Source organism: Microcaecilia unicolor, chromosome 4 (genome assembly GCF_901765095.1).
Source record: "Microcaecilia unicolor chromosome 4, aMicUni1.1, whole genome shotgun sequence".
In the NCBI taxonomy this organism is placed as follows: Eukaryota; Metazoa; Chordata; class Amphibia; order Gymnophiona; family Siphonopidae; genus Microcaecilia; species Microcaecilia unicolor.
The window spans coordinates 353,536,810-353,608,898 of NC_044034.1; the positions used below are offsets into that span (position 1 = coordinate 353,536,810).

Here is a 72,089-nt window from a genome sequence, read left to right on the forward strand (position 1 = left end):
TACATTTAGGACTAGGATATTCTCCAAGTTGGGAGAAGCTCCTTCCAACATGTTTGTGTGGAATGAACGACATCTGGAAGCACCTGGATTCTATGCCTACAAAACAAAGCTGCTCTCTTCTTGAAGTAAGTCTTTAATACCAGCTGTCACGTAATGCCTTAGAGTAGGGTTACCATATTTGCCATGATAAAAAAGAGGACACCCCACCATTGCCCTGTCACCCCACCACACACCTGCACCATGCCCCTGCACCACAATGTCACCTTGACCCCCCCCCCCCAAGAAAGCCAGATTCCCTCCCTCTCTCCCTGTATGTCCCCTCTCCAATCTTTTTTCCAGCCTTTTTTATAGCTCACTCCATCCACATCCCCGCCCCTCCCGTCCCATAACGTATTCTGCCTGGTGGTCTAGTGGCCTCCTTGGGGCAGGAAAGAGCCCCCTCTTTTGTGCCCGGCACTGCCGCAGATCTCTTGCTCCCAAAGCCGCTTCAAAATGGCTGCTGAGAGTTCAAGCGATGACCTCGCAAGACTTCTGCGGAAGTCTCAAGAGGCTGCCGCTTGAACTGTTGGCAGACATTTTGAAGCGGTGCCGGGAGCGAGAGGTCTGCAGCAGCACCGAGCAGGAAAGAAGGGGCTCTTTCCTGCCCCAAAGAGGCCACTAGAGCACCATGGCACGATGGTAAGGTACAGGAGGGGAGGACAGGACACCCTGAGGCCCACTCGCCCACAAGCCAGCCTGCCTACAAACCTGGACAAATGGGCAGGCTGGCAGAAACCACCCAGACATCCCGTGGTGTCTTCAAAAAGAAGGCATGTCTGGGTAAAACCGAATGTAAGGTAACCCTACCTTAATGCTACCCCTAACACCCACCCAGGAATAACCCTGTGGTCACCTGGAGGGTCTGGCCCAGCACTGCCCAGGCCCACCCGCAACTGCACACTTATGCCTACACTGGTAAAGGGGGGTGTCTAGGGGCAGTGGGGCCACAATCCCAGGGGTTCCACAGTTCTTGGAAAAATAACCACCCTCAGACCATGAACACAAATTGCCAGGATTCTTAGTCCAGGACACCAGAGCTAACAAACTAACAGGTTTATTATCAGTAATAGAACAGTGAACAGTAAAAGATTGAAACACAGGAACAGGTAAAATAACAAGGATTTGATATTCAATTTAGCTGGATACTTTTTACTACCTAAATAGTACCTGAGGAAGTGAGGAAAAGTAACTGCTCACAGGAGTTGAACAGGGCCTCAGCGCAGAGGTCTACTCCCTCCACACTCCCAACTGAGACTGAGGAATTCTAGTACATTCTGGGCTAGGTCTTTTGAACAGGGCCTCAGCGCAGAGGTCTACTCTCTCCATACTCAGTTGGAGTTCTAGTACATTCTGGGTTAGGTCTTTGGCTTCAGGGCCAATCAGAGCACAGAGCATTAGCACTAATGAGTTTTGACCAATGGCACTGCAGGTTACTTTTCTCCTCAGAGGTTTACCTTCTCTTTCTTTTGGGGAATTTAGTTTTAAAAAACCAGACCTCTACTGCAGCTGTAGTGCAGATGTCAGACACCACCTGCTGGCTAAACAAGGGAAATACGCTGAAGGAGGAAAGTGTTAAAGGGCAGCAATACAAATCACAAAGCATGGAAGTCCCCTGTTCCGCCACACCAGCAACTTATCTTTCTCAGAGGAAAAGGTAACCATCAGGGTGGAATGAGTTGCAATTTTATCCTGAAAATCTTCTAAGAAAGCAGTTAAATCAAACTGCTAAGGGCAGGTAACGAACTCTGATGCTCCCTTAGATTTATTCGCTGAGAGAGGCCTCAGAACATAGAAATACTTACAAAAGGCAACAGCATCCAGAATAGGGAGCTGTAATACTTCTTGAAGTATTTTTGTTCATTTCTGGGTTACAGTGAGGGCTTTTTTTTTTAATTCCGGTTTACTAGAGTTACATGGGTTAAAAGTAGGTCAGAGTCAAAAAATGTGAGGAAAGCTGCAAGTCCATCTGGCAAGATGGATGAAACAAAACTGGAGCAAAAACGTATGAGCAGTTTGATGAGAGGTAGCTGGCACATGCTCAGAAGGGCCCTTTTTCAAGCCTTTCTGAGCTTTAGGAGAACTGTTCTGTCCAGGGGCATAGCCAGATACCCAATTTTGGGTGGGCCTGGGCCCAAGATGGGTGGGCAGAAGAACTCTGCCTTGTCCCACAAGTAATTTGGTCTCTCCCTCTCTCGCCTGCATGCCATGTGGTCTCTCAAACATCCTCCTCCCCCGAATACCTTTTAAAAAGCAGATTTTCACCAGTAGCGAGCAGCAACTAATACACACTGCTCATGTTGGCCCCACAGCCTTCCCTCTGATGCAACTTCCTGTTTCTGCATAGGCAGGAATACATCAGAGGGAAGGGTGTGGGGCCAGTGAAACCAGCATGTATCAGTCGCTGCAGGCGAAGATCTGCTATTTACAAGGTATGCATGAGGGACGGTTGTTGGGAGTTTTTGGCTGGTGGGGCTTGGGGATCCCTGCCAGCCACATCATAGGTGTGCTGCTTCTGGGTGGGCCTGAGCCCAAAGTGGGTGAGCCTGGGCCCATCCCATTCCGGGCCCACCCTTGGCTACGCCACTGGTTCTGTCAATGGCACCACTGGATGGCATGACCAGTTTGTAGCTGACTCATTCTAATTATCATGGACCTAGGTCTAGAGAAAGGACCATTCACAGAGGTGATCCAATGCGATGGGTTGTAGCGTCTATGTCGTAAAATATGCAGAGAGGGTAATGCCCTGAGGTAGGCATCCCACTCTACATCTGCCTGAAAAGTACCATGATACAACTACAGTTAGCAAGCCCTCTTTTTTAACTTTTCCATCTACAAAGGTTATCAATAGAAATCAAACAAAATAAAACATGGAAAAGAAAATAAGATGATACCTGTTTTATTGGACATAACTTAATACATTTCTTGATTAGCTTTTGAAGGTTGCCCTTCTTCGTCAGATCGGAAATAAGCAAATGTGCTAGCTGACAGTGTATATAAGTGAAAACATTCAAGCATTACTATGACAGTCTGACAGGGTGGGAGGATGGGGGTGGGTAGGAGGTATGCATGGGGACATCAAAGCATATCATTGATATTCTAACAGGATGGTTGTGGATAGGTGAGGGGTGGGGTGATCAATAGAGAAATACAGCTTTATGGTTTATAATGGGCTAGGAACCCCAGATCCTTGTTAAGTCCCCTTTGATGTCCCCATGCATACCTCCGACCCACCCCCATCCTCCCACCCTGTCAGACTGTCATAGTAATGCTTGAATCTTTTCACTTATATACACTGTCAGCTAGCACATTTGCTTATTTCCGATCTGACAAAGAAGGGCAACCTTCGAAAGCTAATCAAGAAATGTATTAAGTTATGTCCAATAAAAAAGGTATCATCTTATTTTCTTTTCCATGTTTTATTTTGTTTGATTTCTATTGATAACCTTAAGAGTGGACTAACACGGCTACCACACTCCTCCATCTACAAAGAAAGAGAGAAAGAAATCACTTTCTGTCAGAAGAGATCATGTAAAGGGCCCTATTCCCATTTTGAGTGTGTGGTCCCTAGATTCCTCTATAGAAGTCTGGCATGCCTTCCCTTTGAAGTTTATATTTTTGTTATTTATTTATATTAGTATTTTTTAACCACTTTGGCAAAGAGATTCACCCAAGGCAACGTACAAGAGATATAGCTTGACATAAAATTTTCAATTGTGTTAGCGGCATAACAGTAGTAAAATGACCAAATATAAGCCCGAATAAAGGGGTCCTTTCACTAAGGTGCACTGAAAAATGGCCTGTGCTGGTGTAGACGCGTGTACTGGACGCACACAGGTCCATTTTTCAGTGCACCTGCATAAAAAGGCCTTTTTTTTGGCTGAAAATGGACATGCGGCAAAATAAAAATTGGCGCGCGTCCATTTTCGGCCTGAGACCTTACTGCTACCCATTCACTTAACTGTAAGGTCTCACGCATTAACTGGGTGATAATTGTCAGCGCGCATACACTGCCAATTACTGCCTGATTAGCGCCACACAGTAGAAAATAAAAAATATTTTCTGCTGTGCGTATTGGACGTGCATAAAAATTGAAATTACTGCCTTGGGCTCGCAGTATCTGGTCGGTAGTTCCAAATTGATGAGCATTGGATGCGCATAGGTGCCTACGCGCCTTAGTAAAAGTGCCTCAAAGTAAATAAGTTAAACTTGGAGACAGGCAAATTAAATCTAAGCAATAGTGTCAGAACTTTGCACATTAAAACAGTACAGTAAAACCGTGATATAACAGAAAAATGATAATGTTGATGAAACATAAATGATACATCATAATGACAGGCCTGCCAAGTCTCCTGCATTCAGCAGGAGACTCCCGCTTTGGCGGGTCATCTCCCACACTCCCGCCAAAGAGGGAAAGTCTCCCGCTGAGACACCATGGCGGTAGCTCCCCCATCCGCCCGGTATTCACTTCCTGGCCACTGCTGCTTCTCCTTTTGAGCAGCAGCGGCCGCAACCAAAAAAAAAATTTAAAAAGGAAGCGCGAGGCCGCAGCAGTCTTCAGGCATGCACTGTCAGCTCTGCTGTTCCTTTCACCTCTCTCTGCCCCTGGAGCAGGAAGTTGACATCGACTTCCTGCTCCGCTCTGAGGACAGAGAGAGAGAGGAGAGAGGACCGGCTGCAGAGCCGATAGCCCATGCCTGAAGGTTGCTGCGGCGCTGTGCTTGCTTTTTTAATTTTTTTGTTAGCTCTCTTTTTTTTTTGCCACGGCCGCTGCTGCTCAATAGGAGAAGCAGCAGTGGCCAGGAAATGAATATCGGGTGGAAGGGGGAGCGGGAGGCAGGAGGTAGAATGGAGAGAGCGGGAAGATGGGGAGAGAAGGAGGGGACATGGAGAAGGGCTGGAGAAAGAAACTGCTGGAGATAAGGATGGGGAGAAAGGGGGGATCCTGACTGAGAGCAGAAAGAGGGAAGACGCTGGAAGGAAGGGTAGGGAGAGAAACAGGAGAGACATTGAAGGATGGGGAGAGAGAGGGCAGACATGATGAATGGAAAAGGGTAGAGAGAGAGACACTGGATGGAAGGATTGGGAGAGGGGGTAGACAGATGGAAGGATAAGGAGAGAAAGAGGGAAGACGGATGGAAGGATGGGGAGAGAAAGAGGGAAAACGGATGGAAGGATGGGGAGAGAAAGGGAGAACGGATGGAAGGATGGGGAGAGAAAGATGCTGGATGGAAGGATAGGGAGAAAAAGAGGGGAGATGGATGAAAGGATGCAGAGAGAAAGGGGAGAGACTGGAAGGATGTGGAGAGAGAGAAGGGACACTGAACAGAAAAGGGTAGAGAGATAGACACTGGATAGAAGGAGGGGGGAGAGACACTAGATGGAAGGACCAGGAGAGAGGATAGATAGGTGGAAGGATGGGGAGAGAAAGAGGGAAGGCACTGGATGGAAGGGTAGGGAGAAAAAGATGAGAGCTGCTGGATGGAAATGGGGAGGACAGAGTAGTGAAAGACTGGAGAATAAGAGGAAGGGGCATGGGGAGAACAAGGGTGAGGAACAAATGAAAAGCCATAGGTAGATGAATTAAAAAGAAGGAAATTAAAGAATGGATAATAAGAATGAATTCAATCTGGACAGAGAGAGAGGCAGAAAAATATTGAAGAAAACAAAGAAAAAGGAGAGAAAATGGCAAATGGACAGGAAATCCTGGCAAGAGAGTTAAGAGAAGACGAAGGAAAGCAGAATGAAGAGACTAGGTGCAACACAATTAGAAAAAGTAAATGGCCAGACAACAAAGGTAAAGAAAATAATTTTATTTTTCATTTAGGATAAAGTAATGTGGTAGCTGTGTTAATAAAGTTTAATAAATGCAAATAAAACACAAAATAGAAAATAAGGTGATACCTTCACTAATTTTAGAACATTTTTGATTAGCTTTCAGAGACCAACACTTCCTTCCTCAGGTCAAGAGAGGATACCATAACAGCATTATACTGACCTGAGTCAGGAGGTTTTGGCCTCTGAAAGCTAATTGAAAAGGGTATTTGGCTAGTAAATAAAATATTTTCTGAAATGGTCTTGGGTATGAGGTGTTCCAGGGGGCGGAGCCATGTAGAGTAGGTGGAGCCAAGGGAAAGTGGGGCGGGGCTAGGGGCATGTACTACTACTACTACTACTACTACTACTACTACTATTTAGCATTTCTATAGCGCTACAAGGCATACGCAGCGCTGCACAAACATAGAAGAAAGACAGTCCCTGCTCAAAGAGCTTACAATCTAATATGTCACTCTCAAAAATTGGGACCCCTTGGCAGCTCTGTAATGAACAGCATGGAAGAGCATTCATATAACACAGACACAATCCTTGTGATAGCAGCACAATACAAATGAAACCCCTTAATAGACAATGCATTAGAACATTGATGTAGCATAGATACAATGCTCACAATATCAGCAAACAATACACATGAAACACCTTAATAGGTTTGCATTAGAACATTTTAAATAACAGAGATATGATACAAAGGCAGTACAATACACATGAAACATCTTAAGCAGTCAAGAGGGAGGGGCAAATGCAGTTTAGACATGTGGAGGGGCATTTTCAATATGACGTCTAAGTCCGACTTCAGACGTTTTGCAAAAAACGTCCAAAATCTGAATAGGAAAGAAGGTCATTATCAAAAAAGAAAAACTTCTACCTTTTGTTTTCGAAAATACAAGGTTTTATGATTTGGATGTTTTGTTTTTTGGTCCATTTTCAAACAAAAAACATCCAAGTGCAAAACGCACAAAACCAAGCCATTGGGATGTAGAAGGAGCCAGCATTTTTAGTAGACTGGCCCCCCTGTCATCCCAGGAAAGCAATAGGGACCCCTAGGGGGCAATGCAGTGGACTTCATAAAATGCACCCAGGTGCACATCTCACCAGTGCTCCCTTATCTTGTCTGCTGAGCCCCACAAAACCCACCCAAAATCTACCACCCCCAACTGTACACCACTACCATAGCCTTACGGGTGAAGGGGGCACCTACATGTGGGTACAGTGGGTTTCTGGTGAGTTTTGGAGGGCTCACAGTTTCCTCCACAAGTGTAACAGGTAGGGGGAGGTTTGGTTTTGGGCCTGTCTGCAGTGCACTGAACCCACCACTAGACTACTCCAGGGACCTGCATGCTATTTTAATGGACCTGAGCATAACATCTGAGGCTGGCAAGTAATGTTTTTAATCACATTTTTGGGGGGTGGGATGGAGTTAGTGACCACTGGGGGAGTAAGGGGAAGTCACCCCCGATTCCCTCCAGTGGTCATCTGGTCATTTAGGGCACCTTTTTGTGCCTTATTCGTTGTAAAAATAGGTCTCGCTCAAAACGTCTTAGTGTTAATCTTGGACGGTTTTGTTCTGTTCCATTATGGCTGAAAAATGTTTAAGTGTTAGGAACAACCAAATCCCACCCTGACACCCCCCTCCCCCCTTGTAATTTGATCACACTTCTGACGGACTTCATAGAAAAGCATCTAAAAATGGGTTTGGAAAATGCCAATTTGGATGTTTTTGTGAGAGAAACGTCCAAATGCAGGTATATGCCACTTTTTGGACGTTTTTCTCTTTTGAAAATGAGCCCCAGAATAACATAGTAGATGATGGCAGATAAAGATCTGCACGGTCCACCAGTCAGGAAAATGCTACAGGAATGATAGTATGTTTATTTTTGAAAGGCAACCCAGAGCTAGCCCAAGCGAACACTATTAGGCCAAATAAATCCTCCCTGGATCTGAAATCTGCACAACGAGCTGCCCTTACTGACAACTTCTCCCTGACATCCAGATCCTGTTTTTTTTTTTTTTTTCAATTCCAGTCTCCTAAGTCTGCTAATGAGATGGACCCAAGTCACAGATTGTAACAAACTCTATATTTAGGAAGACCAGCTCCAAAGCTATGACAGGAATCCCTTTCACACTTAAGCTTTCAAACAGCTCATCTCTCCAGCCTCAGAACAGCTCTCCCCAAGCACTTGATGGGCACGGAGCAGCCCCAGCCACTTTCGCAAGGACTGAAGCCGAGGACAGGTCTCTCCGCAGACTAGCCTCGTCCACTTTCCAAGGACACTGAGGACTTTTTAACTTTCCAAAGAAAAGAAAGAAGAAACCTGGTAAGCAGAGGGGGGGGGGGGGGGGGGGGGGGAATGAGAGCAGGACAAATTCTTCTGTAGGAGTTTAACAGATTGAAAAGGGTGCACTAGAGTAACTTTCCTGAATGATAAAGCAAATTGGGAGTGAACTAGTTTTTGATGAAGGGGGCTCCTCATAATGGAACCTGACAGCTTACCATACAAGGATAGCTGAGGGGGAGGACTTCAGTTTCTGTGAAGAGGGGGCCCTAGGCTATAGCAGTTAATTTATCTTTCTTTTGCTTTAACAGGACATTAATATATTCAGCGTAACTGTGATCTTGTCGTGCTGTGTGTGTGCACCTGTCAAGGATTTAATACATATGGTATTGAAAGGCAGGGTTTCAAATTATCTAGGAAGCAAAAGCTGAAACTTTAGACCAGTAATGCACTGTGCTCATATGCTTGCACGTCGCCTCGTTTCCTCTGAATTCATTTTCCCCCTTTAGTCCTAAACAGAGTTGAGATGTCATTTGTGGGCCTGGAAAGTTTCAACTGTATCCCAACTTTCCTTGAGCATTCCCAGCACCTGTCACAAGGTGCCTGAGACGCCTCAGCATTTTCATGCGCTGTAATAGAACTTTCATATTAAGGATTAAAAAACACAGTCATGCCTGTGCTGGATGCCTCCTCCTGTAGTGTTGGCACAACAGCATCCAAAGTGCACTTTTATTCCTCTGGCACAAGATTTGCTCGATAGGAACAGTGTTAATGACTGCTGTCCTGAGCATTTAAAGCCCACTGAAAAGTCAGCCCAGCGTGGACAGCTGCACATCACTCTGCACCCTCTCCGGGATTATTTTTAGGTCAAAAGGGGGTAATCTGGACTGCTTTCTATCCCTGCCAAATATGGGCCTTCCTGTTGATTCCTTCCTTTAAAGTGACCCTACCAAGCAAGACTTTACCAAATAGCAGAAGAGATTGCATCCAACATAAGAAATCTAGTTAAATACCTCCAGCCTGAAGAGTTTCTTTTCTTTCAGCTTCATGAGTCAGAATACAGGAAAAAGCGATGAAGTTAAGGCAGACCAGCTCTTGGAGGGGGCTTGATCTTCAATATGATATAGGCAGATAGGTGAGGCTCCTGCCCACTTAAATCATAAGTACGTAAGTAGATAAATATTGCCATACTGGGACAGACCAAAGGCCCATCTAGCCCAGTATCCTGTTTCCAAACAGTGGCCAATCCAGGTTACAAGTATCTGGCAAGACCAACCTTTTTTAAACCCTGCTAAGCTAACCGCTTGTATTACATTCTCTGGTAACGAATTTTAAAGTTAGGAGCATAAATCCTTTGAAAAGCAGGCCCAGGATTTTCAGGAGCATAAATCCTTTGTAAAGCAGGCCCAGGATTTTCTTTGTCAGGATGCACACCATCTATATAGTGCAAAATAATTTGGGATGTGTAGATTCTATCACATTGCTAGAGATCAGCAACTTTCAAAGCCATTTATTTGGGGAAATAGTTATTTACCCAAGTAAATTGGCCTGACTCTTCTCACCTTAGTTAAATGTATTCACAGGTTTCCACAGTGTGCCTACTTTAGGCTGGGTTAAAAAGAGATATTCCATGGGTACTGTTATATAAGGGACTGTTTCGGGGTTTTTAGTTTGGGTAGGGGAGGGTGGAATTGGAGTATTGGATATTATCCTTTCCATGGTGGCCTGGGGTCATAAGAGTCCAGACACCTGCCATCTTAGTTATCTGATAAGGTAAAGGTTAAGGTAAGGAAGGGGGGAGGGGATGATTCTGAATACTCAACAACCTTGAAAGGAAAATGGGGTTGTGAGGTGGGAGGGTAGTGGGAAGGTTATCGTAAACAAAAAAGGGATCATGTGTTACCTAGGTTTTGCTGTCACATGTTTCTGCTTTTTATTCTGTCAGGCTTGCTCATTGTTATGTAACTGCTTGATGTGTTTGCCTAGGCTTGTTGTTTATTTGTATGCTCTTGGGTTTTTCTTTGATCCTGAATAAAAACTGTTAAACCTTAAAAAGAGATATTCCAGCAGGTGTGGATAGGTCAAGGGAGCAAACAGCATGTGTACGTTCCATTTGCCAATGCATGCATTCTGATTTACCCCACAGCCATCCACACAAATAGATTTCAGTGTGCTGTCAATTTGCAGCTTAATTGTCTCGTTTCCTTACTCCCTATTTTCCCTCTTGTGCACTTTGATCTGCCCAACAGAATCAGCTTATACTCCCATCTTTTCGAGAGATCCGCTACGATACCACACATCAATCCATTTTTTTAGTTCAAGGTCCCGAACTTTGGAATAAATTATCAGTTCACCTACGTCTTTCATTTTCCCTATCTAAATTCAAAACTGACTTGGAACGGGTAGATGTGAATCATTTGCTTACTCTTTCCAAAAATACTAGGACTAGGGGGCATGCGATGAAGCTATAAAGTAGTAAATTTAATACGAATCAGAGAAAATGTTTCTTCATTCAACATGTAATTAAACTATGGAATTCATTGCCGGAGAATGTGGTAAAGGCGGTTAGCTTAGCAGGGTTTAAAAAAGGTCTAGACAGCTTCCTAAAGGAAAAGTCCATAGACCATTATTAAATTGACTTGGGGAAAATCCACTGCTTATTTCTGGGATAAGCAGCATAAAATGTATTGAACTTTTTCGGGATCTTGCCAGGTATTTGTGACCTGAATTGGCCACTGTTGGAAACAGGATGCTGGGCTTGATGGACCTTTGGTCTGTCCCAGTGTGGCAAGGCTTATGTACTTATGGGGAACACAAAAGGAAGGGAATCTGGTGGTTTCCAGGTCACAACCAGTCAACAACATAAAAAAAAAAAAAGAGTCTAATCTATTCTAATCGTATGCATCATGGAATAGAAAAGTACATAAGTATTGCCACACTGGGACAGACCAAAGGTCCATCAAGCCCAGCATCCTATTTCCAACAGTGGCCAATCCAGGTCACAAATACCTGGATTCCCCGTTCCCAGCTTTTCTTTCAATATTGTATTTCTTCCCCTATCCTCATGGTTTTATTGTCAATTACACCCCCTTCTTTTACTTCTATTTTATTGTAAGCCGCTCAGATATTATTTGATGGGCGGGGTATAAACCCCAAATAAACTTGAAGTCATGCCTGTGGCTTTCCCTTTGAAAATTGGCTGCAACATAAGAAGGTTAAAAGTGCCCATGCATATCTGTTTATTATTAGGATTTATTTACTGCCTTTTTGAAGGAATTCACTCAAGGCGGTATACAGTAAGAATAGATCAAACATGAGCAATAGACAATTACAGCAGTAAAAATATTCAAAAACAATACAAAGTATGGTATGGTATACTATTTACAATGTCAACACAATATGTAATAGAACATTATAGGTGATAGCGAAGGGTAAAGCAAAGATGTAACATATAGAAGGGTAAGAAAGTAGGAAAGAGTTAGAAAGTAAGGTGGTTGATTTAAAGAAAGTTGCACATGAGGTCAAAGAAATGGTTAAATATTATCTCAGCTAGGGTAGAAGTGGATAAACTTGTCCTGCTGCAGTATATGCAGCCTGAGTACTCCTTGTGAGGCTAAGGAGTTAGTTACTTTTTTCCAGTAAAGGCCTGGTTGAAGAGCCAAGCTTTCACCTGCTTCCTGAAGTAGAGATAGTCTTGTGTTAAGCACAGCCTTTCAGGCAGTGCATTCCACAGTGTGAAGGCTGGCTTGTGGGTATCACATCTTGCAATGTCTTTTGGAGAGGGTGTGGTTAGTGAAAGTCCTTGGGAGGACCTTAGTGTCCTTGACGGTGTGTGGAGGATTATCCTATTTTTCAGGTACTCAGGGCCATTTCCTTTCAGGGCCTTGAAGATCAGACATAGAGTTTTAAATTTGGACCTGTGTTGTACTAATAGCCAATGAAGTTTTTGCAAAAATGGTGTGATGTGGTCACGTCGCTTGCAACCTTCTATGAGTCTTGCTGCTGCATTCTGAATCAACTGGAGCTGGTGCAGGCCCTTTGTAGTCAGACCATTGTATAGTGCATTGCAGTAATCCAGTCTTGATGTTATCATGGCATGTACGACTGGGATAAGATTTACCTTCTTGATGTAAGGAGAGAGGCAGCGTAGCTGTCACAAATAGTAGAAGCAGCTCTTGAAGGTTGCTTGGATTTGGGGAATCAGTGTAAGTGTTGAATCTAACTGTATTCCAAGGTTTCTGACTTGTGATTTGAGGATATGTAAAACAATGGGGCATATTCAAAGTTACCCCTCACAATGCTCAGTACTTGAATAATTTCCATATGTCTGCTGCTACAGGGGCTCATATCTACAGCTCGAGGAAAGCTGGGTTAATTTGTGACCACAGCCAGTGAGCTCCAAAATATAGCGGCGTTAAGATTAGGCTCACTCCTTTCCACACACGTGTTTAACAACTATTTCCGATAGCAATATGATGCTTGGGGTGGGGGGGAGGGGGAAGGCAGCCATATGTCTATTTTTACTCATCAGTGTGCCCTTTTGCTGTTGTCTTTTGCTAGTAATGGGAGCAGTATTAATTTGCAAGAAGATACCTTACTGCAGTCATAGGTACCACACGTCAAATGATTGGGGTGCCCATCACAATACAAATTACTCCTCCCCCCTGAACAAATTGAAGGCAGCTTGCTCGATATTGTGGGCGCTGAACACCCACTGGCACCCACAGAGCTGGCTTCTACGGCCTGAATCCCTCTCAGAAGATAAAACAATGAGGCAGACCTTGTAAAAAAAAAAAAAATGATGTCTTTATTAGTAGATTAAAAGCTCCCAGATATTCAACATAAAATGCCCGACATGGCCGTGTTTCGCCAGTGCAAAAATGGCTGTGTCAGGGGCAGTGGGGTCACTGTAAATGAAAAAATAAAACAGTTCAGTATCTAAAAACAACATAATCCTATATAATAATCCTCACCTCCAACGTTCTGTCTTGCTGCCTGGGACCATGGCTCCTTCCGAGTTGGTCTGCTAGGCTCCGTAGATCAGGCTGACCTCACCGTAGCCATTATGATGTCAACTTCAGAACCCGGGAAAAAAAAAACATGCCTCACAGCTGATCCATGTCCAGAGGAGGGTCGCTGGACATGGGTGGCTGGAGGGGGGGGCAGGGGAGAGAGGAGGGTCGCTGGACATGGGTGGCTGCAGGGGAGCAGGGGAGCAGGGGGTTGCTGGACATGAGTGGCTGCAGGGGGGGCAGGAGGTCGCTGGACATGGGTGGCTGCAGGGGAGCTGAAGAAAACTTTGCTAGTGCCCGTTTCATTTGTGTCAGAAACGGGCCTTTTTTTTTTTTTCAGAAAAATATGAATGTCGATCTTTATTTTAAAAATGAGAATAATGTGAAAATGCTGCTTTGTCATCCAGCAATTGCACAATATCTTTATGTTTAAACATTTTTTTATTGGTGACAACGTATAACAAAACATTCCATTCCAGCCTGAACAAAAAGGCCATCATCACAATCCACTGTCAAACTAAGTGATAAGATCTGTCGTCAAACATTTTACCATTTTCATCCCAATCCCTTCTCCTCCCCTCTCCCCCTCCCCGACCTGTTCATAGTTCGATAGTTTTTGCATGTAGGTGATCCAAAGTTGCACAACCATTAGACTCCTATACAGTACTTCAGTCCTTTTATCATACACTGATACAAATCATATAAAACCTACCATCAACCCAGTGTTTCATGTTTCCTTCCCTCCCCCCCCTATTCCCTTTCTTCTTTCCATTCCCCCCCTTCCCTTCCCTCCTTACTGTCTCCCCCACCCTCCCGCCACATCAGGAACAAGACCCACATATAAATCCGGTCATCTACAGACAAGTCACAGATGGTTAAGCAATAAACTTTTACCTCGTGGGCTCAGCCCTTGTATATATTGACCCCATATTTGCAAAAACATTTTTTTCCTTTTTGGGTTACCTCTCGCCTCTCTGGTCTCCCAGGTTGCCATTTCATGTATCTGGTTCCGCCAATGCCAATATGCGGGCGGGTCCATGGACACCCATTTTTGTAGTATAGTCTTTCTGGCCAACAGACATACCTTCCGACACCACAGCCTAGGTCCTTTTGCCTGTGAGCCAAATGCAGACTGTGTATCCAACACATAATGGTCCCATGTCCCTCTTGTTTTTAACTGTACCGTTTTAATCAGGAAGTTCTGAATTTGCCTCCAGAATTTCTGAATCCTCGGGCAGGCCCAAAAGGCATGAAATAGTATGGGAGCTTCATTGTCACATTTAACACATTTTACTTCTCTAGTAGGGTCCATATGTCCCCATTGTTGCCCTGAGATATAAGCACGCATTGTCACTCTGTATCCCTTCTCTCTGAGCCTCTCATCTATAGTGAGTTTCGGAATGCGTCTCAGCGTGGCCTCAACTTCCCAATCCCCCAAACGCCCCCCCGAGTCCTGTTCCCACTTATCTTTGATATATCTAAAATCTTTGGTGGGTTCCCTCTTCGCCAGAGCTCGAGTTATAGTTGACACTGACAGTCCTACCACCTCCAAGGCCTGAAAGAAATTTGTGATCTGTTCGCCAATTTTCAATCGGAGTGCATTTTGGTTAAGACTCAAAATGTAATGTTTAACTTGTACATATGCGAAGTGATCCCCCCAAGCACTTCCTATTTTATTTTGCAAATCCTCAAATTTGATTATATCTCCTTCATTATTGAGCAGGTGTTCCACTCTAGTGATCCCCTGTACCTCTCATCTATGGAAGGCCGGGTTTGTTTGGCCAGGGTCAAAACTCGGGTTCCCTCTAATCGTTAAAAGTTCTGAGGTTTCTGGCGTGCCCCCCATGGTCTTAGTAAATGTCCTCCAGGCCTTACGCATAGGTTGCAGCAGGTGACAATGTTTAAACTGTGTCGGTATTTGTCCCTGATCTAAATGCAACAGTGTAATGACATTGTATGGGGTAAAATATTCCCGTTCCAGCTCCAGTGGTGTAAATGTAGTAGATTGGCCTACCCAATCTCCTATGTGTCTAAGTAGACATGCTTGATTGTAAATGGCTAAGTCTGGCATTCCCAAACCACCACTATTCCATCCTCCCTTCATTACTTTAGCTTGTATCTGAGGTTTCTTGTTTGCCCAGCAAAACCTACCGAGAATTCTGTTTATGTGTGTGAGGTCTTTATGTTTCAGACGCAGGGGCAGTGTCTGCATAAGATACAACCATTTTGGAAATATCACCATACGTATCAAGTTTATCCTGCCATTCAGGGACAGTGGCAGGCCCTCCCAACTGCACAACCGACGTTTTGTTCCCTCTAAAAGGACCTTGATATTTAAGTCGTGGAGTTTCTCTAGTTCCATAGTCAAGTGAATTCCCAAATATTTAAATGATCCCTTTGCCCAGCTTAAAGGAAAATCCTGATCCCAGGAGTTTCTCACTGCCTCAGAAGAGGCTAGTGCTTCTGATTTATTCAGGTTCAGGCTCAGCCCTGCGTAGTCTCCATATTCTTTTAAAGTCTCCATTAACACCGAAAACGATTTTTGGGGATCTGTGATCAATACTAAAAGATCATCGGCGAATGCTGCTACTTTGAATTCTACCTGACCCATGCGCATTCCTTGTATCGTTGGACTAGTTACAATGTCCCGGATCAATGGGTCTAAGGACAGGACAAACAACAATGGCGACAAGGGGCAGCCCTGTCTTGTTCCCCTATGTATGGGGAATTCCTAACTGAACCAAAAAACACAAAAGGAACATTCAGAGGAACCCCAAGCTAAGAAGGCTCTGGGTACCTAGGTAGTAAAACAATGTGCAACTGTGAATAATACATATCTTTAAAAGCATAATTTAAATAAATAAGCTTTAAGAGCACCAGAGAAACTTTTAAATAACAGCACCATGTTAAAACACTGAATGTCTAGGTGCTAAAATCGATTTGCAATGGTGCTACATTCAATTACTTAACCGCACAAGAAACTTTGTTTTCTTTTCTATATAAACCTTTGGGACACCTCAAGGTTAGTTTATCTAGAGTACAGACATACACATTTTTATATGTGGTTTTGAACACCTTTTTATATGTAATATGTAACTTTTAATGTTATATTGTTTTTAAAACTTATACATGTCATAAGTTTTTAAATGCATGAACCAGACTTGTACGGTCTATGCCAGAGCCGGTGGTGGGAGGCAGGGCTGGTGGTTGGGAGGTGAGGATAGTGCTGGGCAGACTTATACGGTCTGTGCCCTGAAGAGCACAGGTACAAATCAAAGTAGGGTATACACAAAAAGTAGCACGTATGAGATTATCTTGTTGGGCAGACTGGATGGACCGTGCAGGTCTTTATCCAACATCATTTACTATGTTACTATGTTACTCTTTGGGGTTTCTTCATGGAATGTTGCTACTAATTGGGATTCCGGAATCTTGTAACTCTTTAGGATTCCAGAATCTTCACAACTTTTAGTACAAGAACAGTGCTGGGTAGACTTCCACAGTCTGTGCCCTGAAAATGGCAGATACAAATCAAGGTAAAGTATACACAAAAAGTAGCACATATGAGTTATCTTGTTGGGCAGACTGGATGGACCGTGCAAGTCTTTTTTCTGCCGTCATCTACTATGTTACTATGTTACTATGTACTTTGTAAATTTTATATATAATTCCTGTTTTTATAAACAGATGGTTGTTTATGACTTAGTGTTTTTCCTTTTTGTATATGTTTCTTTTTATATGTCCTTTTATGCAGTGGCGTTCCTAGCCTGGCTGACACCCGGGGCGGATCGCCGATGCACCCCTCCTCCCCGGGTGCAGCGCGGGCCTCCCAGGCGAAACTACCCCCCCCCCCGGGTGCATTTTTACCTGCTGAGGAGGGGGAGTGCCCTGCTGCTCCCTCTGCCCCGGAACAGGAAGTAACCTGTTCCGCACAGAGGGAACAGCAGGGAGGGAATGAGTGGACTCGCTAACAGGCACGCGGCACCCCCCCAGCGGCGTGCACCTGGGGCGGACTGCCCCCACCACCCCCCTTGGTACGCCACTGCTTTTATGCTCCTGAAGCAGGCGCATAGGCGCCGAGACATGGCTGCTGTGTCAAGTCACTTGATGTTCGTTAATAAAGACTTGGTAGTGTTATACGTCTCCCTGGTTGATTGAAAGGGCCAGATCATCCTACTCTTTTTTGTTTGCGCTACTTTGACGTAGGAATTGAGGCAGTGGTGTGCTGGTAAATTTTTAACAACAGGCTCTCTCCCCGGTCCACCACTGCGCCCCCACCCCCGTCCACCTCTGTGCCCCCCCCCCATCCACCTCTGCGCTCCCCCCCAAAATTGCAGCGCTGGCTATAGCCGGGGGGGGGGGGGGGCAATGCATTACTCTCTCCAGAAAAAAAAATTAAATGATCCCAGGTTCCAATCTAATTCATGTTTAATGTGAAATAAAATGCCATAAATAAGTAAATAAATATAAACTTTTAATGTTGAGCACCTGATTCTCAAAGTTTCCAAACACTATAATGAAAATAAAATGATTTTTTTCTACCTTTGTTGTCTGGTGACTGTTTTTCTGATTATGCTGGCCCAGTATCCGATTCTGCTGCTATCTGTCCTCTTAACTCCGTTTCCAGGACTTCCTTTCCATTTATTTCTTTCCTTTCCTCCTTTCTTCTTCATTTCTGGTCCTCACCTTCTGCCTATTTTCTTCATCCATGTGCAGTTTTCCTCCTCTCTTCCTTTTCCCTCATCTCATCTCCTTCCTCACTCTTCTCTCCCCTCCATCCATGTCCAGCATTTCTTCTCTCTCCCCTCCTCTCCCCTGCCCTGCATGCACCCATGTCCAGCAGTGACCCTCCTCTCCCCTGCCCTGCATGCACCCATACCCAGCGACCTTCCTCTGCCCTGCCCTGCATGCACCCAGATGTCCAGCAGTGACCCTTCTCTCCCCTGCCCTGCATGCACCCATGTCCAGCAGTGACCCTCCTTTCCCCTGTCCTCCAGGCTCCATCCACCCATGTTCAGCAGTGACCCTCCTCTCCCCTGCCCTGCATGCACCCATACCCAGCGACCTTCCTCTGCCCTGCCCTGCCCTGCATGCACCCAGATGTCCACCAGTGACCCTTCTCTCCCCTGCCATGCATGCACCCATGTCCAGCAGTGACCCTCCTTTCCCCTGTCCTCCAGGCTCCATCCACCCATGTTCAGCAGTGACCCTCCTCTCCCCTGCCCTGCATGCACCCATACCCAGTGACCCCCTCCATCTACCCATGCCCAGCAGCGACTCCCTTTTCCCCCCTGCCACCCCCTCCCGGGTTGTTTGGCGAATTCTTCTCCTCCCTCCCTCCTGATCGGGGCAGGCAGTCTTGCCTGTCCGCTTCCAGCGCTGACTGTCCCCCACTGCCTATTCGCGCTTCAAAATGGCCGCCGAGACTTCAGCAGAAGTCTCGCGAGGCCGCCTCTGGAAGTCTCGGCGGCCATTTTTAAAGCGCGAACCGGCAGGGGAGGTCAGACAGCGCTGGAAGCAGGCAGGCAAGACTGCCTGCCCCGAAGAATTCAAAAAACAAGCGGGCGGTGAGGCAGATCCAGAGAGAGGGAGGAGGGAGGGAGGAGAGCCATTTTCAACAACCGACTCGCAAGCCGGAGGAAAATTTAACAGGTGCGAGCCGGCTCCAGCACACCACTGAATTGAGGGTTCCTCCACTTTCTGTGGCTGCTCCTTGCCAGGGCCGCCGAGAGGGGGGGACAGGGTGGACAAAATTCCCGGGGCCTGGGCCTCCAAGGGGGCCCAGCGCTGCAGTCCCACCCACCACCGCCACCGGGCCCCTTCCATCCGAACCCCCGCCAGCAGAAGTGCTGTCTTCTGTTCTGACTCCGGCGTGTGCAGCCCACACAGACGCGCTCCTCTCAGCTGATCTTCGCTGTACTCTGCAGGGCGTCTGTGCGTCCCACCCAAGATAAAGCACAAGCCAACTTAACATAGGAATAAGGAGCATTCCTATCAAAACGTAGCAGGAGATTGGTTCTAAATAATCATACCGCACTGCACTAAAGCCCAGAGGCTTGCCAGATACTATAGGTGGCATGGGAGCAGCCAAGGTATGTGCTGTGGCAGTGGGTTGGGAGTGGCAAGGCAGTGAGGCAGCAAGGGGGTGAAGGGCGGCGGCGGGATGGCAGACCAAAATGTGCCCCTCCCACCACGAGGTCTGGCTATGCCCCTGTTTGACAATGAGCTACAAATTACTGCTGTTATTTTGCATGCTCATTGCTTATAGCATGACGCAGTTGGTTTCCAGCATTATCCAAAAACAGGTTTCGGTTCAATGTGGCTTAAAGTATACAGTTAGGTGAAGTTACCATGGTGTGTTGCAGTCACAGAGCGAAGTTATAGTGGTGTGTTGTAATCACAGGGGTCCTTTTAGTAAGGTGCACTGAAAAATGGCCCGCAGTAGTGTAGACGTATGTTTTGGGCGCGTGCAGAATTATTTTTCAGCACACCTACAAAAAATGCCTTTTCTAAAAATTTTGCCGAAAATGGATGTGCAGCAAAATGAAAATTGTGGTGCTTCCATTTTGGGTTTGAGACCTTACCGCAAGCCATTGGCCTAGTGGTAGGGTCTCACTCGGTAACCGGGCGGTAATGGTCTACGCGCATCAAATGCCACATGATGCGCATAGCTGCTGCGAGTCAGAAAAAAAATGTTTTTTTGGACACGCATAGCAGACGCACGCCAAAGTTGAAATTACCGCAAGGACCACGCTGTAACTGGGTGGTAACTCCAATTTGGTGTGTGTAGGTGCCTACACGTGGCTTACTAAAAGGGCCCCACAGAGTGGAATGTGACATTATTATTATTAATTTAGATTTTGCTCACACCTTTTTCAGTAGTAGCTCAAGGTGAGTTACATTCAGGTACTCTGGATATTTCTCAGTCCCAGGAGTGCTCACAATCTAAGTTTGTACCTGAGGCAATGGAGGGTTAAGTGACTTGCCCAAGATCACAAGGAGCAGCAGTGGGATTTGAACTGGCCATCTCTGGATTGTAAGACTGGTGCTCTAGCCACTAGGCCACTCTTCTCCACTCCATTCCTCCATTGTTACCCTTATGTATTTAGCTATAGAATTTTTTGAAGAGGTAGGTCTTCAGTTCTAGTGGAGGAGTGGCCTAGTGGTTAGAGTGGTGGACTTTGGTCCTGAGGAACTGAGTTCAATTCCCACCTCAGGCTCAGGCAGCTCCTTGTGACTCTGGGCAAGTCACTTAACCCTCCATTGCCCCATGTAAGCCGCATTGAGCCTGCCATGAGTGGGAAAGCATGGGGTACAAATGTAATAATAATTTTCTGAATTGAAGATAGTTAGTAATACTTCTTGTGGCCTTGGGTATTGAGTTCCACCATTTGGAGCCCAGATCAGTGGCGTTCCTAGCCTGGCTGATACCCGGGGCGGATCGCCAATGCAACCCCCCCCCCCCCCCCCGGTGCATATTTACCTGCTGGGGGGGTGCGGCGCACCTGTTAGCTCTGAGTGCACTCATTCCCTCCCTGCTGCTCCCTCTGCCCCGGAACAGGAAGTAACCTGTTCCGCGCAGAGGGAACAACAGGGAGGGAACGAGCGGACTCGGAACCAACAGGTGCGCGGCACTCCCCCAGCGGTGTGCACCCGGGGCGGACCGCCCCCACCTTGGTACGCCACTGGCCCAGATAACTAAATCCAGCTGTGTAGATGGTTTTGTAAGTTATGTTTCTCCAGTAGGGTAGATGAAGCATTAAGTAGCCTCTGGTTTCAGGGCTTGTGTTTCTTGGGGATAGTCCAATCAGATTTAGCAAGTATTCAGGAGCCATTCCAAATAGTATTTTGAAAATGAGGGTGCCAGTTTTGAAAATCAGTCTTCCTTGTTTGGAAGCCAGTGTAGCATTTCAAGCAATGGAGTTGCTCTTTCGTATTTCGACTTTTAAAATATCAGTCTTGCTGCTGTGTTTTGAATGGTTTGCAATGATTGTAATGTGCTTTTTTTTTCTTTACACCCTACATATGCTGCATTACAATAGTCTAGTTCTGACATTATCAACAATTGTACTGTTAGCCGGAATGATTGTCTGGGGAAGCAGTTTCTGATCCTTCTCAGGTTCCATAGTGTTCTGAAGCAACTTAATTACCTAAATCCAACAACACAAAGAAATCCAAACTTGTATTGAACTTTACATTCGTTATGTAACTTCCCTCTTTATGATCCCTTGATGTGTCTGTTTATGTGTATTTCATTGTAAATAACTTCAATGTATATTTGTTTCTTCACCGTAGGTGGCTATCGCCTCACGGCACTATGTAAGCCACATTGAGCCTGCAAATAGGTGGGAAAATGTGGGGTACAAATGTAACAAATAAATAAATACATTTTGCTGTGACTGCTGATACTTGGTTTTCCAGAGATAGATAATTCCCAGTATTTTCAGCTGTGGTTCAATTTGGTATGTTTGTTGGTTGATTGTGAATTGTTAGTGGGTATTGGGATTGTGTGGACTGGAAAGCACTAGGAATTCTTTTTTCTTTAATTTAAGTTTGAAAGTTGTGACCCAGTTTTCCATAAGGTCAAGGCCTTTTTTTTAACCTTATCCAGTATTTCCAGTAGTGTGCATTATTTGATAAGAGCTCTTATTGCATAGGGCGCACTGTTATCAAATAGTCTACACTATTTTCAGAAGATAAAATAGGACACATTTTCAGATTTCACCTGGCCATGTTTGGCTTTTAACGTTGTTAAACAACAGGGGTTGATATTTCTCATCACGTTGCAAATGACCTAATAGCTTAAATCTGGGCAAGGTTGCTAGTTATTTAAAGTAATCATGTTCCAGGCACTGGGAGGTTACTTTATTTATTTATTTATTGCATTTGTATCCCACATTTTCCCACCTATTTGCAGACTCAATGTGGCTTACAATAATACAGCATAACAAGCGCCAATCAAGAGTAGATAAACAATTGGTTACATAAAGAACAGGCGTAACATGATGGATATAATCAATTCAAAAAAACATGTCAGAAAACAGTAAGATTATCAAATAATTGCTGATGTGTTAGAGCTCCTATTGTTGATCATTATGGTAAGTCTTGTTAAAAAGAAAAGTTTTTAGTGATTTTTGAAAGTTGATGAGGTCATGAATAGATTTCAGATGACGTGGCAATGCACGCGTTCTATAAAGAGGATCTATTTTTAGACACCTTTGTGGCGCTTATTCTATCAAGAAAAGTCAATGTCTACTTTTCTTTATAGAATACTAACATCCGCTTACACCAGCCCCAGAGCAGGTGTAAATGCTCGTGCATAGATTGCTAAAAGAAACATGTATAAACGATAGTATTCTATCATTTGTATGCATAACGATGCACTCAACCATGTTTCATCCAGACTCCGCCCATGTATATGCGACCTTCAAACTATACTCCATTGCAGTCAGGTGCCATTTTATATAAGTACATAAGTACATAAGTACATAAGTAATGCCATACTGGGAAAAGACCAAGGGTCCATCGAGCCCAGCATCCTGTCCACGACAGCGGCCAATCCAGGCCAAGGGCACCTGGCAAGCTTCCCAAATGTACAAACATTTTATACATGTTATTCCTGGAATTTTGGATTTTTCCAAGTCCGTTTAGTAGCGGTTTATGGACTTGTCCTTTAGGAAACCGTCCAACCCCTTTTTAAACTCTGCTAAGCTAACTGCCTTCACCACTTTCTCTGGCAACGAATTCCAGAGTTTAATTACACGTTGGGTGAAGAAAAATTTTCTCCGATTTGTTTTAAATTTACTACACTGTAGTTTCATCGCATGCCCCCTAGTCCTAGTATTTTTGGAAAGCGTGAACAGAAGCTTCACATTCACCTGTTCCACTCCACTCATTATTTTATATACCTCTATCATGTCTCCCCTCAGCCGTCTCTTCTCCAAGCTGTATAGCCCTAGCCTCCTTAGTCTTTCTTCATAGGGAAGTCGTCCCATCCCCGCTATCATTTTAGTCGCCCTTCGCTGCACCTTTTCCAATTCTACTATATCTTTCTTGAGATGCGGCGACCAGAATTGAACACAATACTCAAGGTGCGGTCGCACCATGGAGCGATACAATGGCATTATAATATCCTCACACCTGTTTTCCATACCTTTCCTAATAATACCCAACATTCTATTCGCTTTCTTAGCCGCAGCAGCACACTGAGCAGAAGGTTTCAGTGTGTTATCAACGACGACACCCAGATCCCTTTCTTGGTCCGTAACTCCTAACGTGGAACCTTGCATGACGTAGCTATAATTCGGGTTCTTTTTCCCACATGCATCACCTTGCACTTGCTCACATTAAACATCATCTGCCATTTAGCCGCCCAGTCTCCCAGTCTCGTAAGGTCCTCTTGTAATTTTTCACAATCCTGTCGTGATTTAACGACTTTGAATAACTTTGTGTCATCAGCAAATTTAATTACCTCGCTAGTTACTCCCATCTCTAAATCATTTATAAATATATTAAAAAGCAGCGGTCCTAGCACGGACCCCTGAGGAACCCCACTAACTACCCTTCTCCATTGTGAATACTGCCCATTTAACCCCACTCTCTGTTTCCTATCCTTCAACCAGTTTTTAATCCACAATAGGACATTTCCTCCTATCCCATGACCCTCCAATTTCCTCTGTAGCCTTTCATGAGGTACCTTGTCAAACGCCTTTTGAAAATCCAGATACACAATATCAACCGACTCCCCTTTGTCCACATGTTTGTTCACTCCTTCAAAGAATTGAAGTAAATTGGTCAGGCAAGATTTCCCCACACAAAAGCCATGCTGACTTGGTCTCAGTAATCCATGTCCTCGGATGTGCTCTGTAATTTTGTTTTTAATAATAGCCTCTACCATTTTCCCAGGCACCGACGTCAGACTCACCGGTCTATAATTTCCCGGATCTCCCCTGGAGCCTTTTTTAAAAATGGGCGTTACATTGGCCACCCTCCAATCTTCCGGTACCACGCTCGATTTTAAGGATAAGTTGCATATCACTAGCAGTAGCTCCGCAAGCTCGTTTTTCAGTTCTATCAGTACTCTAGGATGAATACCATCCAGTCCAGGAGATTTGCTACTCTTCAGTTTGCCAAACTGCCCCATTATGTCCTCCAGGTTTACCGTGAAGTCAGTAAGTTTCTCCGACTCGTCCGCTTGAAATACCATTTCCGACACCGGTATCCCACCCAAATCTTCCTCGGTGAAGACCGAAGCAAAGAATTCATTCAGTCTCTCCGCTACGTCTTTGTCTTCCTTGATCGCTATAGAATAGCGGGGATTTACCTACTTATGAGCACACAAATGTGCACATATGCCAGCATTCTGGTCATTTACGTCCATTCTCGGGGCCTACATGTTGGCACTTCCTTATAGAATTACTTCCTGTGTGATTATTGCTTTCCCCGACTCAGCTGTTAGAGGGCAGGTGTTCATGCTACAGAAAATGATTTATTTATTTATTTGTAACATTTGTATCCCGCATTTTCCCACATATTAGCAGGCTCAATGTGACTTACAAAATACCGTAATGGTGAACGCCAAGTACGGTAGGTATTAAACAAATACAATTAGAAAAAGGGTCAGGCAAGGTAGGGGTAAATGGGTACAATAAGGGACAAGGAAATAAGAAATAAAATGTCCATTGCAATGTATGTATAGATGCATTGTAGAGTTGAGGCATTTAAGTAGACTCAATAGGGTAGGCTCTGCGAAACAGATAGGTCTTTAAAGTTCGCTTGAAGTTTTGATGGTCGTTCATCGTTTTCACACTTCTTGGTAATGCATTCCACATTTGCATACTTAAGAAAAATTGGATGCATAGGTTGTTTTGTATCTGAGTCCAATGCAGCTTGGATAGTGAAGGTTCAGATAAGTACGAGATGAACTGATTCTGTTTCTGGCTGGAAGATCTATTAAGTCAATCATATATCCTGGGGCATCACTGTAGATTATCTTGTGGATCCGAGAGCAAATTTTGAAAGTAATGCGGTCCTTGATAGGGAGCCAGTGTAGTTTCAATCAAAGAGGTTTAGCGCTATCAAATCTTTGATCACTTTCACGGCTAGCATAATCCATGTGGTCTCACTAGCATGCCCCAAAAAATCGAACAGCAGCATCAACTGTGGATGTGGCTTCTCCAGAACATTCCTTGAAAAAATGGAAAATTGTCATAACTTTTCCAACTAGTCTTCTCAACAGTGGGAAACGAAAGTCAACCCTAGCCACCTTTCAAGTTTGCAAATTGTGTTTGGCTTCACAGTTTCTCAATCTACATTATTAAAGAAGAAAGCTCAGGTGGTGTTGTTTTCCCACACACATGTAAGGGTGTAACGTGTAACCAAGCAACTCTGAAACTGAGCCTGAAAGAGTATCTTGACAGGGGAAGTGGGTGCATGTTGAGCACAAGCATGGATCAAGCTGAGGTTTAGCAATATGCCGTTGAATTTCAATGTCAGAACTTCTTCTTGTCTGCAGGGACAGAAGCTCCTTCTAAAATGTCTAAACAGCCAACTTCAAACGTGAGATCCATTCAGGTAAGCTATTTCACTGTATGAATTATTTTTGTTTTTATATGTGCATTTCAATCAGGGCTCTACACAAGGGACTCCATAGTCAAAGAGATTTAATGGGCCAGAAAATGGCTCCTGGCTGGTTAAATCACTTGTTTGGGACTAACCAGTCATATTCAGGGGCATTTAGCTGGATAGTACCACTGCAAATATCCAGTTAAATCTGAACGTGAAACCGGCAATTATGGGGGAGTTCCGGGGGTGGAGTCAGTACTTGGCCGGTTAAGTGCCGATATTCAGCACTTAACTGACCAAGGTAACTGCATAAATTGTACCGCATCAAAGTCAGTCCTATAAAGGGTTACCATATGTCCGGATTTACCCGGACATGTCCTCTTTTTGAGGACATGTCCGGGCAACTGGGCGGGTTTTGCCAATCTGCCCGTTTGTCCGGATTTCTGGACAAACGGGCAGGCTGGTGGGCGGACAAACGGGCAGATTGCTAGCCTCCCCTCCCCTTACTTACTACTGCCCTGGTGGTCTAGTGACCTCTTCCACCTTCGGGGCAGGAAAGAGCCCCCCTCTTTCCTGCCCGGAGCGCTGCCCTGCATGCATCCTTCCCGTTGCTGATCTCAGCAGCGATTCAAAATGGCCGCCGAGAGTTGAAGTGACCTCGCGAGACTTCAACTCTCGGCGGCCGTTTTGAATCGGCGCCGAGATCAGCAACAGGAAGGATGCATGCAGGGCAGCGCTCCGGGCAGGAAACAGGGGCTCTTTCCTTCCCCGGAGGTCACTAGACTACCAGGGCAGTAGTAAGGTAATGGGAGGGGGGTGACGGGTGGAGGGGGAGTGACAGGGTGTGTGATAGGGGTGAGGGGAAAATGTGACAGGGGTGGAGCGAGGGCGTGAAAGGGTGTGGGGTGTGAAAGGGGGCGGAGTGGGTGTGAAAGGGGGCGGGGCATGTGTCCTCCTTTTTGGGGGACAAAATATGATAACCCTAGTCCTATATTTATTCTGAATATCGCACTTAACCGTCTATGTTTTCGCCAGCTTCATATAGCCGGAAATTCAATGCCGAGGCACAGACATGGCCCAGCGTTGAATTTCTTGGGAAAATGTCACTGGTGGTCAGAAAAATGCTGCCACTTGAATATTGGACCTCAATTTTTTTTATTTTTACCTTGGATGAAGGGATATAATTTTCCTGGCTTTGTTCAATAATTGGCCCCATCTATATGTATAACGGGCAATTCTATAATCTAGTCACCTCCATTTACACATCCCTTGCATGCACAAATATATACTCCCCGATATTCAAAAGGGTTTAACCAGGCAGGAGAGGCTTCTGTCCGGTTCAATCCCGCTGAGTGACCCAGCACCTACGTAGCCAGTTAGAAGCGATTTTCAGTTCACTAACCAGCTAAGTAACTGCATAAATTTAATTACTACTACTACTACTTAACATTTCTAGAGCGCTACTAGGGTTACGCAGCGCTGTACAATTTAACAAAGAGAGACAGTCCCTGCTCAAAGAGCTTACAATCTAATAGATAAGAGTGAGACAAATATAGGACAATCAAGCCATTGTGACATCACTGATGAGGTTGGCTCTTAGGCATTGGTGGAATGAGGCATTATGACATCACAATCTCAGCTCTGGTTAAATCACTGCTATATGTAATACTACTACTACTACTTAACATTTCTAGAGCACTACTAGGGTTATGCAGCGCTGTACAATTTAACAAAGAGAGACAGTCCCTGCTCAAAGAGCTTACAATCTAATAGATAAGAGTGAGACAAATATAGGACAATCAAGCCATTGTGACATCACTGATGAGGTTGGCTCTTAGGCATTGGTGGAATGAGGCATTATGACATCACAATCTCAGCTCTGGTTAAATCACTGCTATATGTAATACTACTACTACTACTTAACATTTCTAGACCGGTACTAGGGTTACGCAGCGCTGTACAAATTAACGAATAAGGACGGTCCCTGCTCAGAAGAGCTTACAATCTAAAGGTCGAAATGTCAAGTTGGGGTAGATGAAATTTCCTGAGAAGAGATGAAGTGATTGGGTGCCGAAGGCGACATTGAAGAGGTGGGCTTTGAGCAATGATTTGAAGATGGGTAGGGAGGGGGCCCGGCGTATGGGCTCAGGGAGTTTGTTCCAAGCATGGGGTGAGGCGAGGCAGAAAGGGCGAAGCCTAGAGTTGGCGGTGGTGGAGAAGGGTACTGAAAGGAGGGATTTGTCTTGAGAGCGGAGGTTACGGGTAGGGACGTAATTCAGGTACCAGTCTGAATATGGGCTGGTGCCTGAATTAACTTCCAGGTGACCGCTGACAGATAATCAATTCCGGGAGCTGTGCATGCCTTGGCATTGAATATTCGGGGTCAGTTCAGCTGCGGCTGTGAGGGGCTCAGATGCTGCTTATCACTGTGGGCGGATAGAATATTAGCACATATGCGTGTAAGTGTACACACCTGTAAAAGTGCCAGTAAGGTGCCTAAGTGCTAGTCTGTAATGGCATGTGTAAGTTAGTGTGTAAACGGAGCATAGGCAGAACTTGGGTGGGGCTCCCACTTACATGTGTAACTTACACCTTGCAACCTTGTACCAGCCTTGCTCCAGTTGGAGTCCTCAGCCTTGTTCCAGCCTTGTTCCAATTGGAGTCTTCAGCCTTGTTCCAGTTGGAGTCCTCAGCCTTGTTCCAGCCTTGTTCCAATTGGAGTCTTCAGCCTTGTCCCAGTCTTATTCCAATCCAAGTCTGCAGCCTTGTTACAGTCAGGTCGTCTGCCCTCAGGCCTCCAACTGTTCCTGGTCCACAGGTCTTCAGGTTATAGCTACTCCGTGGCCTCAACTTTGTTGGTCCAGCCCCAAAGGGCTCTCTTAAGAACCACTTTCCACTCTGACTTGTCGGGGCACCCCTAAGGGCTCTTTTAAGAGCTATTCCCTGTTGTCAGGCCAGTCCCTAAGGGCTCTTTTAAGAGCCACTCTCTGATTTAGTCTCCGCCGGGGCATGACTCGCCTGCCGGCAGTCGGGACCCACCTAGCCTTCAGGTTGGGTAGGCAGCATAAATATGACTGTGGCCCAAGGGCTCACCTACTCTGAGTTGTGACAGATTGCAAAGGTGATGAGCTCGGGTGAGTCACCCGCTTTGCAGCTGCTCCAGCTGTTGGCTCTCAGTTCCAGCAACACTCTGGTTCTGTTAGGGACTTGACCACCTGCACGGACCACCTCCAGATGTCAGAGGCACCACAGGCCTTGGCCTTTGCAGCACTGGCCGCCAGCTCAATTTCGGTAGCCATGTCCACAGCACCAGGTATCGGACTCATGGATCATCCTAGATATGACGGGAGGCCCAAAACCTGTAGAGGGTTCATCAACCAATGTCTGATAATTTTCAAACTCCAAGCAATTGACATCACTTTGGATAGGGCCCATGTGGCTTACATCATTTCCCTGCTGTCAGGCCAAGCTCTTGCATGGGCTTCTCCATTCTGGGAACAGAATGACCCAGTGCTCAACAGCTTCCATAAGCAATTCCAGAGGGTCTTCGAGGAGCCTGGGAAGGCTGCTTCTGCAGCTTCTGAACTCCTTGGGGTCACAAATCCTTGGGAATTATGCCATCCAATTCTGTACCTTAGCATCAGAGCTAAATTCAAACAATAAGAGTCTTATAATGGTTTTCTGGCAAGGGTTGGCACCCCAAATTAAAGATGAGCTGGCAGAATGAGACCTTCCTATCGCACTGGATGATCTTAACTGTCTCTGTAACCGAGTAGATATCCGGTTCCAAGAATGAGCCTGAGAGTAACAATCTTCCTGCCAGATGGTCTGTCTGGTGCAGGGGCAGACTGAGGGTGATCTGGGCCCCCAGGCACTGAGGGTGGTCTGTGCCCCTTTCCATTGCCCGACACCCCTTGCCGCCCCTGCCACCGCAGCCCCGGTCCTACCTGAGGGTCCTGGTAGTCTGGTGGCCTCATGTTCTTTCCTGCCCACTGTGCTGCTGCTATTTTATTGACGAAGCTGATCTCTTGACATTGGGCCCTCTCCATCCCATTTTTGTTGTGGAAATTTTATAATGTCAGATGAGAGCTTCGTCAATAAAATTCCCTCCTGCTTCAGTCAATGAAGGCCTCGGTGATTTTTATTTCTTGATCGAGGTTCAGCAATGCTGGAACTAGAAATTGACATTTAGGACATTTAAGGGTGTAATGTCCTTTCTCAATACAGTAGAGACACAAGTTCAAAGTCTTGCGTAGATGCTTTTACTGTTCTCAAATAGAAGAACTGTCCACCTGAATGGGTTCCCTGAAGTCTGAAGGTGAAACCTCCTTGATGCTCCAAAAAACCTTTATTTGGACCCATTGAGACTTACACCGCTGATGTGTGAGAGCTCTGCATTTTATTTGGAGGAACACATCACACACAATTTAGGAAATCATCATCCTTTTGAAATTAGTCTGTTGAAGCCTCCTTTGTCATTGGTGTGACCCCTGACGCAGGTGCGGTAGCACTGAAACACGGCCCGTGTCGGGTCTTCCTTCAATCAAAGTTCACTATTAAAAGTTTTTTTTTGATGAAAGAACGTTGTTTCCTTCTGTTTTTTAAAGGCCCTTTGTGCTGTTTGTTTGCTGGGACTTTTTCTATACTTGGTTCCCTCTCTCTGTTACGTGAAAGAAGATAGAAATCTGATAGGTAGCTGAAAAGTAAAAAGGAGGAGAAGGATGAGAAAGAGGGTGAAATTTGACTTTACAGAGGCGGAAAAGAAAAAAATGAGAGGACAGAACTAAAAAGGAATGATCATTATATCAGAGGTAGGTGTAGTGAGGGAATAGACAGCAGCGAGAAGACAAATGTACAGCAGCCACCTGAAAGAGAAATAGTAGATGACAGACAGGAAATTGGAACCAACATAATGGAAAAATAAAACATCCAGACAACAAAGGTAGAAAAAAGCATTTTATTTTGAATGTTTTAAATGGAATATATTAGCTTTCGGAAATGTGCATAGCAATTGTCTTTGCATTGTGTTCAATAGAAAGGAAATGCATTTCTGTTGTTATTTCTCCAGTGTTGTAGTATATGTTAAGTTTAACTTCTTGGGGTTCTCAATTCAATTTTTGTGTAAATATTTTAATTTCTAATTTGTGATCCCTTGGTCTGTATTTGGTGAAGGTCTGTCGGTGTGATTAGTATTGGCAGGTGGGGAAATTGGAGGGGAGGCAGGGAGGAGAGGGGATCAGACAAAGTGCCCTCCTTTATTTTCTGGCCTGGGCCACAGCATGTCTAACACTGGCCCTGACCCTTGCCCTGAACCCCAAGCATCCCCAGCTGAGAACCTCCTCCAAAGGCAGCCAGAATTCCCTTCTACCAAACTCTCCAGTCAGTGACAGCATCCTTGAGCCACCGACTATTAAGCGTGCATGAGGTTCTGGCATTAGTGGCTTAGGGACATTGCTGCCGCCTGCCAAGCTTGGTAAAAGGGGGTTCTGGCTGCCTTCGGAGAAAGTCTTCAGCTAACAGAGCTTGAGGATCCTCATTAGCTAAAGTATTTATATTTTGAAGTGGAGGTATGGCAGGGCAGAGATAATTTTGTGCCCACCCACTTTAGGCTCAGGCCCACCCAAAATTGGCTGTCTGGCTACGCCACTGATTCACACAAGGCCAAGCCTTACCTAAAGTCCTAAGAAATAGCCAGCTAAACCATTTTTTTGGTCTACTAGTTCACTCTGCTTCAGAAGCATGGATATGTATCTCATGAGTGCACATCGTCAGATTTTATTCCCTCTATAACGAGTGTTTCATAGGACTTGAGGCCTATACGCTACAGTTCTTCTGACACTTATGTTATGAATCCATTATAAGTTGTATCTGCCCTTTTCTTAGGCGAATATCAATATCCCGATGGGAGCATTTCGACCATCAGCTGGCCAACCGCCCAAAAGAAAAGCTTTTACACCGGAAGTGGATGAGGTGAGAAAAGAGGCTGGTTTCACTTACCTGTTGTATTTGTTCAGCTAAACCCTCTGAGATCAGGCACTGTAAGAATTCCCCCTCACCTCTTCCCCAATATTTAAACAACACAGTCAACACCGATTTCAAATACTGACCGCGGCATGTCATAAGTAATGCCACACTGGGAAAAGACCAAAGGTCCATCGAGCCCAGCATCCTGTCCACGACAGCGGCCAATCCAGGCCAAGGGCACCTGGCGCGCTTCCCAAACGTACAAACATTCTATACATATTTGGATGTTTGTGCCAGGCTATACTCAGATAACAGTTTTGGGTAGAAGGTGGCTGCCAGAACTTATCCGGATAATGCTGATATTTAGCGCTGTCCTCACTTATCCAGATAGTTATCCAGGTACAGGGGGAGAGGGGGCTGGGCCCCCCAGTTTGAGGGCCAGTTTGAGTTCAGGGTCCCCCAAAATTGAGGTGCTGTCAGTGTCTGCCATTTTGGCTGAAGGGGGGGGGGGGAATCCAAGCTCTGCCAGCAGAAGCCCTACTGTGTGCAAAGCTAGGTTGGCCTGGCAGTTAGCGGTGCTTTTCCTGGGCTGCTGATGTGCCAGGCCACTCCCATCGCACATGCTCGTTTTTTGTGAAAATGAGTATGTGCTAGGGAGGACCACTTCCTGCACATGCTTGGGCCTCCCTTTCACACGCTCAGTTTCACAAAAACTGGGCGTTTGTGGGAGACGTGGCCGGCACATCAGCAGGCCCAGGAAAAGCGCTGCTAACTGCCAGGTTCCAGGTGGAGGAGGGCTTCTGCTAGCTGGGCTTCGGGACCCTCACCAGGTCAGGTATGTGGGATCACGGGGGCGGGGGTTGTGGAGAATGGCAGGGGCAGGGGCTTCACCCGTGTCACACCCATGATCCAAAGTCCCCTTTCCGTTTCCTTTATGTGTGAACATTTACACCTGCTTCTGAGTGGACATAAATGTTTATGGCTTCTTTTTAGCAATGAATTTTGTAGGTTTGATGGGGTAAATTTATAAAGAAGAACAAACAGAGAGGGTAATACAGCATACACAGAAAGTATACAAACAAAAAAAGCAACACTGGGCCTTCAAGACTGAGACAACAGGAGTCCTTTAATAACAAATGACCCGACACGGGCCGTGTTTCGGCGTTGCACAACGCCTGCCTCAGGGGTCAAGGTTTAATTATGAGATGTGCAAGATGTATTAGTCCAATGCCTTAGGAAATGAAGAGATTCTTTTAAAAAAAATAAGCGTGTCTCTTGAAAAAGAGCCACGGTATGAAGGTAAATCTCCTGTAGTGCCTAGTTGTTTTGATAATCAGACCAGGCTATTTTTATTTTTTGTTACATTTGTACCCTGTGCTTTCCCACTCATGGTAGGCTCAATGTGGCTTACATATTGTATACAGGTACTTATTTGTACCTGGGGCAATGGAGGGTTAAGTGACTTGCCCAGCGTCACAAGGAGCTGCCTATGCCTGAAATGGGAATTGAACTCAGTTCCTCAGTTCCCCAGGACCAAAGTCCACCACCCTAACCACTAGGCCACTCCTCCACTCAAAGGTTTCATTTGTATTATCACTGGTAGCCTTTTACAGACTTTTCTTTTGTAGACAGTTCCTCTTCCTGCTTCCGATGAAGAAGAGAAGAAACCATTTCCTGGAGCCGTGAAGCTCCCAGGTCCGGCCATTAACCTGTCAGAGATTCAGAACGTACGAAGTGAACTCAAATTTGTTCCCAGAGCTGAAGAGCAATAGCGACAACTTAAAGGTGGGTGAACACATAAGATAACTTCTTTAGGTATTCCACCTACGCAACGCCCAATGTGCACCAATTCAGAGTTATCACCCGGCTACCATGCGGCCCATGCGGTAATTTCATTTTTTACGCACGCCCACTACGTGCGCCAGAGAATATATTTTGTTTTCTGGCGCACGGTGAAAATCGGGCGGTAACTCCGACTCGACGCGCATAGGCAATTACCGCATGGTTAACGTGAGAGACCTTACCGCTAAGTCAATGGCTGGCGGTAAGGTCTCAGACCCAAAATGGACGCGCGGCAATTTTTATTTTGTCACATGTCCACTTTTGGCAAAAATAACAGAGGAGTGTGGTAGCCGTGTTAGTCCACTCTTAAGGTTATCAATAGAAATCAAACAAAATAAAACATGGAAAAGAAAATAAGATGATACCTTTTTTATTGGACATAACTTAATACATTTCTTGATTAGCTTTCGAAGGTTGCCCTTCTTCGTCAGATCGGAAATAAGCAAATGTGCTAGCTGACAGTGTATATAAGTGAAAACATTCAAGCATTACTATGACAGTCTGACAGGGTGGGGTGATCAACTGTATTTCTCTGTTGATCACCCCACCCCTCACCTATCCACACCCATCCTGTTAGAATATCAATGATATGCTTTGATGTCTCCATACATACCTCCTACCCACCCTCATCCTCCCACCCTGTCAGACTGTCATAGTAATGCTTGAATGTTTTCACTTATATACACTGTCAGCTAGCACATTTGCTTATTTCCGATCTGACGAAGAAGGGCAACCTTCGAAAGCTAATCAAGAAAGGCAAAAATAACAAAAAGGCATTTTTTGCAGGTGCACTGAAAAATGGATCCGCGCGCACCCAAAACCCGAGTCTACACTATCACAGGCAGTTTTTCAGCGCACCTTAGTAAAAGGACCCCTTAGGACTGTTTCAGATGTGATGGGCATGCCACTCATGGAATAATGATACAACAGGCCAAAAGGAAGCAAAACCTTTCACCATAGCGCAGAAGGCAAAACCTTTCAGTGCCAGAAGTGGCATCCTGGCTAAATATTTCAGAAGGATGTGTGGAGTTCTCAAGAAGATAGCAGAAAAGTAATGACAAGACCTAGTAAAGTTTTACCAAGAAAGACCATGGAATCCGCAAGTTAGTGAAAGTATACTTCTAAGAGCTCAGTGCAAAAAATTAAGTGAAAAGTCATATTTTGCAGGCCTAGTTCACAATGAATAAATCCTCAGGTTTTCCTTGTTTTTTTGTTTCCATTCATGCGATTTGTTGTTGATTTTTTATATGCATTTGGTTTTACACTGTATTTTTATTTTTTTTATAGTGTTATTTTTATGGATGTGCCTTTATTGTTTATTTTTGGATTTTATTTTATTGCTGTTTTATGTTGAATTTTATTCCTATGTTTACTGTAAGTCCTTTAGAATTAGATATACAGTATAAACAATTTAAAATAAATAAAATGCCCTCTGACTGCTTCAGTAGAGTTCAAGGGCAAACTATTGTGTTGAGCGTCAACAGAACCTCAACCAGGTCACGGTCATGCATGAGTACAGAATAGACAGCTGAAGCAAGCTTTTCAGGCTAGTTGTGTGCTCTTGATTGCAAAATAAATGTGAAAATGTAAGAAATGGGGAAAACAAATTAAGGAGATCTACAATACAACCTGACAAGTAAGCAATAGAACCACGAACGGAGAAAGCCGGCTAGGAGAAATGCTAATGGAGTGCATTCGTAAGCATGCAGTTCATTTGTGTGCTTAAAAGTTCAAGGTGCGTGCAAATCACTGGCACACGCATATACCTATGAATTAATGCACATACACTGCAAGCCTCAAACAAAATGAAGAGTTGAAACAAACACAAAAAAAATGCATGAAAACTAGGAATAATTTATTTTAGACCAATCTAAACCAAAATTAATTTTTGGGAGGTATACTCTTAATATATACATAAGAGGGATACCGCAGGAAACAGCATACGCCAATTTTGAAACTGTATCTTACTATAGACACGGTTTATAGGTTAGCACTATGCGCATTATTCCGAAGTGCTCGTGCTACCCCTGCGGTAGTGACGATTTGGCGTGCATTACCTGCACATTAGCCCTACCGTTGCTTAGTAAAATGACCCCTAATTTAGGAGAAGAGAGAGCTGACAGATATGGTAAATAATTAATTAGACTTCAAACTTTACGGAAGACAGCTGCTTATTTCCTTTGTACAGCACGGAAATGGGATCTTGTTATACCTGTACTAAAAGCATCAAATCTACGATATTAGTTCTAGCCTTTAAGGCATTGCACGAAGGTGCTCCATCTTATTTTGCTTTGTTTATTGTTCCATATGCACCACCCCAACTTCTATATTCCCACTCAACGTGTAATTATACTCCGGAATTCGTTGCCAGAGAATGTGGTAAAGGCGGTTAGCTTAGCGGAGTTTAAAAAAAGGTTTGGCTGGCTTTCTAAAGGAAAAGTCCATAGACCGTTATTAAAAGGACTTGGGGAAAATCCACTATTTCTGGGATAAGCAGTATAAAATGTTTTGTACATTTTTGGGATCTTGCCAGGTATTTGTGACCTGGATTGGCAACAGGATGCTGGGCTCGATGGACCTTTGGTCTTTCCCAGTATGGCAATACTTATGTACCCTCTTTTTCTGAGTATCCCCTCTTTCTCTCCATCTTCTTTTTCTGCTTTCTGATACCCCCTATCCTCCCCTCCCTCTATGCCAACATCTCCCTGTCCCATTTCTCTTCCTTCCTGCCCCCTCCCCCACCATGGTCCAGCATCGCTCCCTTTCTATTCCCTCTTTCCTTCCAGTTGTCCAGTATCACACCCACCCCAGATCCATCATCTCTCCCCTCCCTCCCTCCTCTCCAATGTATTGTCCAGCAATTCTCCCTCTTTCTTCCCTTCCCTTCTCTTGTTGTCCAGCATCTCTTTCTTCCTCCCATCCACCACTGGGTCCAAAATTGCCCCCTTCCTCCTTTCCTACCTGTCATTGTCCAGCATTTCTCTATCCGTATTCCTCCAGTGTGTGACCCGGCACTGCGTCAGAGAGGATGGGCAAGTCAGAAGAAAAGCTCTGGAGCAGGCCACAAGCAGTGTATGTCTATTGCTGGGATATCTGCAAGACCAGTTTAAAAGTAACTGTGTGTTTGTGGGGGGGGGGGGGGGGGGGGGGGGACTGAAAGAGAATGGGAAAAAACCCTGAGCTGAGGGAGGGAAGTGGTGTATTGTGCTTTGGGAAGCGGGGAGAGATTGTGCGAGTAGACAGATGAGGAGAACCTGCTGGAGATGTGCAATAAATGTTATTAGCCACAATTAATGTTTTTAATGGCTAATAAACAATGTATTAATCACTGCGATAACAGCAATTAACGTACAGCCCTACAATAAATATTTTAATTAAGCTGCATAAGCATCTATGCGTGCCCAACGCACACCAAAATGGAGTTACTGCCCGGCTACCGCGTGGCTCTTGCCGTAATTTCATTTTCGGCGTGCGTTCGAGACGCGCGTCTGACATTTGACACGCATAGATCATTACCTCCCGGTTACCGTGTGAGTCTTTACCGCTATGTCAACGATTGGCAATAAAGTCTCAGACCCAAAATGGATATGTGGCAATTTTGATTTTACCACAAGTCCATTTTTGGCAAAAATTTAAAAACGGCCTTTTTGACAGGCGCGCTGAAAACTGGATCGGCACGCGACCAAGACCCGAGCCTACACTACCGCAAGCCATTTTTCAGCACACCTTAGTAAAAGGACCCCTTAGTTGATTCATAGGATTGGGGGCACAGATGTAGTACAATTTTTTTTTAGTTTAAGAAATCATCTGAACTGAAGAAACTGTGCAGAGGAGGGGAGTCCTGTAGTATGAGTGCAGACTGTCGTTTGCTCCTGCAGAGGGCGCCAGCGTTCCATTCTGCAGCTCCCTCAAGCTCTGAAGCTTGAGAAGTGAGTCCTGATCACTTCAGCACTGCTTTTCAGTGGGGACCTCAGGAACATTTCTTAAGAGGCACCTCCATCATTATTCCCTCTTCTGAAAATCTTTTGTGCTAGGAAAGATGTGGAAAACAAATACTGCTTCTAATAATTAACAAGTCTATTCATTATAGAATTAGTGACACTGGCTGCTGATCTCTTTACAGCCCCCTTCGCTCTCCATGCTGTTTAAAGGCAGATCAGGAAAACGCCTTCTCTCATACCACGCTTTCGTCGGAAAACAGTCAGGTTTTAGCTTTCCCGCTTGTCGCATTTCCAGCGCTGCTGAATTTACTTAACGTATCTTGATGGTTGCTTTTTGTTTCAAATGATTTGTTTGATCTTGATTTCGACTGGCCTTTCCCAAGTGGGTTAGTGCTAACAGGTTGGCGGCAACCAGGTATTCTGTTGCCAGATGATAAGCAGCAATAAAATGCAGATGAAAGAAGCTCAGTCCAGTACAGCAGGTCTCAACCTTTCTTCTGTGGTGACACACCTGACAGGCAATCGTCTCATGAGTGATACACTGAGCACCACAATTAGCAGCCGAACAAATAAAAAAAAAACCAACCCTATATATCATTTCATTGTGGCTAACAATGATGCAAGAGAAATACAGGGTTCAATAGTGGTGACTGCTGGGGGTGGGGGGAGTTTGAGGCCTGCTACACAGGGCCGCCGAGAGACGGAGGTGGGCCCAGGGTAACGCCGCAAGCCCCCCCCCCCAAGATCATCACCACTGCTGGGTCTCACCCCCAGAATCGCCACCGGCCCCCCCCTAGGATCGCCACCACCGCCGCCCCCCCCCCCCCCAGGATCCACCGCCCCACCCTCCCCGATCGCTGCTGCCGCCCGCCCTGGGTACCTTGGCTGGAGGGGATCCCAAGGCCCCGCCAGCAGAACAGTCCTCCTGTGCTGCTCTTCTTCCTTCTGCCGTGTGGTCTTCCCCTTCAGCTGCTTGGAGGCCGGGGGAATTTTGCCCCCCCTCTCGGTGACCCTGCTGCTACATTTCCAGTTAGGGCTGGCACTGGCAGCAGAACTGCGAACCAGTTAAGGAGATTTCAAGTACCTGACTTCCTGGTTCTCAACTCTCCCCAACTTGCGCCAACACCAAGGGAAGCACAAGCTTGCTTTTGACACACCTTCCAGTTCTTGGTGACGCGCCAACGACACACCGGTTGAGACCCACTGATCTAGCAACATGGAAGGATGTGGCACCAAGAGGCCACCCGTCCCCAGAAACTAACTGGGTATATGCCAGGTTGGCGGGTGGCTTATACTGTCCAGCAAGATAGCAGGACCTCAGCAATCAGATATCTGGGAAACAGCCTCACTAGTCGAGGTAGCTAGATTATTACTACGCTTTGTGGTAAGAGGGCAGGAAAAGGAGGGGAGGGGGGCCAAGAGGAAGGGCAAGAAAACTGCTTGATGTTGAAAATGTGACTTGGATTAAGAAATAATATACTAGTCACTCGCTCTCTATGGCTGGCAGCTGGGAAAGAGCCTTTCAGGGGCTGATGCTCAAAGGTCTGTGGTAGAGTCCTTTTCTACTGCAAAACCAGGGCTTTTTTTGAGGGGGTACTTGGGGGTACTGAGCACCGGCACCTTTTCCACTGTCTGCTAAACTTGACCCGTGGTTCTCGTATTTTAATGAAAGAGCTCAGGCCCTACATACCAATTCTGCCTTGTCATAGATTCTGTGACTGGTTGCAGGGGTCCTGGCTATTGTAGGGTGGGTCCCTCAATGATCACTCCACCCCTGAAGGGTGGCCTGGCATTTGAGTACCGGCACCTTTTTTGCTAGACAAAATGCACTGTGCAAAACTAGCACAAAAAAAAAATAGTCATGGCATACTCAAACTCATGAGCGTACAAATTACTGCCATGTTAAAATCATGGTATCTATGGTTTATCTTTCCTGTCATTGGCTGAGTAGGGATTGGCTCAAGCGCTGACAGAAAAGTTGACTTTAAAAACACACACACACAAGTGCCCTAAACATCAACCCGATGCCTCTTTCCGTCCCCCAAACATATTCCCTGGCCCACATACTCGACTCCCTCCCTTTTCCACTAACATTATTTTTAAAAAATGCCCTGGTCATCTATTGGCCCCCGGCCCCCCTCCTGATCCAACCCCCCTTTCCTTTAATGATATAAAATGCCCTGGTGATCTAGTGGACCCTAGGTCCATCTCTATAGTAGTCCCCTCCCTCCCCTCGTCCTCCCCTCCTTTCCCCAAAAAACCCTGCTGTCTAGTGGCACCCCAATCCCTGTACCTCAAGAGAAGCAGGAAAAATGCCTACTCACTCCTGCCTTTGAAGCTGCCCTCTTCATAATGACGGTGCCCTTTGCAGAATACGAGCTTAGCGCGGATTTCACGCCTAACTTTGGGCGTGAGCACTTAGCCTGCTGAAACCTGGTGTAAATGCTGGCACGTAACCAATAGCAGTTGGGTACGTAAATAACCCTATTCTATAAAGTGAAGCCTAATTTCTGGGAACACCCCTGACCTGCTGGTGCCCTTCCCATGGCCACGCCCCCTTTTCAATTGTGTGCTATAACATTTAGACGGTCCCAAGAAGTAACAAGGCAGCCGATCCGCAAACTCCAAAGTGGAAACAAACGGAGCAGACCAGTAGTTGATGATACAAACAAATTTTTGTTACAGAGTTTCAATCTAATGCAATGCCTGACACAGGCCATGTTTTGCCCACAAGGGGGTTGTGTCAGGGGCTATGGGCCTCTTTACCTGAACAACTTGACCTACCATAAGCAAACATAAGCAACCCATCCATTTACCGGTTCATCTTATCATTAACAACAACGACTTAGAATTTACCTCCTACCAATCTTCTTACCCTCCATGCTCTTCCCCTACCTCTTCTTCATCGCTCCACTTCCTTACCTATCCCTATCCTTTCTCTCATACCTCTTTTATCCCATTTACCCTTGTTCATTTGTCCTACCACACACCTCCTTTGTTGATTCAGATACTACAGATTGTATTCTCTTGTTACCAGGGGCGTATCTGCGTGGGGCCACAGGGGCCTGGGCCCCCGCAGATTTCGCCCTGGCCCCCCTCCCCGCCGTCAACCCTCCCCAGCTGCTTACTTTTGCTGGCGGGGGGCCCCAACCCCCGCCAGCCGAGGTCCGACCCGCAGTCTTCATATTTCATCTTCCTCCGTGGCCATGCTGCAAGGAAGTAACGCTGCAGTGCTAATTCGCTGAATGCAGTTCGGAGTCTGACGTCGCAGCACGTTGTACGCGCGTACAACGTGCTGCGACGTCAGACTCCGAACTGGATTCAACGAAGCAGCACTGCAGCGTTACTTCCTTGCAGCATGGCCACGGAGGAAGACGAAATATGAAGACTGCGGGTCGGACCTCGGCTGGCGGGGGTTGGGGCCCCCCGCCAGCAAAAGTAAGCAGCGGGGGAGGGTTGACGGCAGGGAGGGGGGTGGAGAGAGGCGGCGGCGGGGGGGGGGGGAGGGAGGCAAAAATGTGCCCCCCCTCTCTGGCTCTGGCCCCCCCTACCGCCGGATTCCAGATACGCCCCTGCTTGTTACTATGTAAGCCGCATTGAGCCTGCGATGAGCGGGAAAGGGCGGGATACAAATGTAATAAATAAATAAATTAATGAACCAAGCTGCAGCAAAAGGGGGCCAGCGCTGGCGGTGCTTGTTTTACATGCACGCCGAGGCCCCCTTTTACCGCAGCTGGTAAAAGGGAAGTCTCACTTTCCTACAAGAAACGGCCAGGTGGCAAGTAAAGCACTTGCCACATGGCCATTTCGGGGGTTGGTGGGGGGGGGGGGTGGAGCCCTTACCGCCACCCATTGAGCCTGCGTTAACCCAGCGGTAATTACCACAGGGTACACTCTGATGCTACAAAAATAAATACATTTTTGCAGTATCGGAAGCGACGGCGCAATAGGGGTGAGAAGTACCATCAGGCTGCTGCAGTAGCCTGGCAGTACTTCCTGTATAGCGTTGGGCTTACCGTTGCTTAGTAAAACATAGAAACATGACGGCAGATAAAGGCCATATGACCCATCCAGTCTGTAAGCCCTAATTCTTCCTGTTCCTAAGCGATCCCAAAAGAAGCCCTATATGATGTAAATTCTCATCTTCACCACCAAAAAACTTTGTAATGTATATAAGTCTTCAACACAAAGAGATTATTGCTGAAAATGGTGAAGGCACCATAGTGGAAGAAACCTGCACAATGGCTGTGAGGACGCTGCCACCTCCTGGAGAGCATTTGTGTTTGCTCTGCAGCGATTGTGCTGCTTTTTCCATGATGGTGCCTTCATCATTTTCAGAAATAATTTTTTTGTGTTGAAGACTTATATACACTACAAAGTGTTTTGGTGGTGAAATTCAGTATTTACATCATCTCGCCCCTGACGCAGTCCCCTTGTGGGCGAAACACGGCCTGTGTCGGGCAATGCATTATGGTTGAAACTATAGAGTTTTATAATTTTATAAAATTTTATAAATTTTATAAAATTTAGCCGTACATGCAATAGAATAGGGTGCAGGGCAGATCCACTCCTAAACCAAACTGAGTGCTAATTAACACCAATTAGTAATTGTTAATGGCTCATTAACTACTTATGAGGCTAAAGAGGTTAGGGCTCTTCAGCTTGGAAAAGAGACGGATGAGGGGAGATATGATTGAGGTCTACAAAATCCTGAGTGGTGTAGAACGAGTAAAAGTAAATCGATTTTTTACTCATTCCAAATGTACAAAGACTAGGGGACACTCAAGGAAGTTACATAGAAATACTTTTAACACAAATAGGAGGAAATATTTTTTCACTCAACGAATAGTTAAGCTCCGGAACTCTTTACCGGAGGATGTAGTAACAGTGGTTAGTGTATCTGGGTTTTAAAAAGGTTTGGCCAAATTCCTGGAGGAAAAGTCCATAGTCTGCTATTGAGACAGACATGGGAAGCAACTGCTTGCCCTGGGATTTGTAGTATGGAATGTTGCTACTCTGAGATTCTGCATGGAATCTTGTCACTCTTTAGGATTCCAGAATCTTGCTATTCTTTGGGGTTCTACATGGAATACTTTTTAAACCCACCCGCATGATTCCTGCCCAGACGATTATTATACCTTTGACCATGTCTCACAATCTCCTTATGCTCATTCCTCAATCTCTTCCTCTCCATCCTTCCTCCTACTCCTTACCCCTCCCAATCTCTTCTCCTTTTGCTCATCCTATCTTTGTTTACCACTCCATGATCAATTTACATATCCTCAAAACCCCACTACTACTATGTTTACTACAACTTGTAACATTCTCCTTCAAGACTTTGTAATTCTATTTGCTATGTAAGCCACATTGAACCTGCTATGTGTGGGAAAGCGCGGGGTACAAATTTAATTAATAATAATAATAATAATAATATTTGCTACTCTTTGAGATTCTGCATGGAATCTTGCCACTCTTTAGGATTCCAGAATCTTGCTGTTCTTTGGGGTTCTACATGGAATGTTGCCACGATTTAGGTTTCTGCCAGGTACTGGTGACCTGGCTTGGCCACTGTTTGGAAAACGGGATCCTGGGCTAGATAGACCATTGGTCTGGCCCAGTACGGCTGCTCTTATGTTCTCAGTTTGTGTGCAGATCTGGGATCCGTGCCCAAATTTGGGGGTTGCCTTAAAAAAACTGCAGTAAACACTAACACGTGGTTACCGTGGCAAAAATGGCTTTGCCATGGGGTGCGCTGCGGCATCCCACGGTAATTTGACGATGCGCACATGCTAACCACATGCTAAAAAATGAAATTTATTTTGTAGTGCTGGACAGAGAGTGGGTGTTTTCTTCGCTAATTGATTAGCACGTGAATATTGCCACGTGCTAAATGATTAGGGCAGGTTTAGTACATGTGTCCCTACCACCTACATAGTAGGTGGCAGTAGGGGCTCCACGCTAATGGGAAAATTAGTGCGTGGCCATTAATAGGAAAATTGGCCATTTTACCCCAGTGGTAAAAATGGCCTCAGCGCACGGGAATGACCCACATAAAGGCATGTTAAGGTCACTCTTACAACTGTTTGCTAAAAGGATCCCTTGCAGGGGCATTTTCAACAAAGAAGGGCGCCCATCTTCTGACACAAATCGGGAGATGGGCGTCCTCTCAGGGTCGTCCAAATTGGCATAATCGAAAGCCAATTTTGGGCGCCCTCAACTGCAGTCTGTCGTGGGGATGACCAAAGTTCATGGGGGCATGTCAGAGGCGTAGTGAAGGCGGGACAGGCGTGCTTAAGAGATGGGTGTCCTCGGCCGATAATGAAAAAAAGAAGGGCATCCCTGACGAGCATTTGGTCGACTTTACTTGGTCCATTTTTTTCACGACCAAACCTCAAAAAGGTGCCCAAACTGACCAGATGACCACTGGAGGAAATTGGGGATGACCTCCCCTTACTCCCCCAGTGCCCCCTCCCACCCTCAAAAGAAAAGTTAAAAATATTTTTTGCCAGCCTCAAATGTCATACCCAGCTCCATGACAGCAGTATGCAGGTCCCTGGAGCAGTTTTAGTGGGTGCAGTGCACGTCAGGCAGGCAGCCCCAGGCCCATCCACCCCCCTACCTGTTACACTTGTGCTGGTAAATGTGAGCCCTTCAAAACCCACCCGAAACCCACTGTACCCACATGTAGGTGCCCCCCTTCACCCCTTAGGGCTATGTAGTGGTGTACAGTTGTGGGGAGTGGGGTTGGGGGGGTTGGGGGGCTCAGCACACAAGATAAGGGAGCTATGCACCTGGGAGCTTTTTCTAAAGTCCACTGCAGTGCCCCCTAGGGTGCCCGGTTGGTGTCCTGGCATGTCAGGGGGACCAGTGCACTGTGAATACTGGCTCCTCCCACGTCCCGCCAGCAGAAGCTTTCCTATTCGCCACCGCGCTGTCTGCCCTGCTTCCCTCTCCCTTGTGCGCATGCTTGGTTTTAAATGAAACTGGCACATGCTCAATTTCACTAAAACCAAGCATGTGCTCTGGGGCGGAAAAGCAGGGCAGGCAGCGCAGTGCCAAGTATCGCCACAGGAAAGTTTCTTCCGGCGGGGCTTGGGGTCCCCCACCAGCCCAGGTATGTGGGTTGCGGTGGGGGCGGAGAGCGGCAGGGCAAAATGTGCCTCCCCCCCCCATAAAATCAAGGGCTGGCTACACCTCTGGGATATACATAAAGGAATCCTGTGCAGAAGGAATGGATCCTGAGAAGCTTAGCCGAAACTGGGTGGCGGAGCAGGTGGGGGAAGAGGGGTTGGTGGTTGGGAGGCGAGGATAGTGGAGGGCAGACTTATACGGTCTGTACCCTGAAAAAGACAGGTACAAATTCATACACATATGAATTTATCTTGTGGGCAGACTGGATGGACCGTGCAGGTCTTTTTCTGCCGTCATCTACTATGTTACCTCTGTTTTCCACTGGAATTTAGCACTGCAGGTACCAAAAAGCAATGTGAGGTGACAAGCAGGAAAGGCTTATATTCTCTTTCTAAAAACTGGTTTAAAGATGGGACTCAGACTACTTTCATGTTTTGAAACACACAAAATAATAAATAAAGAAAGAAAGAAAGGCAAAGCATAAACTGCCTACACCTTGGGAGGCTTGAATGAAATGTGGCTATTTTGTTATTTGTTTTGGTTACTAAAGATCTCTGCTCCCCAGCATCTGTTACAATATTATGCTACAAACACCAGACCATCCACAGCCTAAAATAGGATTTGAGTTTTAAATAGTCTGTTCCCTCATACACTGGTAAATCTAGATAAACCACAGTATGGAGTACTGTGAAATAACAAGCAGATATCTACTCAGTTCTAAAGCAGAAGGATGAATATAGGATTACCTGATATACAATCAATTGCACAAAGAGCCCCTAAGCGGTTTAACAAATAGAAATCAAGCTTGGAATAGGGAAAGGAAATACATTTTAGGTAGAAAGCAACGTGGACACACAGACAGCGTAGCAGGCTAAAACTGGAAAGGAATAGGGAGAGGCATGATAACTCTCAGGGCACATACCAGTCATATGTCCCTCACTAAAGGTCTTCCTCTGTCTGGAAGCTCTAAGCTGTCAACCGTTCACTGGGTAAATCTCTCTTATCTGCACCCTTCTCCTCCACCGCTAACTCCAGACTCCATTCCTTTTATTTTGCTGCACCATATGCCTGGAATAGACTTCCTGAGCCGGTAGGTCAAGCTCCATCTCTGCCCGTCTTCAAACCTAGGCTAAAAGCCCACCTTTTTGATGATGCTTTTAACTCCTAACTCACTTGTTCAGTACCCATGTTTTATCATTCCCACCTTAGTAATTCCCTTATCCCTTATTTGTCCTGTTTGTCTGTCCTAATTAGATTGTAAGCGCTGTCAAGCAGGGACTTTCTCTTCATAGCCAGTGTACAGCGCTGCGTACGTCTAATAGCGCTATAGACATGATAAGTAGTAGTAGTATTAGTCAGAATCTTGCTACTCTTTGGGATTCCGGAATCTTGCTACTCTTTGGGATTTCGGAATCTTGCTACTCTTTGGGATTCCGGAATCTTGCTACTCTTTGGGATTTCGGAATCTTGCTACTCTTTGGGATTCCGGAATCTTGCTACTCTTTGGGATTCTGCACAGAATCTTGCTACTCTTTGGGATTTCGGAATCTTGCTACTCTTTGTCCTTATCCCTTATTTGTCCTGTTTATCTGTCCTGATTATATTGTAAGCACTGTCGAGCAGGGACTGCCTTTTCATGTCCAGTGTACAGCGCTGCGTACGTTAATTGCGCTATAGAAATGATAAGTAGTAGTAGTATTGGTCAGAATCTTGCTTCTCTTTGGGATTCCGGAATCTCTCTACTCTTGGGGATTCTGCATGGAATCTTGCTACTCTTTAGGATTCCGGAATCTTGCTACTCTTTGTCCTTATCCCTTATTTGTCCTGTTTGTCCTTATTAGATTGTAAGCTCTGTGGAGCAGGGACTGTCTCTTCATGTCCAGTGTACAGCGCTGCTTACGTCTAGTAGCATTGTAGGAATGATAAGTAGTAGTAGTAGTAGTAAGTAGTAACACTTCTCCAATAACCAACCCAGAGTCTGTTTAACATACCAAGCTGGGTTAAACTTGTTATATCTGGCCCTGACTCATTTATGTAGGGTTCAAACTGATGGATACAGAGGGAGAACGATGTATTCAAAATGTTCTGTCTGCTGTCCTCCTAGCCAGGTTCACTATTAAACATGCTGGGCCCCTTGGCAGAAACTTGGAAGGGGGTCCCAAAGTCCACCAGCAGACTGCATCTCCTTCAGCTGTAAGCAGGCATGGGGGCCCAGAGCAATTCCACCCCCCCCCCCCCCCCACAACACTAGCTCTACTACTACATAAGTACATAAGTGTTGCCGTACTGGGACAGACCAAAGATCCATCAAGCCCAGCATCCTGTTTCCAACAGTGGCCAATCCAGGTCACAAGTACCTGGCAGAAACCCAAACAATAGTAACATTCCATGTAGAACCCCAAAGAGTAGCAAGATTCTAGAATTCTAAAGAATAACAAGATTCCATGCAGAATTTCAACGTGTATAGCAACATTCCATTTAGAACCCTAAAGAGTAGCAAGATTCCATTCAGAATCCTAAGTACATAAGTGTTGCCATACTGGGAAAGACCAAAGATCCATCAAGCCCAGCATCCTGTTTCCAACAGTGGCCAATCCAGGTCACAAGTACCTGGCAAGATCCCAGAACAGTATAATTACTACTATTACTTAACATTTCTAGAGCGCTACTAGGGTTACGCAGCACTGTACAATTTAACAAAGAGAGACAGTCCCTGCTCAAAGAGCTTACAATCTAATAGACAAGTGAACGGTCGGTCCGATAGGGGCAGTCAAATTGGGGCAGTCTGGATTCACTGAACGGTAAGGGTTAGGTGCCGAACGCAGCATTGAAGAGGTGGGCTTTAAGCAAAGACTTGAAGACGGGCAGGGAGGGGGCTTGGCGTAAGGGCTTATCCTGGAAATAAACAGTGGATTTTCCCCAAGTCCATTTTAATAATGGTCTATGCACTTTTCCTTTAGGAAGCCAGCCAAACCTTTTTTAAACCCCGCTAAGCTAACCGCTTTTACTACATTCTCTGGCAACGAATTCCAGAATTTAAATACAAGTTGAGTGAAGAAAAAGTTTCTCTGAATTGTTTTAAATTTACTACTTCATATCTTCATTGCATGCCCTCTAGTCCTAGTATTTTTGGAAAGAGTAAACATACTAGGCCATTTGTCTATTCATGCGCACGTTGCTGGAGGATTACAGTAGCCTCACTTGAGCAATGGAGCAGGCTGGGTTTTGATCAGTTTCTCTGTTCAGCTGTCTTGAGCCAGTGGCTGTAGTTTCTATTTCATTCCTCATGGCAGGCCTCTTGGATCTTGGAACCCTGCACTCACAGCCAGCTGCCTTTCTTGGAAATCGATCTTGTTTTTTTCTCTCTGAGTGCTTAGGCTTGCTCCCTTAATCCAACAGGAAAATTTCTGCTCTTCTTCTCTCCAAAACATGCCACCCCAAAAAAAACCCAAACCCTTTTGTGGCCGAGAAACTAACAGTTATTTAAATCAAGCCCAGCTGTGATTTTTGTAATCAATCAAACAAAGGACAAGACAACATTATTAGTGTAATAAGAAGTAGAGAGCAAATTTAGACATCCTGACAGGGTACATTTAGCAGTTAGCGGGAAATATTACAGCAGTGAATACTATTGTCTGAAGTCCTTAAATTCAAATTTACCACTGGTTTGTTTAAAACTTTCAGGTCCCCTTTTACTAAGCCGCATAAACGTCTATGCGCGCCCAACGCATGCCAAAATGGAGTTACCGCACGACTACCGTGTGGCTCTTGCGGTAATTTCATTTTTGGCGCGCATCCGATACGCGCATCTGAAAAATATTTTTTCTTTTCGGACGCGCATAATGGACGCGTGCCCAGTGGTATTTGACCCGCGTAGGTCATTACCACCCAGATTCTTTACCGCTAGGTCAATGGTTGGCGGTAAGGTCTGAGACCCAAAATGGACGCGCCGCAATTTTGATTTTGCCTCATCGGCAAAAAAAAACAGAGGCGTGCTGAAAAATGGATTGGCGCACACCCAAAACCCACGCCTACACTTCTGCAAACCATTTTTCAGCGCACCTTTGTAAAAGGACCCCTGAAGTTGGCAATAAGGATCATAAAGAAATCTGTGAATATGGGATTGCTGTACAGTGCATTTTTGACAAAGTATAGTGGTGTGGTATTTATTTATTAATTATTACATTTGTACCCCGTGCTTTCCCACTCAAAGCAGGTTCAATGCGGTTTACATAGCAGAAGGAATGGATCCTCAGAACCTTAGCTAAAATTGGGTGGCAGAGCAGGTGGGGGGAAGAGGGGTTGGTGGTTGGGAGGCGAGGATAGTGGAGGGCAGACTTATACGGTCTGTGCCAGAGCCGGTGATGGGAGACGGGACTGGTGGTTGGGAGGCGGGGAATACTGCTGGGCAGACTTATACGGTCTGTGCCCTGAAAAAGACAGGTACAAATCAAGGTAAGGTATACACATGAGTTTATCTTGGGCAGACTTTTTCTGCCGTGCAGGTCTTTTTCTGCCGTCATCTACTATGTTACTATGTAATAGGGATTACAGAGTATTGATAGAGAAACTTGATAGAGAAAATATAAGTTAAGTATAGCAGAATAATAAAAGATATAGGTAGGTAGAGATGGGCAAGTGTTGGGTAAATGGGTTCATAGGATTAGTTTGGGTCATTTCAGTAGGCTTGCTTGAACAGATGGGTTTTTAGTGATTTCCGGAAGGGTAGATAGTCACTGATTGATCGGATAGGTCTGGGGAGGGCATTCCAGAGTTGGCTGCCTAAGAAGGAGAAGTTGGATCCATAATAGGTTTTGTACTTGAGTCTTTGGCAATTGGGGTAATGTAGATTGAGGTAAGTTCACGAGGTTTCAGACATGTTTCTGGAGGGAAGGTCAATCAGATTGAGCATATAACCCGGAGATTCACTGTGGATAATCTTGTGGATTAATGTGTGGACTTTGAAGTTGATTCGTTCTCGGATAGGGAGCCAGTGAAGTTTTTTTTCGAAGAGGTGTTGCGCATTCAAATCGTGGTTTGCCAAAAATGAGTCTTGCTGCCGTGTTAGTCCTCTTTTAAAGGTAATAGAAATAAATCAAAACAGAGAAAAGAAAATATCTTTTGATTAGTTTTCGAAGGTAACCCTTCTTCTTCAGATCGGAAAGCTAATCAAAAGATAAAAACGGTGTCATCTTATTTTCTTTTCTCTGTTTTGATTTATTTCTTTTTATTACCTTGACAAAGTACAAAAGCAGTCTAGCAGAAAGGTCAGGAGAGCTAAGCCAGAGACTATGGAGAGAGATAAAGAAGATGGCCAAAGGCAAGTAAAAGAAAGGAGAGAGACAGAACAGCATGGGAGAGGAGGGAGAAAGACAGACAGTCATTGAAAGAAGGGAGGAGAAAGGGACAGGAAGCCACAAGGGGAGGGGGGGGGGGGAGGAAGAGGAGAAGAACCACAGGAGACAAAGGGGAAGAGGGACAGAAGAGGAAGGAGGGAGAATCTATATAATAAAACTCACCCTCAACGTTCTGAAGACACTGACGTCACTGAAGCCAAGCCACTGACGTCACTTCGTTCATGAAGGGTTCGTGGTGGTGAAGCCACCGAAATCACCAAGTCTCTGGGCTCCGCCCTCGCGTCAAACGTGATGACGTCGAGGACAGAGCAATGGCGTCACACATCGAGGGCGGAGCAATGGCGTCAGTGGCTTCACAACGACGAAGGGGTGGGGGGGTTGGGGAGCAAAACCTTGCTAGCATTATATAAGAAGCATGGGAGTGGGGAGTGGAGAGGGAGAAGAGGGATTTAGGGGGTAGGGAAGGAGGCAGCATATGATATCAAAAGCATAGGAGCAGGGAGGGGGAAAAGAGACAGGGGGTAGGGGAAGGAAAGGAAGCAGAATATATCAGAAGCATGGGAGCGGGGAGGGGGAAAAGGGACAGGGAGTAGGGGAAGGGAAGGGAAGGAAGAAGAATATGATGTCAGAAGCATGGAGCACATGATAATATTTAACCATCTCTGACCTCATGTGCAACTTTCTTTAAATTAGGTGTCTTACTTTCTCTTACTCTGTTACATATCTATATGTTCCATCTTTGCTTATACCCTACACTGTCTATTAAAATGTTCTATTTCATATTGTGTTGACCTTGTAAGTAGTGAACTATTCCATACTTTGTATTGTTATTTGAATATTTTTACTGCTGTAATTGCCTATTGTTCATGTTTGATTTATTCTTACTGTGCACCGCCTTGAGTGAATTCCTTCAAAAAGGCGGTAAATAAATCCTAATAAATAAATTATAGTAACTGTGCCCCTTAATCCTAATCCACTAATCCTACATGCCAATGGGGTTTTCAGCAGATCCACAATGACAATGCATGACATCATTTTGTTTCTATTGGGTCTCCACTGTGGAGTCAATAGGACTGCTTTGAGAGCCATTGTTATAAAGGGGTTTTTTTAGTGTTCCAGGTGATCACCTGAACTAAGAGTTTACCGAAAAACAAAGGGATCACAGGATGAAGAACTTTCCATTGTAGTATCTGGATCCTTTATAGTACAGAGTAATTGGCTTTGTGGCTTGTTCAGGAGGAGGAGGGTCATTCCATAACACAACACCTATGTAAAATTTCTAAGAATGACTCTCGGACCAATCCCTAATATTGCACAAATAATTGTGAACACATTTTTCCTTTTCCGAATTAAGGGCTCTGTTTACTAAGGCGTGTTAGCGTTTTTAACGTGCCTTCAATTAGCGTGCGTGCTCACCATGTAGGCGCCTATAGGGATATTGTAGGCACGTACACAGTTAACGCACGTACAAGGTTAACGCACATTAAAAATGTTAATGTGCCTATAACATAGTAACATATAGTAGATGACGGCAGAAAAAGACCTGTACGGTCCATCCAGTCTGCCCAACAAGACAACTCATATGTGCTACTTTTTGTGTATACCCTACTTTGATTTGTACCTGTGCTCTTCAGGGCACAGACCGTATAAGTCTGCCCAACACTATCCCTAAATGTAATATGTATGTATACATGCATACATTACACCTCCACCACAGGGTGGGGTCCCCAGCTTTGCCTAAACTACACCAGGGTCGTAGCTACATGGGGCCATGAGGGCCTGGGCCCCCGCAGATTTGGCCCTGGACCCCCCTGCTGACGACCCTCTCGACCCCCCCTCCCGCTGTCAACCCGCTGTCGCCGTCTGCTACCTTTGCTGGCGGGGAACCCCAACCCCCGCCAGCCGAGGTCCTCTTCTTCCTTCGTTCTGTTTCTGAGTCTGACGTCCTGCACGTACAACGTGCAGGTTGTCAGACTCAGCAACAGAATGAAGGAAGAAGAGGACCTTGGCTGGCGGGGGTTGGGGTCCCCCGCCAGCAAAAGTAGCAGACGGCGGGGGAGGGTTGGCGGTGGGAGGGGGTTGAGTCGTGGGGGGGGTCAAAGTTGGTGGTGGCGGCGGCAGCGGTGGGAGGGGGGCTCGGCAATGGCGGGGGGGGGGGGGGTCGGCAGCGTCGGGGGGGGGCTAAAATGTGCCCCCTCACCTCGGGCTCTGGACCCCCCTCCCGCCGAAATCTGGCTATGCCCCTGAACTACACCCTCAGGAAAGTGCATATGAGTACATCTGATTTTGTTAACTTGAATGCCCATGTTTAGCTGCAGAATTGTCTGAGCCATTTTCCTTGTGTAAAATATATTCTATTTGTGGAAAATACGTTATCACATTACCACCTAAATGAGCTCTCTGGGTGCCTGAAAGCTCTCAGCTCCTGGTGTATATTAATGATTACAGTCCTTCCCATTTGAAGTGCTTGGAATTGATAGATTTCTGTTCTGGGTTTCTTTTGGCAGGTCTGAAAGGAGGACAACTGGAGAAACCAAATGAATTCTGAAGAGAGCAAACAACGGAAATATTTACACAGAGACTTTCAACTTCCAAAGGGAAGGGACAGACTTCACCAGCAAACCTCTCAGTTGCAGATTTACACCAAAGTCTGTCTTACTGCCCTAGGGCATTTCTTAATTTAGAAAGTGTTGGTGACTGGATGGCAACAGAGTGGGGGGATCCTGAAATACAGGGGAAAGAGGAGTGTATAGGATATTCTTGTGTATTGACTAGAAATTAAATAAATCATTTTACAAAAAAACATAAAACGGAAGCAGAAAAAAATTGTTCTTCAAATATTTAAAATTAGTTTCCTTGCTTTTGAAATTCACAACTAAGCCAGTGTTGGTGGCAATGTGGTAGAAGGTGGCTTAAGGTTGTCTAATTACACAATGTCATTGGGTTCGCAATTCAGCAGGACTTATCTGGGTAGGAGGAAAGGCTCCTATCTGGACAAGTCCCATTGACAAGGGCATACCCAGATTTTCGGTGGCACCTGAGATGGATAGTGCCACTGAATACCTCAGAGACCACTGCAGCACTGTGGCTGAGGGGAGATATGATAGACGTCTATAAAATAATGAGTGAAGCTGAACGGGTAGATGTGAAGCGTCTGTTTATGCTTTCCAGAAATACTAAGACTAGGGGGCATGCAATGAAGCTACAAAGTAGTAAATTTAAAACGAATCGGAGAAAATGTTTCTTCACTCAATGTGTAATTAAACTCTGGAATTTGTTGCCGGAGAATGTGGTAAAGGCAGTTAGCTTGGCAGAGTTTAAAAAAGGTTTGGACAGCTTCCTAAAGGAGAGTGAGTGGAGGAGTAGCCTAGTGGTTAGTGCAGTGGACTTTGATCCTGGGGAACTGAGTTCAATTCTCACGGCAGCTCCTTGTGACTCTGGGCAAGTCACTTAACCCTCCATTGCCCCTGGTACAAAATAAGTACCTGAATATATGTAAACTGCTTTGAATGTAGTTGCAAAAACCTCAGAAAGGCAGTATATCAAGTCCCCTTTCTCTTCCCATTATTAAATTGGACTTGAGGAAAATCCACTATTTCTGGGATAAGCAGTATAAAATGTTAGTACTTTTTTGGGATCTTGCCAGGTATTTGTGACATGGATTGGCCACTGTTGGAAACAGGATGCTGGGCTTGATGGACCTTTGGTCTGTCCCAGTGTGGCAATACTTATGTACTTATGTTAGTGTCAGGGGGGTCTGAGGGTACAGTCAGGGCAGAGTGGAATGTTATCTGGGCACTGCCAATATTCAGTACCGATGCCTGGATAACTACCTGGCCATTTTTGGCCACATAAATTACAGTCCTGATTACATCCTGATTGATGTGCAAAAGTCTGGAATACGCAGCTCTTAATGCTGTTTGGAAGTTTCAGTGTGCAATTTTTCACATAACTGTAGACGTTATGGTGGAACATTGTTGTTTCTGGATTCATTTAGGCAGTGAGTTAATGTGTCAAAACTATTGTGATTCAAGACATGTATTGGGAATTCTGTCCCCATCAGTGGCGTAGCCACAGGTGGGCCTGGGTGGGCCGGGACCCACCCACTTTGGACTCAGGCCCACCCAAAATTGTGACACTCTTGCTGTGGCTAGTGGGGATCCCCAAACCTCGCTAGCTGAAGATTTTTCTCTCCTTGGGCAGCCTGCACTCTTCCAAATGCAAACCAGCAGCACTTGCCTTGAGCTGACACTGAGACCGGTCCTTCTGCACATGCTCAGTTTTCACACATACAAAACCACTGAGCATTCGCAGCCTACCAGCGGCTGCCGTTTGAAAGAGGCGGGTTTTGCCAGCCTGCCATAGGCGGTCGGTGGCCCAACTGTTTGGAGAGGCTAAAGGGGGCGGGGTTAGGGGTGGGGCCAGGGGTGGAGCTTAAATCCATAATTCTCTGATAATACATAAAATAAATAAATAAATAAAAATAAAAGTCACAATGAATACCTTTTATTAAATTTAGATATTAGATATGTATCATATGTCAAAGAATAAAGTGGTTGCTCAAAGCATATACTAAGCACAATCGCTCAACTGCAAAACACTATGCACAACTTTGTGCAAAAACACACTCTGAACCTTACTGTACCATAAATATTACACTGGGCAGAACCTAATACACCACTATACCACCCATACGGAAAATGCAGACCGTCAACAATATGAAACAAGGGATCATATCATCACAATTCTCATGTAGAGCCACAAAACACCCTAATTCATGTTTAATGTGGGATAAAATGCCATAAATAAGTAAATAAATATAAACTTTTAATGTTGAGCACCTGATTCTCAAAGTGGACATATTCCAAACACTATAATGAAAATAAAAGGATCTTTTCTACCTTTGTTGTCTGGTGACTTTTTCTGATCATGCTGGCCCAGTATCCGATTCTGCTGCTATCTGTCCTCAGTGCAGGTCAGGAAGTCATCCTCGTTAAATATCTCCCTGGCAACCCAGGAGACCTCCAGCCAACCCCCCCCCCCCCCCTGCTTTCCCAGCAGTAAGGTAAACAAACCATAAACCAATTTCTACAACTGGTTACACAAGGCTAGAGGGCTTTCACTGCAGCTCCTGCTGTGAGGATGGAGGTAAACCAACAATTTAAACCCCTCAGAGCACAGCAGGGGAGGCTTAGCCTCTCCAAGCCTCTTATACCGGGCGCCTATGCAGCCTGCCCATTTGTCTGGATTTCCAGACAAATGAGCAGGCTGGCAGGCGGACGGGCGGGCCCTAGTGGTGTCCTATCCTCCCCTCCTCTTACTATACTGCCCTGGTGGTCTAGTGACCTCTTCAGAACAGGAAAGAGCCCCCTCTTTCTTGCCTGAGCACCTGCATGCTGCTTCTCGCTGACCCTCCCCCAACCAAGGTACCATCATGTGGCGGTGTGAGGCAGCGGGGGACTGGTGGGGGTTGGAAAACCCCGCCAGCCAAGGTATTTGCGGTTGCGGTGCTTCAGCTGGTGGAGATTTGCTCTGGTTTGCCTGGCTTTGTTACCCACTTTGAACTGTACAGTATTAGCGGGATATAAGCTTCTGTGGTACGATTTGGTATGGTATAATCATCCTCTATTGTTCTCAGCAGTTTATACCCTGAGAAACAGAAGACCTTGGCTTTCCAGTTACCCACTGCAGTTCTATACAGTTCCTTGATAATAAGCATGTCAAGTTCCCTTAAATTCTGGCATACTATTGGGCTCATTTTTGAAAGAGAAGGACGCCCATCTTTCGACATAAATCGGAAGATGGACGTCCTTCTCACAGAAACGTCCAAATCGGTATAATCGGTGTACTCCGTCGCAGGGACGGCCAAAGTTCAAGGGGGCGTGTCGGAGGCATAGCGAAGGCGGGACTTGGGCATGTTTAACACTTGGACGTCTTTGACCCATAATTGAAAAAAGCAAGGACGTCCCTGACAAACACTTGGACGTTTTCACCTGGACGTGGTTTGTTTTTACGAATAAGGCACAAAAAGGTGCCCAAAATGACCAGATGACCACCAGAGGGAATCAGGGATGACCTCCCGTTACTCCCCCAGTGGTCACTAACCCCCTCCCACCCTCAAAAAACATCTTTCAAAATATGTCGTGGCAGCCTCAGATGTCATACTCAGGTCCATGACAGCAGTATGCAGGTCCCTGGAGCAGTTTTAGTGGGTGAGTGCACTTCAGACAGGCGGACCCAGCACCATCCCCCCCCTACCTGTTACGTTTGTGGAGGAAACAGCGAGCCTTCCAAAACTCACCACAAACCCACTCTACCCACATCTAGGTGCCCCCCTTCACCCGTAAGGGCTATGGTAGTGGTGTACATTTGTGGGTAGTGGGTTTTGGGGGGGTTGGGGGGCTCAGCACACAAGGTAAAGGAGCTACGATCCTGGGAGCAATTTATGAAGTCTACTGCAGTGCCCCCTAGGGTGCCCAGTTGGTGTCCTGGCATGTCAGGGGGACCAGTGCACTGCAAATGCTGGCTCCTCCCACGACCAAATGGCTTGCATTTGGTCGTTTCTGACATGGACTTCTTTGGCTTTGAAAATCGCTGAAAATCAGAAACGTCCATGTCTAGGGACGTCCATCTCTAAGGACAACCAAATTTAAGGATTTGGACGTCCCTGATGGTATTTTCGAAACGAAAGATGGACATCCATCTTGTTTCAAAAATACGGGTTTCCTCGCCCCTGGATCGGGACGTTTTGCAAGGACGTCCAAATCGAAACTTGGACGTCCCTTTCGAAAATGCCCCTCCACATCTATTTTTTTCATTCTTTTGAGCTTAACTTGAAGGCTGGATATGGGAACAGACACTTATAGGAAGTGCAGAAGAGCTTGATAAAACCCCCATCTGAGCCTGAAATGACATTATATGCAGGATTTGATGCGGAACATGGAAATGGTTTTGCTCTTTTACCTCCTGTAAGAGACCGTCCCACTTGAACCAAGACTCTGGAAATAGCTTTGCCTGAAATGCTCTTTTTCACGATATCCCACTAGTTAATATTTACAATTTTGAGATGATTATTACTCTAGTTTCACAAAGTATTTCTGAATAATGACTGCCAAAAATTTACATTGCTAATTTATGCTAATCCAATCAGCACTCCACACTTCCTGAAGTCCCCTATGGTGTTAATTTCTGTTGAATAGATCCCTCTCTTAAGGCGCTTGCCTGGCTGTCATATCTGAATAAGGGGCTGACATGCTAGTGAAGGATCCTGTATTTGATGGATTTCTGGATGTCTCACCTTGCTCCAGTTAAAGGCAGTGACGTAGCTACGTGGGGCCATGGGGGCCTGGGCCCCTGTAGATTTGGCCCTGGACCCCCCTGTCGATGACCCTGTCGACCCCCCTCCCGCCGCCAACCCTCCCCCGCCGCCGTCGCCATCAGCTACCTTTGCTGGCGGGGTACCCCAACCCCCGCTAGCCGAGGTCCTCTTCTTCCGGCGCAAGGCTTCATTCTGTTTCTGTAAGTCTGACGTCCTGCATGTACAATGTGCAGGACGTCAGACTCACAGAAACAGAACGAAGCCTTGCGCTGAAAGAAGAGGACCTCGGCTGGCGAGGGGGTTGGGGGTCCCCTGCCATCAAAGGTAGGCGATGGCAGGGAAGGGTTGGCGGCGGGAGGGGGCGTTGAGAGGGTCGTCCGCAAAGGGGGGTCAAAGTTGTTTGTGGCAGCGGGCGGGTGGGGGGGTTGGCGGTGCCAGGGGGGGGCTAAAATGTGCCCCCTCACCTCAAGCTCTGGACCCCCCTCCTGCTGAAGTCTGGCTACGCCCCTGGTTAAAGCTATCATGATCAGAAATAGACAGCAGACGTGTAACATCTTCAGTTGGGACTGGAGGGTTATGGGGAAGCAGAAATAGAGACCAATTATGGAGATTTCAAGAACCTGCCTCTCAATATTGTTGATCTTCTCAGCTTGCAGGCACTGATGGTTGTAAAGGAAACACAGACTTGTTGTCTACACCAGATTTTTTGACACACCTCCCAGAGGCGTAACCAGATGGTCAATTTTGGTTGGGCCTGAGCCCAAGGGCATGGAATTTACCCCCTCCCCCGGGGCATGTGTGAAAACTGAGCATGTGCAGAAGGGCTGGTCGCAGCGTCAGCTCAAGGTAGGGTTATCATATTTGTTCCCCTCAAAAAGAGGACACATGCCCCTCCCCTGCCACACCCACCCTGTCCCCATCCCGTCTCCTGTCACATCCCACCCTACCCCTTTCACACCCACCCCGCCCCGTCACACCCCCATGCTGCCCCCATCACACACCCCTAAGGGTGTCCTATCCTATCCTCCCCTCCCCTTTCCTTACTGTACTGTCCTGGTGGCCTAGTGACCTCTTCTGAGCAGGAAAAAGCTCCCTCTTTCCTGCCCGGAGTGCCTGCATACTGCTTCTTGCTGATTCTGGTCCCGGCGCTGATTCAAAATGGCTGCTGACAGTGACCTTGCAAGACTTCTGTGGCCAATTTTGAATCGGTGAGCAGAAAGAGCACGGGAAAATTGACCAACCCGCAGGCAGCGGTGGTGAACCACTCAAAAAGTTGCAACCAGTGACTTTTAAAAAATTCTCATGGGGAGCCCCCAAGTCCACGGGAAAACCATGGACCTGTCAACTTTGATGCAGGGCTCAGCCTCTACCTACTCCAGCCCTTTCAACTTAGCACCTTCTTCTTGTGACTAGAGCCCCATTGGCTAGATCCTACCACGGTATCTGCACTGGAAGGGGGGAAGATTGGAGAGCCACAGAAAAATATCCAGGCACTTAAGGCATCATTCTGACTTTGAGCCCAGTAATTTACAAATCTGTAGAATTCTAAGAAATCCAGACAGTTGGCGATCCAAGGCTCCTGAGTCCTCAGTAGCACATCTGATAGGGCCCCCCCAAAACATGCCTAGTTTGCCTATGCCTTAGTTGGCTCTGGTTTCTAGGGCTGGGGATTCAGTGAATCCTCCGAAGGCACTGATTGCACTCCACAGGTGCAATCCTCCTTTGTACCAATCGTGGGTTGCCAGGTTGAAAAATTTTCCCCGCCCAAAACGAGCCCCAAACCCACCCAAAACCCGCCCAAAAGTAAACCCCACCCCCAATGTAATCAACCCCACCCCCAACATCATCAACCCCACCTCTGACGTACCCTCCAACGTCACTAACCCCGCCCCCGACGTCGTTAACCCAGCCTCTGCGAGGCTTCTATTGGACCAAATTGGACCAATAGAAGCCCCAGAAAACCGCCCGAATCCGCAACACGGCTTTTTAAAAGCCGCCCAATTTCCCGCAGCCCGCAGACAGCAAAAATTGCCCGCAATGGGTCGCGGAAAGCTGCCCAATTGGGCGGGAAACCCGCAGACCTGGCAACCCCTTAGGGACCAATCGGATCAAAGGTAAACAAACAAAACAAAAAGCATAATCCTAGGGCTGAGGATTCAGTGTGTCCCCTGAAGGCCCCGACTGCAGTCCACCAAGGTTGGATTACTCTTTTGCACCACTCGTGCTGTCTGCTCTGTTGCTGACAAAAGAAGGGGCCAACTGGATCAAAGGTAAAATTGTACATTCGTTCGTAGGGCTGGGATTCAGGTGCCCTTTTACTAAGCCGCGTAAGCGTCTATGTGTGACCAACGCGTGCCAAAATGGCGATACCGCCCGGCTACCATGTGGCTCTTGCGGTGATTTCATTTTTGGCGTGCGTCCGATACACGTGTCCGAAAAATTTCAGACATGCCTATTGGGCACATGCCGAGCGGCATTTGACGCACATAGGTCATTATCACCCAGTTAACGCGTGAGACTTTACCACTAGGTCACGGCAGGCGGGAAGGTCTCAGACCCAAAATGGACGGGCAGCCATTTTCATTTTGCCGCACATCCGTTTTCGGCAAAAATTTTAAAAAGGCATTTTTTTGCAGGCGCACTGAAAAATGATTGTGCACGCGCCCAAAACACGCGTCTTCACTACCGCAGGCTATTTTTCAGCGCACCTTGGTAAAAGAACCCCTCAGTGAATCCCCTGAAGTTCCTGACAACCCGCCACTCTCCCCCCTTCAAATTTAGATGTGTAGGACTGAGCTCATCCTCCATGTACCTCTGACTCGGACCCCTTTTCGCCCTGGTAACTCTTCACAGCAATTTTGTGAGGAGAAAGTTATAGATAAAAAATTAAAAATTCCAGGAGTTGTTCTCAACTAACCAGTGGCTTAGCCACAGGTGGGCCTGGGTGGGCCGGGGCCCACCCACTTAGGGCTCAGGCCCACCCAACAGCAGCACATATTTAGTGCTAGCTAGTGGGGATCCCAAGCTCCGCCAGCTGAAGACCTCCCCCTGCTCTCCACGTCAGCAGTCTAAACTTCCTAAGCTGCTGATACTGGCCTCATCGCATTGGGGGGGGGGGGGAGAACACTTGGTGCCCACCCACTTCTTGACTAGGCCCACCCAAAATCTGCTGTCTGGCTACTCCCCTGCGACTAACAGCTTTCCTTTGAAGACCAAGCTCATGCAGTAATTGCTCAGATGTTCAAGACAATGTGGAGATTAAGAAGAGTTAGAACTTACTTTAACAAGAGCTCGTTCAGATTAGTTATTCAAACACTGACACTGTCACAATCGGACTATTGTAATACAATATATGTAGGAAGCAAAGAATCTGTACTTAAGGTGCTTCAGACAGCACAAAACACAGCTGCATCAAAATTGAACAAGCCCCCCCGCCCCCCTCTTTACTTACAGCATTACATTGGCTTCCAATCAGAGGTCGAATTATGTTCAAGATATGTACATTAATTTTCAAAATTCTGTTTGGTACAGCACCTGACTATATGACGAGTCTAATTATCTTGTCAGCTAGAAATGCAAAGCCAACATCAAGGGAATATGTGTTATTACATCTACCTAGTTTGTTAAAATGTAACATACAAGTCTATTTATACAGCTGGATTTAGGTGAGGGGTTTGGGGAGGGGGGAGAGGGTGGGGGGTGGGGAGAAAATTGTACATTGCTTCTAGACAGACATGTTCAGATCTTTGGATGTGTTTGTATTTGGACAAATGTCTGGTATAGGTTCTGTCACTGTTTAATAAAAAGATTTAAACATACAGCTGGATTTGGTTATCTAGGATTTAAATGGTGGAATCTCATTCCTAAAGAAATCAGAAGCAAAAAGCTCTTATCTTCTATTCTGAAAAGCTTTAGAAACCTATCTGTAAATGTAATCATTAATGTTAAAACCCTCATACTAATTACATGTAAACTGTTACTCATTGCTTAATTGTAAGCCACAGTGAACCAATGAGCCAAAATTTGCTTTTTGGATAATTTGGGAGACAGGGGCGTAGCTACTATGGGGCAACGGGGGCCTGGGCCCCTGTAGATTTTTTTTTTTTGGTTACATTTGTACCCCGCGCTTTCCCACTCATGGCAGGCTCAATGCGGCTTACATGGGGCAATGGAGGGTTAAGTGACTTGCCCAGAATCACAAGGAGCTGCCTGTGCCTGAAGTGGGAATCGAACTCAGTTCCTCAGGACCAATGTCCACCACCCTAACCACTAGGCCACTCCTCCTGGACCCCCCTACAGACGACCCTCTCAACCCCCCTCCCGCCGTCAACCCGCCGTCGCCGTCTGCTACCTTTTTTTTTTCACTTTAAATATTTTTATTAATGAAGCAACTTACAATATTCAAGAGTGTACAGATAATGCCAAGTTGACCTAAAATATTGGACATCCATATAACAGAAAAGAACAAAACAACAACCCAGTCACCCTTATGGTGAAAATTGAACTATCAACTCCCAATCACTATAAACAAGGGTCTACACCCTCAGCTCTGTCCTACCCCCCTTAAATTTGTTCAAGCATATAATTGCCTCACTTCCCCCTCTAGCCCTCCTCGTCCGTTCCTCCCTTCCCTACCGCCCCCCTCCCTCCCTTCCCACCTTCCCCCCTCCCCAACTATCACCCGTTCCTATCAAAGTTTGATTGTCCCCACCCATTCTTGCAGTTGAGACCATCCTCTCTTGCACCGTAGCTCCCCATCTCTACGGTATGCCGTTAAGCGTTCCATAGCTATGAGTTGTTCTAATTTTGCTTTCCAATCCCCCAAGGAAGGAGGGCCAGTAACTCGCCACTTCCGAGCTATCAGGCATTTTGCTGCCGCCAGACCCCAACGTAACATTTAGCTCCATTCCCATGAGTCACTGTCATTATACATCCCCAGCAAGCACACCTGTGGACTGCACACCATGGAATCTCCAAACATTCTTACCAATGCTTTCATCACCGCCTCCCAAAACGGTATCAACCGGGGGCAGGACCACCAAATGTGCAGAAATGAGCCCTTGTCTTTACCACATCTCCAGCACCGGTCAGAAGAATTAGGGTACATACCCCTAATTCTCTCAGGAGTGTAATATCACCTCGATAGCACCTTGTATGCATTCTCTTGCACTAGAGCGCACGTGGAGGCCTTTTGAACCTCCCCACATATCCTCTCCCATTCCTGATCATTGAAGCAGCAATTTAAGTCTGATTCCCATGCTCCCTTGAAGTGAAAGGGGGCAGGGTCACTGCCTCGCCGTCTGCTACCTTTGCTGGCGGGGGACCCCAACCCCTGCCAGCCGAAGTCTTCTTCCTTCGTTTTGTTTCTGAGTCTGACGTCCTGCACATACAACGTGCAGGACGTCAGACTCACAGAAACAGAATGAAGCCCTGCAGATCGCAAGGCTTTGTGCAGGACGTCAGACTCGGAAACAAAATGAAGGAAGAAGAGGACCTCAGCTGGCGGGGGTTGGGGTCCCCCGCCAGCAAAGGTAGGCGATGGCGGGCGGGGGTCAAAGTTGTTGGTGGTGGTGCTGGCAGCGGTGGGGGGTGTTGGCAATGGCGGGAGGGGGGGGGGTCGGCGGCGCCGGGGAAGGGGCTAAAATGCACCCCCTCACCTTGGGCTCTGGACCCCCCTCCCGCCGAAGTCTGGCTACACCCCTGGTGGAAGATAAGGATAAATAAATAAATAAAATTAAATAAAAAATTAACCAAAAAGGGAGAGATTTTTAAAAGCAAACTTTTATGTGGCTAAACGTTGATTTTACCAATAGAAATCTTTTAAATATTGGCCTCAATCTATATGTGTCAGTAAAGGTAGATAAAGACTTTGCCTTTTGCCTCTAGCTGTAGTACCGCGAGACTACCACTAGGGGTAGCTGGTGCTAGTTTTTGAATCTGGTATCAGCAGGGGATTGATCCTGTCCTGACCCCAATTAGACACCAGGGATTGTATCAGGGGAGGGGGCTTTGGGAACTGGGGTCTTCAAGGGGGGTCTGGAATTAGGGGAAGCATTGGGGGTTCTTGTTTGGGGGGGTATCAGGGGGGTTTTGATCAAGTTTCATTAGTATTTTCTACCATCTAGGCGGCTTACAATCTAATAAAAGAATAGAAATGCACAGAAGACAGACAGTGTAGGAAAGGGGGGGGGGGGGAGCAGAAATACAATTATAAAAACAGGAAAGATAGGGGGGTACACACAAAAGGTAAGCATTGGTGTCTTCCAAGGAACCCTTGGTTGACTTTAAAAGAATATATTGGGAAGTTAGCAGAAGGCATCAATAAAAAGGAATGTCTTTAAGCCAACTTTGAATTGAGTAATTGAATTGTGGGGGCAATAGGTTTCATAATTGCTGCCCAGTACTGAAAATACAGAGTTTCTGGTATTCTCATAGAGGGTTACCATATGGCTCCAGAAAAGGAGGACACATTGATCTAGTCCAGGTTTTGCTTCCATTGAAAGCAATGGAAGTAAAACCCAGACTGGCTCAATCTGTCCACCTTTTTCTGGAGCTTGTATAAGCCATATGGTAACCCTACTCCTGGGCCTACCTTGTCCCCACTCAATCCTATACATGGCTGACTCCAGATCAAAATGGCTTCTGGGACTTCCAGTAGCAGTCTTGTGAGAATGCTGTTGGAAGCCCGGCAGTCATTTTGAGACTGGAAATGGCACAGGCAGGACACTCCTGCCCGTACTGGTTCCAATCGCAAAATGGTTGCCGGGGCCTCCAGCTGCAGTCTCATGAGACTGCCATTGGAAGTCCTGGAAGCCATTTTGACCTGGAGCCAGCTGTGTGCAAGAAGTGGGGACACTCCAAAGCACACTACCCACCAATGATATGGTAGGCCCATGAGGGGGCTGCCACTGGCAAGTGGGTCCAGAAGGGACTCTTTGTTGGGAGGGGAGTGGGCCAGACCCAGGGCAAGGCCGCCCACGAGGCCCCGCCCCTGCCACCCTTACCACCCCACCCCCTGAGGTCACCACCGCTGCTCCCCCCTCCACCCCCCCCCCCGAGGTCGCCACCACTCCGCCCCGAGATCACCGCAGCCACTGCTCCCCCCCTCCGTCCACCACCGGGCCAGGCCCCCTGCATTGAAATCGCAGACTCACCTCCATGAAAGCAGCACTGCAGGTAGCAGAACGCCTCCCTTCGGCCCTCCTTCCCTCCTTGTGTCCCGCCCTTGCGGAAGTTACGTCAGACGGGGGCGGGACACAGGAGGGAAGGAGGGCCGAAGGGAGGCGTTCTGCTCACCTGCTTTCATGGAGGTGAGACTGCGATTTCAATGCAGGGGGCAGACGGTCGACGACGGAGGGCGGATGGGACTGCGGCGCCAGGCCCCACTTGGAGGCCCGGGCCCGGGGAATTTTGTCCCCCCTGCCCCCGGCGGTGGCTATGTGTAGAATCTCAAATAGGGAAAGTGAAATGGGACTTGATATACTGCCTTTCTATGGTTTTTGCAACTACATTCGAAGTGGTTTACATAGTATATACAGGTACTTATTTGTACCTGGGGCAATGGGGGGAGGGGGGGGGGGGTGGACTTAGGTGACTTGCCCAGAGTCACAAAGAGCCTTAGTGGGAATTTAACCCAGTTTCCCAGGCTCAAAGTCTGCTGCATTAACCACTAGGCTGTGCCTTAGGATTCTGGAATGTTGCTATTCTTTGGGGTTCTACATGGAATGTTGCTACTACTCTTTGAGATTGTGTATGGAATGTTGTTAATGGGTCTTGACATATTGCCTTTCTGTGGTTTTTGCATCTACATTCAAAGTGGTTTACATATTATATAGAGGTACTTATTTGTACCAGGGGTAATGGAGGGTTAAGTGACTTGCCCAGACTCACAAGGAGCTGCAGTGGGAATCAAATTCAGTTCCCCAGGCTCAAAGTCTGCTGCCTTAACCACTAGGCTATTCCTTAGCTTGTTAGCGAGGATATTCAATCTGCCAAGGACTGGATTTAATAAACGGCACTCAAAATTTAGCGCCCAATAGCATCAGCGCTAAGCGTGATTCCATAAAGGGAATATGTGATTAATAGAATCGTGCTTAGCACCAATTCTGTGCTAAAAATTTTAGGTGCCGGACTTATGCCTAAACCAGGTGTAAATGCTGGTGGTGAAATTGGGCATGCTCAAGTCGTATTCTGTAAATCCACGCATAACTTTTTGGGATGCTCGCGACATGCCCCTAGCTTACCCCCCTTTTCAGATATATGCTATAAAAGTTAAGTGCCGAGCCTTATAGAATAAATTATATACTTATGTCCCAAACAATATTATATTCAGCAGGAAGTTATTTCAAACTCATATTCAAATATATCCAATAGATATTTCTCAAGATTTTATAGATGTAATTATAGGGATTATCAGATTTCTATGCATCACGCAGCCATATGAACAATAATGTTCTATCGTTTTTTCTTTTCAACGAAATGGCGCGGTGCAAATCCTCATAGAATCCCACTATATTTATTCAAATATTTTAATTAATTTCATCCAAAGAGAATTTTCTCAAAAATTCTTAAAAAATCCTTAAAGATTGCAACTTATCTTAGATGGCAGCAGCATAGAGTTATCAGGAACCTCCGCCGACATGGCCAAGTTTCGCTATACGCTTTATCAAGGAGGAGGCTCACTGCAAACCATTAATACAAATAGAGACAAAGATTAGATTATTTTCATAAAAGGATTCCATAAAATCTTAAACTTTAGAATGAGTAAAATATAATTTTTACCGTTGTAGCTTTCATACCGTTCCTGCATCAACAAAATGGCCGCGGCATCTAAGCACACGCCTTCCTCTTAAATAAGCTACAGCTGATCAAAAAAAGAAACTCCAGGATTGGATAGACAACCAACAGCAGCAGCCAATCACATTAGATCAGCGACCACCAGTCTATCTCAGAATTCAAGCCGTCAGGGTACAAAGAGTTAAGTTGAAAAATCCATCTTTGCTCTTTAAAATTTAATAATTGACCAATATTACCACCCTCCCATCCCGCACAAATGTGGTCAATAATTCTCCATTTAAGGTCTATAACTGAGTGATGAAATTCTAACCAGTGTTGAACCAATGGTGCTGAAAGCACTTGATGTTTTATACGAGACTTATGTTCATTCAGACGCACCTTAATAGGTCTACTGGATCTCCCTACATATATCTTATGGCAGGGACAAATTATAACATATATCACATTAGACGTCAAACAATTAGTATTTGATCTAGCATAAATGGGTCGAGACCCATCTGAATGTCGCCAAAGTGCACCTTCAATAGTGGTAGCACTCCATTGGCATGCTCCACATTTTGAATGGCCTACAATAGAAGAGTCACTGCATCCATAATCCAATCTTTTATATGACAATAACTCCCCTAAGGTTTTACTACGTTTGTAAGCCCCAATCGGGTGATGTGAAAAACATTCATATATCTGTAAAACCTGCCAGTGTTGATGAATACTTTTTAAAATATTAGAACTCAATGGAGAGTAAGGGAGAACAACAGTAAGTTTATCCTCTGAATCAGTAGCACGATATTGTAACAATAAGTCCCTATTGGAGAATTTTGCTCGCAAATAAGCTTTTCTAACCACTGATTTTGGATAACCTCTATCTATAAATTTCTTTATTAATTTACTAGCTTGATCCTCAAAATTACCCAGTTCAGAACATATTCTTCTAATTCTTAAAAATTGACTTATAGGTAAACTGGTTTTCAGATGATAGGGATGAAAACTAGAAAAATGTAACAAAGTATTTCGAGAGGTAGGTTTCTGAAACACAGTAGTATGTATTTGATTGGATGTTTTAAAAACCCAAACATCCAAAAATTCCAAGCTGTGATGGTGATAATGAAATGTAAACTTCAAATTATTCTGTAAAGAGTTCAATTTATCCATAAAGTGTAACAAAGATGTCTCTGTACCTTCCCAAATAAAGAAAATATCATCCAAATAACGTTTCCAATAAGAAATATTATTGAATTCCTGTAGTGTATAGATCATCTGCTCCTCAAATTTGGCAAGATATAGCGTTGCCACAGAAGGAGCCAACGTGGCCCCCATTGCTATACCTGTTTTTTGTATGAAAAATTGTTTTTGAAAAAAGAAATAATTCTTCTCAATAACCAAACGAGCCAATTTCATAAGGAATTCAGTAGAGATCCGATGAGGAGTAGAGCGTTGATCCAGTATTTCTTGGATAATATTTAAAGCTGCATCCTGTGGAATAACAGTATATAAAGAAGTGACATCTACTGTAACTAAAATGGAACATTCCCCAAAATTAACATTTTGAAGACTACAGAGAAAATCAGTTGTATCTTTTAAATATGATTTCACTTGTTGAGCAGCTGGTTTCAAAAAAACATCCAATAATATCGAAAGTGGTTCCAAAATGGTATTGCACAATGCCACAATCGGGCGACCAGGTGGATTAGTAGTATTTTTATGTACTTTCGGGAGAAAGTATATCCTGGGAGTATTTGGATATTCTGAGTATAAAAAACGAGCTTCACGCGATGTCAACATACCAGCAACCGTGCCTTCCTCAATAAGGATCTTAATTGAATGTTGTAATTCTGGTAAAGGATCCATCAAAAGTATTTCATAAGTCTTAGCTTCATTTAATTGTCGATAACTCTCTAAAAGGTATTTACTAGTCTCCCAAAGAACTACAGCCCCTCCTTTATCTGCCCGCACTATTAAAGTTTCACGTTGATTTTGCAATTGAATTAGGGCTTCAGACTGACCTTTAGAGAGATTATAAATAGGAACCGTATGTTTAAATGCAATCTCCAATTTTACCAAATCATTCAAGATACATCTTTGAAAAGCTATTACTGACGGATCCAGATTCTCCAAAGGCATCCATGTAGATTTAGGACGAACTAAGGAACTATCAGGAAATGATGGATTCAATAGAAACATTTTTTTTAAATGTAATTTCCTAAAGAATTTATATAGCGAAACTCGCATCAAGAAGGGATCATACTTGGCTGATGGAACAAAACCAAGGCCCAGATTTAATAGCTGTTCCTGGCCAACCGAAAGTTCATAAGATGAAACATTTACTATTGCTGAACCTGATTGGTATGGGCTCGAGTCTGATAGTATCTGCCCGAGCCTGACACATCTTCTTGATTCCTCTGGTTCTGAAATCGAGTTTGCCTCCCCCGACGGCCTCTGTAAAAAGGGCGATGGCCGTCAGAGGGTGCCTGGTTCCTTACAGACTGAAAAGTTCTTCTATCTTCCCCACTAGAATCACTCTCACTTGTGTTACCCATGAATACCGTTTCTGCTGTTGTTCTAGTGAACCGATCCTTGTTCATCCAAAAATATATTTGGTTAGAAGCATAGTCTCTTTCATCCCGCTTGAATTTTTTTATTTTAAATTGACGAATAGACTCTTTTGTCAATTTTAATTTAGCAGTAAGGTCAGCTATGGATCTTGAGTATTCTTCCGCTGGTGTATTTATTTTTAATGCCTCCGACATAGAGGATACTTTTGATTTTAAATCCTGTTCTACTGTTGCTGTAGTTTCCACAATCAATAGCATAAGATTCCTGCTACATTTATTAAGTATCGCATTCCATTTCTTCATAAAGCCATCATCATATGTAAACAAAGATGGTGCTTTTTGCATCCTTAAACCTCTGGGGATCATATGGCATTTAATGTACTGCGCCATAGTATCCCCATGCAATTCCGCTTGTATGAGGCGCCTATTCAAAGATTCAAATTCAAACCAGGACGCACCTCCTGAGATTCCTGAATCGTTATCCATAATATTGGCACGTTGAATTAATTTCGACATCTGCTCGTCTGAATATCCAAACATATCCATCTCAGTTGTAGTCATTATGATCACTGTAGCTATTACTTGGTGAAGATCAATAGATACTCTACATTTAAATCACCTAGATAGAACTTTGTGGGGACTATATGTCAAAATTATATACTTATGTCCCAAACAATATTATATTCAGCAGGAAGTTATTTCAAACTCATATTCAAATATATCCAATATTGGTCAATTATTAAATTTTAAAGAGCAAAGATGGATTTTTCAACTTAACTCTTTGTACCCTGACGGCTTGAATTCTGAGATAGACTGGTGGTCGCTGATCTAATGTGATTGGCTGCTGCTGTTGGTTGTCTATCCAATCCTGGAGTTTCTTTTTTTGATCAGCTGTAGCTTATTTAAGAGGAAGGCGTGTGCTTAGATGCCGCGGCCATTTTGTTGATGCAGGAACGGTATGAAAGCTACAACGGTAAAAATTATATTTTACTCATTCTAAAGTTTAAGATTTTATGGAATCCTTTTATGAAAATAATCTAATCTTTGTCTCTATTTGTATTAATGGTTTGCAGTGAGCCTCCTCCTTGATAAAGCGTATAGCGAAACTTGGCCATGTCGGCGGAGGTTCCTGATAACTCTATGCTGCTGCCATCTAAGATAAGTTGCAATCTTTAAGGATTTTTTAAGAATTTTTGAGAAAATTCTCTTTGGATGAAATTAATTAAAATATTTGAATAAATATAGTGGGATTCTATGAGGATTTGCACCGCGCCATTTCGTTGAAAAGAAAAAACGATAGAACATTATTGTTCATATGGCTGCGTGATGCATAGAAATCTGATAATCCCTATAATTACATCTATAAAATCTTGAGAAATATCTATTGGATATATTTGAATATGAGTTTGAAATAACTTCCTGCTGAATATAATATTGTTTGGGACATAAGTACATAATTTTGACATATAGTCCCCACAAAGTTCTATCTAGGTGATTTAAATGTAGAGCCTTATAGAATAGCACAAATCCTGACTGGAGCCGAGGAACTGCAGTAATTGGTTATTAGCTCCCAATTATTGCTAGTTAAGGGCTCGTTGCCTGTGCAACATTGGACGTCATATATAGAATCCAGGGGTAACTGACTAAGGGGCCCTTTTACTAAGCCGTGGTAAAGTGTGGTCTGCGTAAGTGTAGGCGCGTGTATTAGGCATGCGCCGGGTCGGTTTTTACCACGCCTGCAAAACAGGGTTTTTTTATGTGACGGGAAAAGGGCATGTGGTAAAACTGAAACCAGGGTGCGTCAAAAAAAACAGCCTAAGCCCTTAACGCCACTCATTGATCTAGCAGTAAGGGCTCACGCGCTATGTGCATGGTGACCGGTTGGTGCGCGCCAACTGCCGATTACCGCTGGAAACGTTGCACCTAGGAGGAAATTGAGCCTGCCATGAGTGGGAAAGCGCGGGGTACAAATGTAACAAATAAATAAATAAATAAATAATTCATCCAGGCATTATGGGCTATCTAACACAAACTCCCAGGATATTTTGTATCTGTTTCTAAAGGAAAACAGGCTCCATTAATTGTCAATGTCTAACAAAAAAGTGTTCTGTTTTAACTTCCATTTAGCTCTAATAGAAATAAACGGAAGTTACAATTGTATTTGACCTTCAGGAGTATAATCAAGATTTAGCATTACAGATGAGAAGCGAAACACTGGCTCTTAGAGCACTTTCCCCCACTGGAAGCAATTTCATATCAACTCATTACCAAGCAGTAGCATGGAAAATATGATAAAATTAACCTATCATCTTTAGCTTACACTTTCAGTGCATTAAAACCCTTCCTACCTCGAAAGTAATTCTGTCATACCAAAACTATCCACTCAAGTGGAAGTAATAAGCTGTGCACCTTATTGCATTATCCTATAGCGCCCTCTTGCTTCCTCTCCTGAAACAGCCACACCGTGGCAAGATGATTTTTCCAGCAGGCACATAAAGATGGAGAACATAGGTCCTGTTTCACAATTTCACTAAAGTATTGGGGCCTTAATTAACCTGGTGGGTTGCTCCTGGACTGGATCCAAATATGTCACCCGTGCAACAGCAACCAGCAATACCACAGCACTATAGAGAAATGGGACTGTTGTCCACTATCCAACAAGACAGAAGACACTAATCCTCGCAAGAATATGTAAATTACAAAAAAACAGCGAAGATGACACAAAACAAAACAAAAAATGAAACCGAAAAATATAATACAACTCAAAGTTTATTAAAAAGTGATGTGACTCGACACAGCTGTGTTTCGGCCCAACTGGCCTGCGTCAGGAGTCTTTATATCATATGTGTATTTTCTTGTCATATACAATTATACATGGAGAAAGTTCTATCACACGAACTCTAGTTCAGAAAAGGACCTGTGCAAAAAGACTATATGCACTGACCTTCAAAAGGCGCTATTGAAATCTGCCAGGTACAAAACTAACCACTATCTATGTCAGCCAGAGAAACCAATAAAGCGTTTCCCTCTCTGAAAATCTGTTGTCCACTAATCATATGTTTCTCCATGCAGTCATGGGGTGGTGGTGGTGGGGGTGGGGATTTAATTTCCATACTTTTGCCTATTATCTCAAAAGAGTTACAGCAACAGTACTGCACAGTGCCAGCAGTCTCTATTAACTTAGCAGGCATTGTATGAATTTAATACACCTCACCTGGATCACTGCATCATCCTTCATTTCTCTGCTCACCCACTATAAACAATATTTTATAAAGAAAGATTCATGGTTGCATTATATATATAAGCATTGTGATATTAGCATTATCCAGTGCTCTTGAAAGAAAAGAATACTGTTAAAAGGCATGAAATCCAGTTCTTACTGTGGGAAAGGTAACAAGCCTTTCGAACTACGGCTGTGTGTGAATTCGTCACAGACCACAGCTGTTGCACATCAGAACACACATCTCT

At 45.4% G+C, this 72,089-nt stretch overlaps 1 protein-coding gene across 1 annotated transcript; it reads left to right on the forward strand.

Annotated features, from left to right (window-relative positions):
• Positions 1–7,871: 7,871 nt before the first annotated feature.
• SMPX (small muscle protein X-linked) lies at positions 7,872–52,763 on the forward strand. Its single transcript, XM_030199692.1, has 5 exons — positions 7,872–8,189; positions 25,674–25,732; positions 31,607–31,693; positions 33,316–33,472; positions 52,466–52,763. Exons 2-4 carry the CDS (start codon positions 25,694–25,696, stop codon positions 33,457–33,459), a joined length of 270 nt encoding a protein of 89 aa, XP_030055552.1. The 5' UTR covers positions 7,872–8,189; positions 25,674–25,693; the 3' UTR covers positions 33,460–33,472; positions 52,466–52,763.
• The last annotated feature ends 19,326 nt before the right edge of the window (positions 52,764–72,089 follow it).

What these genes read in the sequence shown, in the direction of transcription:
- SMPX (XM_030199692.1), top strand. Translation starts at nt 25,694, where the DNA reads ATGTCTAAACAGCCAACTTCAAACGTGAGATCCATTCAG. An exon ending in CAAACGTGAGATCCATTCAG is followed by an intron (nt 25,733 to 31,606) that starts GTAAGCTATTTC and finishes CCCTTTTCTTAG; the next exon opens with GCGAATATCAATATCCCGAT. An exon ending in TTACACCGGAAGTGGATGAG is followed by an intron (nt 31,694 to 33,315) that starts GTGAGAAAAGAG and finishes TTTCTTTTGTAG; the next exon opens with ACAGTTCCTCTTCCTGCTTC.